This window comes from Rhineura floridana, chromosome 4 (assembly GCF_030035675.1).
Source record: "Rhineura floridana isolate rRhiFlo1 chromosome 4, rRhiFlo1.hap2, whole genome shotgun sequence".
Lineage (NCBI taxonomy): Eukaryota > Metazoa > Chordata > Lepidosauria > Squamata > Rhineuridae > Rhineura > Rhineura floridana.
The window spans coordinates 96,318,175-96,370,466 of NC_084483.1; the positions used below are offsets into that span (position 1 = coordinate 96,318,175).

Genomic DNA, 52,292 nt, shown 5'->3' on the forward strand with positions numbered 1-52,292 from the left:
CACTGAATGTTGCATTATACATACCATATCTATCCATTCGTCCTAATACATTTCATTACTGCTTACACTGACTTTTCAAACTCTTGTTTCTCCCCACTGCGTAACTGGAAGAGTAGATGGTACCATTTTCCTTACCCTTTTGTTATGGTAGTAGTACATGTGGCTTTGTCATCCATGCAGGGTTTGAGCATATGAATAAGAGACTTCCTATACTGGAATTCTGTTGGAATTGGTTTTTAAGATGTTTTGTTTCCAAGATATTAGATGTTTTAGTGTTTTATCATTTGTTTCCTGCCCTGGGCTCTTTCTGGGAAGGGCAGGATATAAATTAATAATAAATAAATAAATAAAAAATAGCTTTCTCCTCAGTTTTGTAGCAACGGTCCCCATTGTAAAGAGCAGACATTCAGAGGCAACACTTAAAGGTGGTCAGGAAATATGCCATACAGGTGGGGTCAATAATTTTTTTCAGCCCAAGGGCTGCATTCCTTTATGGGCAACCTTCTGGGAGATACGTGCCAGTGGTGGGCAGGGCCAGAGGCAAAAGTGGGTGGAGCAACAGGTATGACTCTTACTTCTGTATAGTAAAAGATACTGCTAAGCAGACTCACACCGCACATGCATCTCTTCATGCTCCATCCAGACAAACAAGAGGCATTATCATAATTCAAGGACACATTGCAGCTATGCAAAAGCACTCAAGGTGAATGCAAAGCAGGGCCATTGATTGGGATGTGGGGCTTGGACTGGGAAGAGTCCTAAGTGCCATAGAGAAAGGCCTGAAGGACCAAATTCAGTCCCAGGCCTGAGGTTCCCCACACCTGCCATATAACAATAGAAGGGCCATTTAGGCCCTGTGAAGTCCACAGAGGCCCTGGCCACTTCCAGCTTCTGAATCCCCTAGCCATAATAAAAATAAAATAAGGTACCAAAATAAAATACACAAAAATAAAATAAGGCACCAAAAAAAAAGTGAGATATAGTCTGATTTTTTTAACAAATACCTTTCAAGCCTTTTGTTTGTTTATTTCTTGCATTTATACCCCTCCTTTCTTTCATCATAGAAACCCAAGGCAGCATATATGTGGTTCCCAAGCAGTCTCCCATCCAGGCACTGACCAGACCCAGGCCCATTTTGATTCAGGTGGTAGCCTCATGTGCCTTCAGACCACAGGCTGGCAAAGTGACTAATTACTGAGTGGGGAAATCTAGCTTTCATGCAATGTAACAAGTGAATATTAAACATGGTGAGCCCATTCAAATGCTCTTGTCCCATAGCTGAACAGTAATAATTCTTTACCTGCTTCAATACATTGAAAGGGCATTCATCTGAAGCTAATGATGCAGGCAAACTCACAAAATCTAACATTGTGCCATCAGAGCTAATATATTTTATTAATATTTACGAATATTTAATGTAACAAAAATATTATGCCTATTACCAAATCAAATATTTACTTACATTTGCTTCTCTAAGCTGAGTGTGTCTTTCATATTTTGGTCTAATGTGCATAAAAACAAGTTGTGAAACTTATCAAATGCCAAAAAAAATTAACGTGTTTACATCTGAGGCCCCCTTTGAAACTGAGGCTGAGGCCAAATCCCCCCCCTCCCATGGTGTGGTCTTGCAGCCATTGACCAACTTTGATTCCCAGTATGGAACAGGGACTGCTTTGGGGTGTATCAGAACTGGATATAGGCTAGCAGGCAATACAGCACTGCACTCATTGCAGCATCAATAGTGTCATCTTGCACGATGGACTGTCCAGAGGACCATATTCCTAGACTTTTTGTCAAAGCTGAGTAGATATAAAATTGGGATTTGACATTATGGTTAGAAGAATATGTGTGGAAGTACTGTTTGTCACAGTGGAATCATGGCTTTAATGATCCCCCAGAATCAGAGGCTAGTTTAACGGTTTCTAGCCCAGCTTCTTTCCCTCGACGGTCGAGTCCCGCGACGGCTGATTCGGTTGAGGGTGGTTCAGCCCGCCATGGCTCGCCGGTATCTTTCCCTGAGGTGGAGAAAGTCGCCACTGGCTGGATGCTGGATTTCGCTTGCCGCAGTCTGTGCCACCATTTTTGTGAGGGCAACTGGAAAGACTTCGAGAGTAGCCGAGACCTGGCACTGACTGTTATCAAAGGGCTACGCAGAACAGAGACTCATCAAGTGAAAACAGTGTGCCTTTGTCAGCTGTTGGCATATGTTGCAGAAGGAAAATCAGTTGATTCTCACTTTGAGGATGACCAAAGATCTTCACCACTGGAAATTGCTCTGTCGATTTGGACTTCATTTCTAAAAGCACAAAGCAAACAAGATAAGCTTCTTGAAGACATCAAGTGCTTAATTCAGATTCAGGCTATAGCTGTGTTTATGGAAAAAGGATACTTTAAGGAGTCTACAAAAGTCCTAGAAAGAATATTTCCAGAATCTCTCTCAAGTGAGCCTTTGCGAATGAAGCTGGCTGCAATAACAAAACAGAAAGATCCGTATCATCCATTTCTCCAGTGTTTCAGTTTTAATCTTTTGACTAAGAGAATCAAATCTTACATCAGTACTTTCTTGAGTGAAGAATCTAATAATTTTCTAATGAAGGAAGCTACAAAAGAGGTAGAAGCTAGATGTTCAGAAAAAAATAATGGTTCACTTACAATGTGACAGTGTAACTGAAGCAAACAAAGAAAACTACTTAGAAACTACACAAAGATCATACAAACAATCTTGTTCCTTAACTAGTCGAGCATTTGTGGATCCAGGGCAACTATACTCTTCTCCAAGAATGAAAATTAGAAAAGGAAGTGCTCTTCCAAATGTTGCCAGGGAGTCATTTGGCCAGCCCGAGGAGAACTTACAAGCCTGGGAGCTGCCGCTGTGGCATAGGAGGGCCCATGGGCCAGACCAGTTGGTCGGCCTGCCAGTTGCCGCCACCCTGCTTCCACTCTATCAGTGTCATCATCGTCATGGGCCAGGGCATGCAGACGGAGACCCTCAGCGTTAAGCTGTACTACTCTTGGCCTGAGTCGCAGGCCATTGCTGTTTCAGACTGGTGTACCACCCTTGAAATAGTTGTAAGTTCAGGCGAGACAGAATGCCTTCCTGGATATTTTTTCTTGATTTAATGTTATTTGCTATTTAATTTAATTTTTTGTACAATGTATTGCCTTGTTGATGTATTTTTATATTTGTGTTCACTTTTTCTGTAAGCTGCCTTGAGGGCCTTTTGGCTGAAAGGCGGGGTATAAATAAACATTAACATAACATAACATAACATAACATAACATCTCACTGTCAGTACTACAATGAGATTTGTTTATGGAATCATAGACTAGTAGTTCCATAGTAGCAGTGACATCAGTAGGGTTGCTGGTGCAAAATCAAGTCTTTGAAGCTCCAAAGTTCAAACTTGATTTAGTGTCATCTAAAAAGGGAACAGTTTGATTTTTTGTTTCTGAGAATTCCTGTACTTTGTTTACATTGTTTACATTAATAGCCCAAAGCAATGGTCCTTGGTGTTCTTTCAGCCATCCCACGGGACCTCAACAGAAATAAGAAGAAATTGAGAATTCTGCTATTGCTACTTGTACTCCATTCCCCCCCCGTGAAATCATAGGATCATAGAATAGTAGATTTGGAAGGGGCCTATAAGGCCATTGAGTCCAACCCCCTGCATAATGCAGGAATCCAGCTTAAAGCATACCGGCAGATGGCTATCTAGCTGCCTCTTGAATGCCTTCAGTGTTGGAGAGCCCACCACCGCCCTAGGTAATTGGTTCCATTGTCATACCACTCTATCAGTTAGGAATTTTTTCTTGATGTTCAACCAAAATCTGGCTTCCTCCAACTTGAGCCCATCATTCCGTGTCCTACACTCTGGGAGGATTGATTAGACATCCTGGCCCTCCCTGTGTGACAACCTTTTAAGTACTTGAAAAGTACAACCACATCTCCCCTCAGTCTTCTCTTCTCAAGGCTAAACATGCCCAGTTCTTTTAGTCTCTCCTCATAGAGCTTTGTTTCCACACCTCTGATCAACCCTTTTGCCCTCAGAAACCTTTTCAGTTTGTCTGCATCCTTCTTAAAGTGCGGAGACCAGAACTGGACGTAGTACTCAATAGGAGGCCTAACCAGTGCCGAATAGATGGGAACTAGTACTTCACGTGACTCGGAAACTATACTTCTGTTAATGCAGCCTAAAATAGCATTTGCCTTTTTTGCAGCCACAACACAGTTGGCTCATATTCAGCTTGTGATCAACAACAATTCCAAGATCCTTCTCGCATGTGGTATTGCTGAGCCAAGTATCTCCCATCTTATAATTGTGCACTTGGTTTCTTTTTCCTAGGTGTAGAAGTTTGCACTTATCCTTGTTTCATGCTGTTGTTTTTAGTCCAATGTACCTTCCTATCAAGATCACTTTGAATTTTGTTTCTGCCCTCCAGGGTATTAACTATCCCTCCCAATTTTGTATCATCTGCAAATTTGGTAAGTGTTCCCTGCACCTCCTCATCCAAGTCATTAAAATGTTGAAGAGCACTGGGCCCAAGACTGAGCCTTGCAGTACCCCATTTGTTATCTCCCCCCACTTTGAGAAGGAATCGTTGATAAGCACTCTTTGAGTACGATTCTGTAGCGAACTGTGGATCCACTTGATAGTTGTTCCATCCAACCCACATTTAGCTAGCTTGCTAATCAGAATATCATGGAGCACTTTATCTAAAGCTTTGTTGAAGTCGAGATATGCTGCTGTATGTTCACAGCATTCCCACAGTCTATCAGGGAGGTTACCTGATCAAAACATAAGATAAGTCTGGCAGGATTTGTTCTTGATAAATCCATGTTGGCTTCTGGTAATCACTGCATTGTTTTTAAGATTGTTTTACAGGCTGACCACTTTATAATCTGCTCCAGAATTTTCCAAGGGATTGATGTCAGGCTGACTGGTCTGTAGTTCCCAGTTTCCTCCTTTTTGCCCTTTTGAAGATAGGGACAACATTAGCCCTCCTCCAGTCATCCGACACTTCACCCATCCTCCACAATTTTGCAAAGATAATAGACAATGGTGGTTCTGAGAGTTCTTCAGCCAGTTCCTTCAATACTCTAAGATGCTGTTCATCAGGCCCTGGAGATTTGGACTCGTTCAACATTAGATATTCCTTAACTATTTGTCTTATCAATCCCAAGCTGCAATCCTGCACCTTCAACTTCATGTTTGCCAGGAGTGTCATAGGCCTTCTTTTGGGAGAAACCTGAGCCAAAGCAGGAATTTCTGCCTTTTCTTTGTCATCTGTTATCATTTTGCCATCCTCACTGAGTAGCTGTACTACCATTTCTTTTCTGTTGTCTTTAACTATGGATGTACCTGAAGAAAGCCTTTTTGTTGCTTTTAGCATCCCTTGCTAACCTCATTCTCAGCTTTAGCCTTCCTGATACAATTCTGTGCTACCTGTCTGTATTCTACCTTTGTGGCCTGGCCTTTCTTCCACTTCCTGTATGTGCCCTTTTTTGTTTTCAGGCCATCTCTAAGCCTTTTGTGAAGCCACATTGGCTTCTGCTGTCTTCCACCTTTTTTCCTTATAGGAATTGTTTGCAATTGTGCCTTTAGAATTTCCTTGTTTAGTCTCCTTTTCTCATTAGGGTCACTTGCCATGCAACCTTACTTATAATTCTTCTGAGTTTAATAAAATTGACTTTCCTGAAGTCCAGGGTACGCATATGGCTACTCTCAGCTTTTGCTTCCTTTAAAATTAAGAACGCAAGTATAGCATGGTCACTTTTCCCCAGAGTTCCTGTAACTACCACTTCATCCACTAAGTCATCTCTATTGGTTAAAGTCAAGTCAAGGATAACTGATCCTCTTGTTCCTTCCTCCACTTTCTGTAGGAAAAAGTTATCTCCAACAAAAGTCAGGAATTTCTTGGAGGGGTCGTTTGGCAGACTTTGTCTCCTAACAGTTATCAGGGTAATTGAAGTGTCCCATTACTAAAACATCATGCCTCCTCAAAACATTTGTAATTTGCTTTCCAAAAATTTCATCCTTGCCTTTTTCTATTGTTGAATCACGGATTTCCTTTCAGTAGTAATCTAAGGTCTCATCTCATAGAATAGTAGAGTTGGAAGGGGCCTATAAGGCCATCAAGTCCAACCCCCTGCTCAATGCAGGAATCCAAATCAAAGCATTCCCAACAGATGGCTGTCCAGCTGCCTCTTGAATGCCTCCAGTGTCGGAGAGCCCCCTGCCTCTCTAGGTAATTGATTCCATTGTCGTATGGCTCTAACAGTTAGGAAGTTTTTCCTGATGTCCAGTCGAAATCTGGCTGCCTGCAACTTGAGCCCATTCTTCCGTGTCCTGCACTCTGGGACGATCGAGAAGAGGTCCCGGCCCTCCTCTATGTGACAACCTTTCATGTACTTGAAGAGTGCTATCGTATCTCCCCTAAGTCTTCTCTTCTCCAGGCTAAACATGCCCAGTTCTTTCAGTTTCTCATCATAGGGCTTTGTTTCCAGTCCCCTGATCATCCTTGTTGCCCTCCTCTGAAACTCTTCCAGTTTGTCTGCATCCTTCTTGAAGTGCGGAGACCAGAACTGGAAGCAGTATTCAAGATGAGGCCTAACCAGTGCTGAATAGATGGAAACTAATGCATCATGCAATTTGGAAACTATACATCTGTTAATGCACCCTAAAATAGCATTTGCCTTTTTTGCAGCCACATCACACTGTTGGCTCATATTCAGCTTGTGATCAACGACAATTCCAAGATCCTTCTCACATGTTGTTCTGCTGAGCCAAGTATCCCCCATCTTATAACTGTGCATTTGGTTTTTTTTCCCTAAGTGTAGAACTTTGCATTTATTCCTGTGGAATTGCATTCTGTTGCTTTCACCCCAATGCTCCAGCTTATCAAGGTCCCTTTGAATTTTGTTTCTGTCTTCTATGGTATTAGCTATGGCCCCCAATTTTGTATCATCTGCAAATTTGATAAGCATGTACTGTACCTCCTCATCCAAGTCATTAATAAAAATGTTGAAGACCACTGGGCCCAGGACTGAGCCCTGTGGTACCCCACTTGTTACTTCTGCCCAGTTTGAGAAGGAACCATTGATAAGCACTCTTTGAGTACGATTCTTGAGCCAACTGTGAATCCACCTGATAGTTGTTCCATCCAGCCCACATTTAGCTAGCTTGCTAATCAGAATATCATGGGGCACTTTGTCAAAAGTTTTGCTGAAGTCGAGGTATATTACAAGGAAGGTTACCCGGTCAAAAAATGAGATAAGATTAGTTTGGCAGGATTTGTTCTTCATAAATCCATGTTGGCTCCTAGTAATCACTGCATTATTGTCAAGGTGCTTACAGATTGACCGCTTTATAATCTGCTCCAGAATTTTTCCAGGGATTGACGTTAGGCTGACTGGTATGTAGTTCCCCGGTTCCTCCTTTTTGCCTTTTTTGAAGATAGGGACAACATTAGCTCTCTTCCAATCATCCGGCACTTCACCAGTCATCCATGATTTCGCAAAGATAATAGACAGCGGTTCTGAGAGTTCTTCAGCCAGTTCCTTCAATACTCTAGGATGCAGTTTATCAGGCCCTGCCAATTTGAACTGGTTCAAAGTGATTAGGTATTCCCTGACCATTTGTCTATCAATCTCAAGCTCCAATCCTGCCCCTTCTACTTCATGTTTCCCGGGAGGGTCACAGATCCTTCTTTGAGAGAAGACTGAGCCAAAGTAGGAATTGAGGACTTCTGCCTTTTCTTTGTCATCTGTTATTATTTTGCCTTCCTCATTGAGTAGCTGTGCCACCGTTTCTTTTCTCTGTCTTTTACTATGGACATACCTGAAGAAAGCTTTTTTGTTGCTTTTAGCATCCCTCACTAACCTCAGCTCATTCTCAGCTTTAGCCTTCCTGACACCATCCCTGCAATTCTGTGATACCTTCCTGTACTCTTCCTTTGTGGCCTGGCCTTCTTTCCACTTCCTGTATGTGTCCTTTTTTGTTTTCAGGTCATCTCTAAGCTTTTTGTGAAGCCACATTGGCTTCTTCTGTTTCCCCCCCTTTTTTCCTTGTTGGAATTAGTTGCCATTGCGCTTTTAGAATTTCATTTTTTAGAAACTCCCACCCATCTTGGACTCCTTTTCTCATTAGGGTGTCTTGCCATGGAACCGTACCTACAATTTATTACAACCGTACCTGAGTTTATTAAAATCAGCTTTCCTGAAGTCCAGGGTGCGCATATGGCTACTCTCAGCTTTTGCTTCTGTTAAAATCAAGAATTCAAGTATGGTGTGGTCACTTTCCCCCAGAGTTCCCATAACTGCCACTTCATCCACAAAATCATCTCTGTTGGTTAGAATCAAGTCCAGGATAGCTGATCCTCTGGTTGCTTTCTCCACTTTCTGTAGGAGAAAGTTATCTCCAACACAAGTCAGAAATTTCTTGGAGGGGCCGTGTTTGGCAGAATTTGTCTCCGAACAGATATCGGGATAGTTGAAATCCCCCATTGCTACTACATCATGCCTCCTTGAAACATTGGCAATTTGCTTTTCAAAAGTTACATTCTTGTCTGCTCCTTGATTGGGTGGTTGGTAATAGACTCCAAGCACCACATTCCTTTTATTACTTGCCCCATTAATTTTAATCCAGATACTCTCGGTGGAACGATCAAGCTCATCTTCCTGTATTTCTGTGCAGGGATATATATTTTTAACATATAGCACAACTCCACCTCTCTTTTTATTCCTTCTGTTCTTTTTGAACAGTTATATCCTTCAATTGCTGTATTCCAGCCATGGGAGTAATCCCACCAGGTTTCAGTTATACCTATCAAGTCGTAATTGCCCTCCTGTATTAAGAGTTCAAGTTCGTCCTGCTTGTTTCCCATGCTCTGCACATTAGTATACAGGCATTGCAGACCATGTGATTTATGGCTTGGCTTCCTTACTACATTTTTCTGAGGACTGTCACTGGTCCCTATTACAGCCGATCTCTCTGTTCCCATTACTGTGCACAAGCCTTCATCAGTCATTACCACCAAGGTTATGATTCCCTCCCCCTTTGAGGAGGTCTTTGAGAGGATGTAGTCCTCCACTGACTATAGCTTGTTGCCTACAGGTTTCAATAGTTTTCAATGCCGCCCTGGGCTCCTGCTGGGAGGAAGAGCAGGATAGACAGACAGATGACAGATGATAGACGATAGATGATAGATAGGTAGATCTTTCCTCATGCTTTCTCTGTAACATAAGCTCTGAAAGCAGGAGATTCGCAAAGCCCGAAGTAGGGTTTGGCAAGTCACAATTAAGTTTGTGCTCTGTGGCTTCAATTATTGTATGTTGCAACTCCCCACCCCCTTAGCAAGAGTCTTTTTCCCCCCAGTGGGCACTGGGCCCTCGTCCAAGGTGAGCTGTGTGTAGGTCTCCTGCCAAGGGACCTATATAGGTGCTATGTTCTGTGTGCTCTTCTTCCTTCCCTTTGTGTTTTGTGCAACAAAACAGTGTCTGTGAGGAACATGAGAGGATTTGAACCTCTGTCTGGAGAGATGCCTGGGACAGTTGTGGAGTGGTTGTTGCCTGTGCTTTTAAGGTTGATGGATTGGGGACATTTGCATGTTGTGATGGCCCCATCATTGTAAGTTCATTGGCTCATTCTTTGTGCAAGTAGCATGTGGGCATTATTGCCAGCACAGTCCAATTGGTGGACTTAGGAGATGTTTCTGGGGACACCAAGGATGTGTCTGCCTTTCTTACACCATTTTTTTGGATTTCTGGGTCATGTTTTTTCACCTCCCCTCCTGGGCTAAGTGGCTATAAGATATGGCAGCCAATCCACTTGCATAGTTGCAGTGTATTTCCCCACTCCAGCATAATTGGTGTATACTAGGATTGTTCTTAATGAATATATAATTAAAATTGATTTAATCTTGTTGGTATGCAACTTGTACTTAGTAATTAAATGCGAGTTATGACCTAGGAATCCTCTGGTTTAAGATTTCACCTTTACTATTCACTCACTCAGCCCTATACCTGCAATATGATGATAATAATACTGACTTATCTTTTAGGGTCGTTGCAATATACTAATGTGAACCACTTTCAACATTCTGTAGCACTACATAAAACACTAAGAACCTTTACACTGCAGTACACAGTGAAGAAGCCTCTAACAGTCTTTCATGTCTGTAGAAAGATATAGAGATATAATTAAAATATTTCTAGGCTGTTCCCCCACCGCACTAAAGTGGGCCCCAGACTAAGAGCTGACACTGCTGGTGCAGTGAGATCAATGCTGGGGTATCCATACCACTAGCATTTAATCCAGAAACAGTATACAACGCTGAAGCAGAAGTTCTGTCAGCACTCATTTTCAGAAATAGCAGCACTGGGACAAATCTAGAATCATGATGTATGTGTTTAAATCTTTGCAAGACTGTGGCTTATTTGTGTAACCTCATAATACTCTTCTTTAGAACTAGCAATGTTTTGTAACTGCAGTATGGTAATACACATTGTGTTTGTAATCCATTAAAACAGCTCACATCACTGCTGTCTGGATTGTGGGCTCAAAATAGATAACCGCCTTTCCCAGACCTCCCATTTCAAGAGATGTGAGAACAAGGTTGTTGACTTCATCTCCATGGAAAAAGCCATCATTCGAGCAGCTTTAATTTCCATGGCAACTGATTTATGGTGGTACCAAGTGAAAGAAAAAGACAATTAAGTTTAAGGTGGGGAGAAGAGAAGAAGTAGTTAGAATGGATTCTGGCATATATACAGGGTTTAAATGATTAATAAATATTTGACAATACAGTCTCTTCTTTTGTTGTGTGATATTCTTTTTACACATTACACATACTTAAAATTAATGACTATCTCTTCAAGTTTTCTGCCTCCATACTTCATTTTACGCATAGCAACAATATAATTTTACTGACTTCCAACATCAAATGTAAGCAATAACAGTGAATATCAAAGGACAAGAACAAATTGCAGTATATTTCAAAAAGATTAATGGTGACCAAGAAAAATTAGGCTGGCTAGCTGCTTGAAGAAGTAACATTTATTTAAAATGTAGACAAGGGAAACTACATTTATTGCATAAAAAGTTATATAGAACATGAGCTTTCCAGATGTCATGATGATTTGCATCCATGATGTTATCAGGGCAGTCATATGTGACCCTGCTTTCAATACTATTTGCACCTGCAAAAGTTTTGCCATACTACTCTGTTTCCATTAGATGCATGTTTTGTAACTTCCTGCTAAAATCCTGTAACTTTTCATGCCACAAATGTTCTGTGGCTCTTTTCTCCAGCTTATATTACGCCTTAGTCAAACCACAAACTGGGTGGTTAGAAAGAGTAGTAAAGTTCCCAGTTTTTTAACTGACAGAGCTCCTATCCCTTTCACAGGGGTGTAGTCATCTGGGGTCACAGAGGGTTAAAGACCCGTTACTGTTTTGGGAGTAGGGTCCCAGCCAGGTCCCGATATATGAGACAGGATGGTGTTAGCCACTGGTAAGGGTCCTTGTCATTTCATGCTGGTTGGAGCCAATCAGAGTAAAAGGAGTTGTGTCAGCCACTGAGAAGACTCTTCTCAGTACGTAACACTCAGCCTCCCCTTTCATGTTGATTGGCTCCTAGGGATGTCTGTTGTAGTGGTTTGTGGACTCCAGATAGGATAGGTTGAGGGAGACAAAGGAAAATGGAATGTGGCAGTGAGGGGGTGTGGCCTGACTATCAAGAGAGGACCCTGCACTTCTGAATTTGCCACTACCCTACTGCTCTTTCAAATCTGCATGGATCTGTAGACATTTAGAATACGACACTTTCCCTAAATTTCTATTTATACATACAATTGTTAAAGGCAAAGGATCTCCAACCCCACAAGGTAGTGACCCATGAGTGAAATTTTCCTCACCTTTTAGAAGTTGTAATTCTAATTTGAATTACTCGGTACACAAAATGAAGCCAGTTATTCCGAATTAACGCGAAGACTTCTGACACACCTGTCTGACAGGCAAAAAGATGTGGAGCTTTTCTTTCTATGGGAATGCTTGCAGACTGACAGCAGCAACACCTGCTGAGTTTCTGCAGGTGGTGGGGCTCTACCAGGGGAAAAAATGTCTCTTGTTAATTGTTTGTATATACGCGACGCCACTTCAGGATGAGAGGCGTCGGCTACCTCTCTTCCAACTTCCTCTAAACTGGGTGTACCAGAAAAACAGCAGCTTTTTCCGTCAAGGGCTTGCGAAAGAGAAACTCCTGTGTCGGAGTACTTGTTGCTGCTTTTACAAGGGAAAGGGCCGAGAACAGGGTTTTACTTTCACAGCACACCTCATCAAAGGTGAAAGGTCTTATTTGGAAAGGCAGCCGTGTGTTGTTGTTTCGCCACAAGACCAGCTCTCACTTTCCTTTCGTCACCTCCTAAGGAGAAAGGGTTACATGACAGACAGAGAGGACCTGTTCCACTATTGTAGCGAGGCTAAGCCGGGCATGGAAGGGCCGCGCAGCACTCGCGGTACGGCCCTCCGAGGCCTGTGGGGGCTACTGCTGTGCAACATACTACTGGACCTCGCTAGCTCAGCCCCGAGCCGCGCAAGCCCCGAGGTGTACTCGAATGTAGGTGAGTTTGGCTCTCCCCGCGAGCTCCCTCAGTTCCGGGCCTGACAGCTGAAAGCGCCAAGGGCTTGGTTGCCAAGATGTAGTAGTAGTAGTAGTAACGTCAAAATACGTTTCCTGTTTCCCGCCAAAAAAGTAGGTCGAGGGGCCGCTCCAGTTGGAGAGGAGACAGGGCTGGCTGGCTGGCGCTGTGAAGGAGGGGGGAGCCCAGGCACAAAACAGCCTCACCGAGTTGGAAAGATTGACGCGAAAGCAGAGAGTCGGGATCTCCAGCCAGCTGACGTTTCCCTTTTCTTGCTCTTGTTAGCAGCAGCTCAGCGCCAGACAGAGCCACTGTGTCTGTCTTTTATATATATATATATATATATATATATATATATATATAAAAGGCATGTCGTAGGTTTGGCTTCATTATGTACACCTCACTTTGTCGAGACAGCGTGCGTGCGTACATATTAAGCACACGTCCAGCAGCCCTATCCTAGACATTTCTCCTCAAAAGTAAATCACATTGAGTTCAGTGGGGCTTACTCAGTCGCAGTTAAGGATAGTTAGTGAGTATAGGGCTGCAGCCTGAGTCTGTTAATCTTCAAGTGCTGCAAGAGTGTTGTTTCTGCTGCATATTGCAAGTGAAAGTGGCAGGCATATTTGCATATGGAAGTGTGCAAATCACCAATCTGGATTCAGACAATTCAGATGAAACAGGTAGATTAGTGGGCCTCACATGTAAAAATATGCCTATTTGTATCTTTATGGAGAAAGAGTTTCAAATAAAATGTTTGCTGCATGGGCCAGATCCCATTATTGATGGCTTTACTTTGCAGGGGTTGCATATGGCATTGTGGACATAACCACAATGCTTGGTCAGGTGAAAACATTCTGCCCCCAGCAGTGGCCTATCAAATGCCCTTAAACATCATAAGCAAGGTTACTGTAGTAGTAGCAGCAGCCACCTTCCCCTACCGTTTGCCCCCAGCATTTGGTTCTTGGAATATTACATTTGAATCTACTTTTATCTTTAAAGATACATTTTAGCTGTTAAGGTAATATCTGTAGTTCTGTGGATGTGTCTGGTCCTTATAAAAAGCCATCTGAAGTCATAGTCATCACCATATTAATGTAGTAATAATTCCATAAGTTAATTTAATTATGATTGTATGAAGTAGTACTGTACATTGTCTGGCCTGAATGTTCTGCCAGTCTATTGGGTTGGATAATCTTCTAGTGTTTGGAAACAGAATAATTTACCTTTATTCACACTCTCCATGGTACTGTATTCATAACTGCTAGAGTTTCTCCAATGCCTGTGACAGCTGCATAAGAAATACAAGTTCTAGTGATATAGCTTTAGTTTTCACATATAGCAGATGAGGTTGTAATGGTAAGCCTGTTTGTGACTGTAGCGCTGCAGGTGGTGGGCCCAGCGTCAGTGCCTAACGTGGTGGGGCAAGTGCTGGACCCTGTGGGCCTTGGAGGGCCCACTGTGGTTGATGCATCACTGATATCCCTTTTTCTTTTCAACTTTGTAATATATGTGGGGTGGTGATTTACCCCAGTACTGTGAAGCGAAGTGTTGGGCAAGGCTATAGTTGGTAGCCACTATCTTCATTTCTCCACAATTCCTCTGGGTCCTGCTATGTTGCTACCCACTGCCTGATAAGCTTATTTGGGGAAGGCACAAGGATGGCACTGGAGGGTGGAGTGCACCTTACCCAGGGGACCCCTCAAATTTGATGCTGGCTCTGTCAGGTGTTGGCTTACATGGCTGAATGCTTCTCAGTTCGATAATTATTCCCTCTAATAGCAAACTTAGGTGGCTGTATGCCTAGCAGTTTGGAAGTGAAACAGAGCCACTCAAAAATAACAAGGTAATGATTTCTAGATATTCAGGGGATATCCTAGGTAAACAGAGGTACATATGTTTGTGAATTAAAAGAAAATGCCATTTAAAAACAACAAAATACCTGTCAAGAACCTGTGAACTTATAGCATGTTGATGGTAGTAGAAGTACAGAGAGACTGGGGGGTGGGTAGGTAGAAAGGGTATAAAGAAGCCAGCAATCAGGCATACTTTAGCCCTGTTCAGGCGTTCTGAAATATGGAATATGTATTAATTTGATATTACAGGTAGTGTGTCTGCACATGTTGTGCCAGTTCCAATGTGTCTCCATCTCTCTTTTCTGAAAATGGGCACACAACACTAGTCAAATCCTGCCCTTTTTTACTCTAAAATTTGGTCGAATCAGCTCAAGTGCATTTTTAAAAAAAATCAGATTCAGACAGATTTTGCAACTGTTTGGTAGGTCAATCCGTTGCCCCTCCAGATGTGGCCAGTAGAAATGCTTTCCTGTAGGCTTAGGCAGAGACAGTGAGTTGCCTAACACTTTGCTGTGGGCAGTCCCGAAAGGTCTGAAGTCTGCAGTGGGGAAGGGAGGTATATCCACCAGAGGAGAGAGTCGCTTCAAAACCCATTCTTGCTGCTTTTGAAATGACCTATGTGCCCTCAGCCACAGATTCTGAGTTGTTATATTGCACAGTGTGAGTAGGAAAAAGAAAGCCAGTGTGGTGTAGCAGTGGGCTAAGACTTGGACGAGAGGGACTAAGCCATAAATCTCAATGAGTTGTTTAAGGCCTGTCACTGTTAGTCTAACCTACCATGCAGGGTTGTTGTGAGCATAAAATGGAGGAGGGGGAAAACATACACACTGGTTTGAGTTAACTGGAGGAAAGATACAATATAAAAGTAGTAAATAATTATAATTTTACCATGGTGGTGTGGGGAACCGTTTCATCACGGAACTATGTGTAAACAGCAAAGAGAGGTAGATAATGGATTCCAGTGATAATAGAGGACAAAGGAAGAGAGGTAACTGATCCATGCAAGCCACTGCCCTGACGACATCTTATAGGAATTATTATGAAGGAGGGATTAGAGTTGTGAGGATGTTTTTCCTCCTCTAGAACCACATGCCCATGATATTCATTCTTAGTACCAGGACTTGGAATCAATGACCTTTAGGTCCCTTTCATCCCAATAATTCTATGGTTCTATTATTCCATGTTCTCTAGTACCTTTTACTTTCTGGGACTATTGTACCATATCATATAACACATGCCAACCAAATAACTACCCAAAGCATAAAGTAGGTAAATGGATATTGTTTAATTAAATCAGTCTCCATTGTTGAAAGTATGCAAGCTTTTGAGTCTATAGAACTCAACAAGATCTTTTCTCAATACTGTATTATGTTCCCTTCCTTGATGTCATTCCTAAAGAGTTGTGCAGTGTGCAGCTGTTTCCACCTTATCCAACAGGCTTCATTACTTCTTACCCTCCTCTGTTTTAAAAACAAATAATTCCAATATGTAGTGATAAATGGGCAGAATGTGTGTTATGATATATTGAATTCATATTGGCTTGGATCCAGAGGTGTATGAAAGAACTCTGTTTGTAATGGGGCTTCCCCATCCCACTTCCATCCATACAGCCGCCGGTACCCTCTTTAAAAACCTGCTCCTAATGATTGGTAAACCCTCCATAACATTGTGGGAAGGCCCTCTTGCGTGAATGGAAGTGTCTTCTGCTAGCAGAAGCACCTTTGCATCCAAAGTTTTTTGTCTCAAAACAGACTAATCCTCATGCAATGAGCTAAGGCAGTTTCCTCAGTTCCCTGTTTTCTGTGTGAATTACTTTTCCCATTATTTCTAGAAGTGCCATGTTTGTGTGTTGCTCTGGCTCATGATCTCAAAACAATACCGCTGAAGCAGTATTGATAAATAACGTCTCTTAAATTGGGCTAAAAAATCCAGTTGCCCCGAAGAAAGAGTGATAATACTAAAAATGTATTGGGCTTCACTCTGTCTTGGCTAAGTGCTCCATCATACTTTTTGATATTTGTCTCTCTTGTTTTTTGTAATTGCAGAATGACCTCTGAGGAAGAAAAATGGTTTTCAGAGGTTTGCTGCTTCTTTCAGTTTTTTCTCCTAATAAATTTCAGACTCCAATTTAGTTTTATTGCCAGTTTGGGCCTAGCCCTAGACAAGATGTTTAACACAGTGCAAGTCAGGTCACTACCCTGTTTTAATTTCAGAACTAATAGTTGTTTTATTATATAATTCTGCTTAAGAGTCTCGCCCTTTTAAGAAGTGAGCGGTACCAATTGAAAATATTGCTTATTGTTAGAATAAATATTTATTCACTAATAGGCAAAAAACCTTGCGGATTAAGAACGTACCTGTAGCCAACAGATATTTCGATCAAACTTTAAAAAGCAGGGAAATTGGGCAGCTATAGTGAATGCACCAGGGGAGCAGGAGACCTGACCTCCTCTCTGAGATATTGGACTGCCCTACAAATATGTCAAAATGCAAACACAATTTGGGTTGGTCTTTCACAGTCCAATCCACTTCCTGTGTAGCTTGGAAGAATTTGGTAACATGTGCCTCTGAGCATATGGTTAGGATAGGTAAAAACTGACCGGGGGGGGAGGGCTGGAGGGCTGAAGTGGGCAGGGGAGGAGGAAGAAGAAAGAGGGGAGGGGAAGAGGAAGGGAGAGGAAAGGGGAAGGAGGGGAAAAGCAGGTCTGATCATTTGTATGATTATTGAGTTCAATCGGATTTACTCCTGTGCAATCATGATTAGGATAGGTAAAACTGACCGAGGGGGAAGGGGAAGGAACATATTGGAGGGGGCAAAGGAAGGGGAGGGGCAAAGGAAGGGGGAGGGGAGGACAGGTTTGATCATTTGCATGCTTATAGAGTTCAATGGTATTTACTTCCGTGCAATCATGCTTAAGATAGGTAAAACTGACCATGGGGAGGAGGAAGGGGAAGGAGGGGATTGGAAGGGGAGAGGGAGGGAGGGGCAAAGGAAGGGGGAGGGGAGGGGATGGGAGGGAGAAGGGAGGGTGGGTTTGGTCATTTGCATACTTTTTGAGTTCAATGGGATTTATTTCTGTGCAATCATGTTTGAAAATGGAGATGGACTGCCTTAAAGTCAGCCGGACTTATGGCGACCCTTTGAATAGGGTTTTCATGTGGTTTTACCATTGCCTTTCTCTGAGGCTGAGAGGCAGTGACTGGCCCAAGGTCGCACAGTGAGGTTCATGGCTGTGTGGAGATTCGAATCCTGGTCTCCCAGGTCATAATCCAACACTGACCTGGGGGAGGGGCGGGGAGGGGAGGAGATTGGGTGGGTGGGCACTGGGCAGAAGGGAAGCCTCTTTCCTTTCCAAAAGGAAAACACTGTGAACAGTATCATTGCTTTTCAGCGTTTCCGCCACTTTTTTATTCTACAGAAGGCACATGTAGCCTCCCACTAGGCTCAAAGAGGTCTTCTGTATCTTTAGAAGTTGTGCAGGGGGCAGGGAGAATTCCACCTTGTGGTTTTTCCCATTACAGTGTTGCAAGAACACCTGCACTTGGCTGACTTTCTCTTCTCCTAAAGATACAGGATCAGTCTCAGGCCCTGAACCTGGCAACCCTACCTCCCACCCAAATTTAAAACAAAGCTGTCCCTGGCCACATCCACACCAGGCCTCTATTGCACTTTGGACAGTCATTATTTATTTATTTATTGTATTTATATACCACCTCATAGCTGAAGCTCTCTGGGCAGTTTACTATAACTAAAAACATTAAAAACTAATATACAAATTTAAAAACACATCTTTTGAAAACAATTTACAGTAAAACACAATTTAAAACAATTTATCACAGCTTCTCTCAATGCCATGGCTCACAGCCAATCATGGCTTCTCTCAAAGATTCCTGGGAAGTGTAGTTAGTGAAGGGTGCTAAGAGTTGCTAGAAGACGCCCTGTTCCTCTCACAGACCTTCAATCAGAGTGGCTGACTGTTAAACCATTCTCTCAGGGGAATAGGAGTCTCCTCTCAGCACCCTTCACAAACTACACTTCTCAGGATTCTCTGAGGGAAGCCATGACTGTCTCAAGTGAAATCAAGTCTGGTGTGGGTGTGGACCCCTGATTAGCCAAGCCCAGCAGCTGTGAGGCTTTTAGAACACTGACAGTTGGTTCTTACTGAGCATGCTCCGCATTATCATTGGCTTCAAGCCAAAATTTCTTAACTTAATTAAAAATCAGCCAGGCATTTTTTTTTTAACTTTTAAACTGCAGAAGATGAAGGTCAGAGTATGGAGCAAGGTCGGTATTAGGATTACAGGTACTCTGTGAACATGGCTGATTTTAATGAATTTCAACAGATTATGAAAACTCTCAGAGAAAAAAAGTCCAAAAGGGCTCTGGGGTTTTCTCTCTCTCTTTTTAGACTTTGAACTCTGACTGTATCACCATGAAAGTGATGTTAAGCAAGCATTTCTGAGTTCAGGACTGTAAGTTTGGTAAGGTTTTGTTTTGAAATGAGCTTATGGGAAGCATCAGAATGCCATGGGAGGTATTTTCAATTTAACATTGCAGAATGTGAAAAATCCATGCTGGCTATAGTATACAGCCACTTTTGTGGCTGTATAATAAAATTCCTTGTTTTTTTTAGGTCTGAGCTGTTTTTTGTTATTGCCCTGTCTGTGCACTAGTGTTTGTGGTACGTTGTAGTATCACACTGTTATCACTCTAAATCTGAAAAAAGAGGGGGGTTCAATTTTTCCACCCCACCATTGTCTTAATCTTTGGGGTAGGAGCGGCTTTCTGGGCAGGAAACTGTTGTCAGCCTTTCTCATTCCTTTATTTTATAATTGACAGTGGAGAAAACAAACCTTTGTCACAGTTTAGCTGTGAGGAACCACTTTTTAAATATATTTCTCTCATAAACACAGCTGTGTAGCTGCACAGCTGTGCTTTGTGAGGTAATATGGAGTACTTCTCATTTTAATTTTTCCCCAAGTTAAAAAAGGAAGTTAGAAGAGGCAAAAAAAACCCACCAGACACTATGAATTGACTTCCCACTGTAATCCCCTCAATGTGGCAAGGAGTTCCTTATAATCTAAGAGGGAAAAGCAGACTATAATACATTGTGTGACCACCAATCAGCAATTCCGTTTGTAAAACAAAGCAACACAACAATGCCTCAGCAGCATAAAACTAACTGGCGCAGGTTGGCCCCAAGTCTTGAAAAACAAGAACAAAAATGTAGGTTTGCTTTCAAAATTGTGGTGATACAATAGTTCATTTATTTCATTCTGAAAATTCTTGAAATCCAGACAAGCGTTACATAAAAAGTACTTATAATAAAAGCTTAAAATTCTGCAGGAGTCGATCATTTAGACCCTGTATGCACTAGGGAGAAGCTTTCTGGTCCAGCGAATAAATAATTTCCAGGCATTGACCAAGGTGATGAACAGTGACTCTTAATGGGAACACTGGCCCTTATTGGGAATTTTGGGATAATTCAGAAGCAACCATTTTTACATTTTGCTAGGAAAACATGCATTTAATTCATGGTTTTTCTTTTCTTTTTCTAAAAACAGGCCAGTTCTGGCATATCTCTGATTTGCACTTGGACCCCACCTACCACGTTACAAGTAATCGCACTCAAGTTTGTGCCTCTTCCAAAGGAGTGAAAGCCTCTGACCCTGGCCCATTTGGAGATTTTATGTGTGATTCTCCATATCAGCTTATTTTATCAGCTTTGAAGTACATGAAGGATTCTAATCAACAGACATCTTTCATGATATGGACTGGGTAAGTAAGGAAGAAGCCAGTATTTCTGATATAAAACTGCCACCTTGGGCTCCTTCTAGGAGGAAGGGTGGGATATACATTTAATAATAATATAATAATAAAACTAGTGAAAAGTTATAACAAATGTGTTTGGAAATATTATACCTTGTTTTAATTTGTGACATTTAAGAACCAAGTTACACATTTTGGCTGTATCCTCTGAAGCCCTGAAGTCCCTGGGCCCTGCATGTTGGTGAATGGAATGCTATACTAGGTCAAAGAGAAGAAGAATAGGAAAGCAGTTCAGATCCTGCTTGTTGGAAACTGGGATTACATAGTCTGGCTGATAGAACAGGATGCAGCATGTAGTAGTTCCTTTCTCATATTGACAGATTCTGCAGTGCAATCAAATGGAAGGGTTAGTAATGTTGCTTGCTGTGGGCTAGACAGCAGAGATTGTGGGTGGCAGAAACTGAAAATTACCTACACTGAAGCCCCAGATGTCTTTTGAAGAAGCAATTTATGTAACACGTGAAAACATTTCATGCTTAATTAATTTTTTGAAACTGTTTTGAGTATGTTAATTATAACTTTAATCATTCTCAATACACATTACTGAAGTACTGTTAGAATACTACAGAGACACTAATGTTTGGCTTCAAAAGCAATTAAATAACAGCCAAGCTGGATTGTTTTTTTTCTTTACTTTTCTTAGAGATAGTCCTCCTCATGTTCCAGTGAAAGAACTCTCCACAAAGATTGTCATTGATATTATTGGTAACATGACTTCTGCCATAAGAAGTTTCTTTCCAAATCTCCAAGTTTTTCCTGCATTGGGAAATCATGACTACTGGCCACAGGTAAGACAATGCATGTAGTAACACAGACATTTATGACTTGACAAATGCAAACAAATGATAGAAATTTCCCTTTTACTGCCAAATAATAGTTAGTTGTGTGTATGCAGTTTTCATTCTCAGAAGTAATGTAACTAAATTTTCTTGTGAGAAGCTCTATATCCCTAGAAGTTGTGGATGCACATATATCTGCCTTCAACCAGTTGTGAGTATACAAAAAGTTAATTTAAAAATACAATCTGATGAAAGTCCTACTAAATTCAGTGAGACCTAGTCCCAGGTTAGTGCATATAGGATTGCAGCCAAAAATTCCCATAATTGTACATCGCTTAAGTAAGGAAGTCTTTTTGCCCCAGAATGAACTCTCTGGCCTGGCCTATGTGTAGAGCAGAATGAGGTAGAAGAATTCTGAAATGATAGAATCAACAATGCTTTTTCAGAATTCAGATGTGGGAATTAGAATTTAGGGTTCTGTTTTTTTCTCTTACATTCTTAGTGTATCATTAGTTTTAAAAGCTGCAATTTGGACATGCAGTGAAGCAGTGTCAAGATCCAGTTCCACCACACAACTAGCAACCAGGATTAACATGTATCCTTTCATCTTATATCTTGGGTTGTTCTCTTCCCACCCCCTCCAACATGTAAACTGATCCTAGATATTCATATGCTCATTCTATCCCCATTGTGAAAAAGTAGTTTGGGTGGTAGTTTTTATGGATTTGAAAGCCATCCTGACTCTGTGATACAAAGGCACTAGTTGAACATTATTTTAAAAACTGATCAGAGTATGCATGTTGCACATCAAATGGTATCAGTTAAATATACCTGTGTATGTCACATGCATCCATTTTAGATTAGACTGGTTTTATTTGAAGGCATAGTCATAAGGCAGTGTTTGTGTTTTTAAAGAATCAGCTGCCTGTATCTGTCAGTGAAGTCTACAATGCTGTAGCAGATTTCTGGAAACCTTGGCTTACTGATGAAGCAGTCAATACCTTGAGAAAGGGTAGGTTTCCGTGTCTTCATTTGGGTGTGCTGCATGTGGATGAAATTGGCATGGCAAAATCCCTAAGACTGGGTTCTTTTTGTAAAGAAAAATGTATCATATTTCAGAGCATCTTCTATCAATGAAATGCTCAGGAAATGTTGATCATTCTGCTGAGGGACTAAGCATTGTAATTATATATGTTGTGATGTTACATATTTGTGTATCCTTGATAGTAGGTGTAGCCATTTTCCATAAGTGTTTAAAGTCAATATTAAGGAAAATATTTACAGGAACAGGATTGTGTAATACAAGATGTAAACGTCCTCTTTTAAAGTGAACACAGTAGTTTGTTATGTAACTATTCAAACAACAATATTCAGGAGCAGTTTGTAAATGGTTTGAGACATATAATTAAAATATCATCCTAATTAAGCTCTGAAGTGTAACTTAGTAACTACAACCTGCTCATAGAAGAGTCAAGCAAATCAATTTGCAATTCTATAGTTACCGCTTAAGAGTTTCAAGGATAGGACAAAGGGGTTTTCCTTGAGTTTGACCTTTCATTTGCACAATAAAAAGTAAAAAACTGAGATCAGTAAATCAAATTTTAGGTTTCTTGTTTTTGTCTAGTAAATAGAAAAAAATCAGAAATTTGCAGAATTCCTAAGTAATAAAGATTTAAGTTACCCTCCATTACTCCTGTGTACCCCTTATTCATTCTTCCAATGGTATTTTATTTGTAGCACTTCTTGAAGAATGGCACTACCTAACATGAATATGCATATCAGTTTTGCGACCATAGAAAGGATAACTTGTGAACTTGTACTGTGGATAAGTCCAAATGATTGTTGGCTGAGTTCTCCAGTGTAGAGTAGAATATAATAGAACAGAATGATTTCAGAACTGAAGACATATTTTCTCTTTTTTCCCCATAGGTGGCTTTTATACACAAACATATCAGTCCAGTGTGACTACTCAACCTCTTAGGATAATAAGTTTAAATACAGTTTTATACTATCCTCCCAACACTTTGACTTGGAATATGAGTGACCCAGCAAACCAGTTTGAATGGCTAGAACATGTACTAGAGGTGGCACATCATAACAAGGAAAAGGTAGGGATTTTTTAATGTAACAATAATAATGTGGAAATCATAGATATTTCTTTCAAGAAGGTTAGCAGAGGGTGGCTTCCATTGGTGGGACCTTTGAGCAGGTGGTTATGTTCCCTGAGCTTCCACTGCTCTGTGTGGAAAGCATGCCAAATTTGTTTCTGATAATAAAGCTCCCCTCCCCCCTTTGGTAACAAGGACACACCCTGCAGGTTGTCCATACACAAAAGTAAATTAACTCTTAGTCAGTCTGGTATGCTGCCAAAAGTGTTCCGAGTGTCACCTCCCAAATCCCACCAATGGGTCCAGTGCTGCCAAATGCCAAGTTGGGGTGGCTTTTATCAATAAATGTGAAAGGGTTGAAAGCATACCAGCTGCCTGTTTGGCAGCTTTGGCTCTGAATTGTTCCAACAATGGAAGTATAGTCTGCTAAATTTTGGATCTCAGACTATGAGAACCAGATAAGAAGACTTTGTGAACTGCATGTAGCAGATTAAGGGAGAAGTGGAAGCCCTTATGAAAAACTAGCCAACCTTTTAGGCATAAGATGATACAATAAATCCCATCTTATCAGCATACCAGAGTAGATAAAATCAGCAGGCTCCTTTGGGGATTCCTTCAGCTCCCAAAGGAATGCAGACTCCAAAGAGAAAAGTCTGAAAGTCCTTAGGCTCATATATGGGGTCTCTTGGCAAATAAATATTTCCCAGTTGGTGGGTGAAGGAGGTATCAGACCTCCTTTCTTGCGCTGGCCCCGGCACAGATCTCTCAAGATCCCACCACTAGGCATCACTCCCTGACACACTGGAAAGCAATGCTGCCCTGAGACTTTTTCTTAGTCTCCTCCCTTTAACAGATTGCTATTAAGTGTCTAGGTACACTTTCAGGCCACAACCCCCCCCACGTATCTTTCTGTCTTTAAAGACTACAGCCCTGGGTTGCCTTTGGATACCTGCGGCTGATACACTAACCATTCACCACTGCCACCATAGATACTGGTTCCAGCTTTGGTTTTTGCTCTGCTCACCCTTCTCCTCTGTATGAACCTAGCCCCAAGGATCAGGCACGTTGTTAAACCAAACAGATTTATTAAATAACACTGGGAATAAACAAGATTACTTTGAATTCAGATGTTATATGTGTGGTTACATATAAATGATCTTCAACATATTATAGTTTCTCTTACTTCATATACTTTAGTCCTAAACCCGCCTCACTACCCATCCAAATACACATCCACCCCCACCCTCTTCAACCCAAAACCAGAACCAAACCCCTGACCAACAGACATTCTCCCATATATACATTCAACCACCCAGATGCTCAGCCAATCACAACACAGCATTCCTCAACATTCCATCATGTGCACTCCCCCCTCCCAACTCACTCTGCTTACCATATTTAACCTACAAAACCGGCACTTACCATAAATATTATACAAACACTACAAGGGCATCACAGAGGCACCTTGAAGACTTGAGAACTGCAGACCGTATCAGGATTTAGCTGATAGTGGTGGCAGAGCTGTGAGTTTGGTCCAGATGCAAGAAATTCTTTAGAAATATCAATTTACTCCAGCAGCAGTGCATCTGGAATCTCTATTAAATACCTCAGGTATATATTGTAGTGTGGGACTCCCCTTGGATGAGGATTATTAGAAATAAGTGGAACCTGAAGCAGATTTTTCCAATGGCCTCTTATGCTGCCCATTCATTATGCAGTTCCTCAGAATGGGTAGCAGAGTCAGATGATGCTCAACCTGCTACTACAGTACTTTCAATAAGCTCATGAGCAAACTTTGTTTCTGTGTGTACCCTCCCTGGCCCTTTCTTCTCATGCCATAGATACAGCTAACCAACCAAAAGCAGGTTTTTATTCCTCCACGCCAGGGCAACCCCTTATTCAAATAAATGCCAAATGTTCCCATTTAAATTGATATATATGTGTGTGTACTTGAGCCTGGAGACTGTTCCCGAGTTTCCAGAAAATACAGTCTTGGAGGCCTGAGTGTCACCAAGGACTGCCTTTGGTGCTTATCTCTATACCCATGCTGTGGTCATTAGCCCAAAGCTCATGGCTCCTAAAATCATCAGGTGTGCCCCCAAAATAAAGGGACTAATTAAGGTAAGCCTTACCTTAAATACTAAAAAAAAGTCTTTTGATAAAAAGCCACAAGATTTCTTGTAATGGATTTGTACATTTAATAGGAAATAAGTTGGAAAGTATACCTCTTATCAGTGGTATTGAAGAATATTAGTATATTTGACCCTTAATCTATTTTCTCCAAGCTCATAAGCCTTATGCCTACTTCACAAACTATTTTCATTCTGAACAGAAAGAAAAAAGTTGAGAGAGTTTACCTTTCAGAAAGCAGCAAATGGAAAAATAAGATTACAAGCAATTGCTTTTAAGTCAACATTAAAATAAGCACCTAACATATGATTTAGTATAAAAATGTATTTTGTGATATTTATGTTCTAATTCCCTAGGTGTATGTAATAGGACATGTGCCAGTAGGCTATCTGCCTTTTGTTCGAGATACTCCTGCCATAAGGAAACACCACAATGAGAGGTTGATAGAAATTTTTCGCAGGCACAGCAGTGTAATTGCTGGACAGTTTTTTGGACACACTCACAGAGACAGCGTTATGGTTCTTCTGGATGAAATGGGTAATGAAGTTTGCAGAGGATCGCTCTCTTGGCAGATGTTGCGGATTACACAGTGACAACAGAATTTGGGAGGGGTGCTTCAGGGATAGACAAATTGACATGCAATTATTTATGGCAATAAATCCATATATATTGGCTAAAAACTGCACTGTTCATTAACAGGGTTCAGAATTTTATGAACAATCCAGGAAAAACAACAATCTCTGTTTGTTCTTAATGATAATGGTAGAGGGTTGTATTCAGTGGTGGCTTTGTGCTAGTGGAAAGCACTTCCACTCATGCCAGTCTCCCCTACCCATTGCAGCTCCCACCTCCCAAAGGCTGCACCTAAAGGTCATGGTACTCCCCAGAACAATACGGGATATTGTGCAGAGGGCTGTAGTAGGTAGGGGTGATTGGTGAAATACGAGTGTTGTGCCTTGTGTGGGCAGAGGCATTTCCCCCCCCACCGGCATATAGCCAAAATTGGATACAACCTTTAGTGATGTCTAAAGGCCATATTCTCAAAGTTATCCCAATGGGGTAGGTCAGGGGTAGTCAACATGATGCCCTCCAGATGTTGTTGGACTACAACTCCCATCAGCCCAGCTAGTGTGGTCAGGGATGTTGGAAGTTGTGGTCTAACAAGATACGGAAGGTACCACATTGGCTACTGCTGAGATAAGCTAATTTGAATCATTATTTTTCATATACTTGAGGTGGTTAAAGGGGATGGGGTATAGGGTAAGTGGTTAAAATTTTCCAATTGCTTATGGTGTGGTTCTTATCATTTTTAATTAAATTATAAAAGTCACAAATAAAATTACCAGAGCAGCAGAAACTAATTCCACTTTGAAAACTAGATAGTTGAAAGTGAACAGACAAAATGAATAACATTAAGCAAATGCATCCCAACAACTTTAAAATTCATACTGGTATTAATATAATCAATGTTTATCCAGTATACTGTTGAGAATTAGCTACTGGATCATATTTTGCAAATGATTTGGCTTGTGGTTTATTTTCTTATAGGAACCAAAATAGCTCTTTATTATGTTTGCACTTCATCACAAAACAATAGTAGATCCTGTTCAAAAATCTCTAGTCTTTCCTTCCCATATTTTCAGTGAGAGCGACAAATTACATGTCAGTTTCCACCTATTGTATATTGTGTCAGAGGGATGTTCTCAAGCTTGCTAGATGTTTTTCTGTGTGCTTTCTGCATCATTACTATCAGGGCCAGTGCCAAAGGGCAACCAGGTCGGGCCCTGGATCCTGAAGGGCCCCTCCTTAGGATGTGGGGGTAGCGCTCTCCTTCCACTATCCTCGGCAGGATTGACTCCCGACCCTGCCACAGATCGCAGAGACACAGACCGTGCAGGCCCACGGCACCTGCCTGCTCCACCTACCTCTCCTTGCTTTTTATGAATGCCCTGCGTGCTGTGCATGCAGCTGCCATCAACTAAGATGGTAGCAGAGGCTTATTTAAGGGGCTGATGCCCCTACTGCCATCTTGATTGATGGCAGGCATGTGTGCGAACGCAGTCTAGTGCACATGCATGCCATCAGGAAAGATGGCGGCGAGGGTATCAGCCCCTTAGAGAAGCCTCTGCTACCATCTTGGTTGATGGCAGCTGCATCCACAGCACGCAGGGCATTCATAAAAAGCAAGGAGAGGTAGGTGGAGCATTCCCACACAGTCTGTAGGGGGGTCTGGGAGCAGGGGGCCCGGGGCAGTCTGGCACCCAAGGGCCCAGTTGTACCTGGCGCCGGCCCTGATTACTGCTGCTTCAAAGTTAATTAAGATGGAAGCAGAGAGTGAGGATAGAAGGGGAAAGGAAAGACTTTGTCATCTTATCCCCTTATATTCTGTAATAAGTAGCCAACATCCAATTTTCAAGGTCATATATTATATAGATTATAATTATATATTCTCTGAAGTTGTTTCACTTGAAAAGAGAAACTTGCAGCATGAAGCATTTAAATCTAACAAGGAACATCTACATATTTGCTTCACTTTAAATATTATGGTTTAAACAAACCAAACACAGCTTGGGTTCATGTTACATTTGCTGGTTGGGACATTATACTAAGCCAAGGCACATTATAGCTTAAATGAAAAAAATGAACAACATTATGTGTAAAAGTGTCCATTATATCAGTAAGACCCTGTATCCAGGTTTTAGCGCTTAACACATTTATCCACATTATATCAATTGATTTAAAAGCAGGTGCTTAATCAAATAAACATTCCAAAATGACTTCAAAAATAAGCAAGTTCATTGTCTGTATTGTAGAAGATCCAGATTTGAGACATACATTCATCTCTGGTTCATTTGCCTGTGGGTTAGAATGGAATGCACAGTAGTTTCACCTAGAAAAGCAGAGTCTGTATTCATTTTCATATACAATGAGGATAACTCCCCTCTTCACTAAACCTGGTACATGTAGAAGGAAAGCAGTATGCTTTTGTAACTTGAATAGAGACAGATCCTTCAAGGATCCAGAATCCTACTGTCTCCTTTTGCTTGTTGATAACTGGTGAGTAATCAAAGCTTTAGTTTAGGGATGAGGAACCTGAGACCCTCCAATTGTTCTTGGACTACAACTCATATCATCCCTGAACACAGGCTATGCTGGCTTGGGCTGATGGGAGCTGGAATCCAACAACATTGGTCCCAGGCTATGGTCTGAAGGCACATAAGACCAGCTCCCTGCTGAAGCTAAGCAGGATCAGGTCTGGTCAGTGCCTGGATGGGAGACCGCCTGGGAACCATATGTAAGCCACCTTGGGTTTCTATCATGAAAAGAAAGACGGGGTATAAATATAATAAATAAATAATAATAATAGTAATAATAATAATAAACATCCCTGCTTTAGCTGATTAATGCAGTCAGTGCAGCCAAATCCTATCCATGTTTACTTGGAAAAAAGCCTGATTAATTTCCATGGAGCGTACTTCCAAGTTAGGATTCCAGAAACTTTGAAATAGTCTAAGGTAATATGTCTGGAAATTCCCATTCAATAAGTAGAAATAGGATTAATTATGAGAATTTTGATGCAATTTCATAGATACTTTTAAAGATGTCTGAGTATTTTTTATTCTTTATTGGCAAAGTCAATGTAATTTTTTAAAAAAACCTTAAGTATAACAATTGAATTGCTTTCTGGACAACTGTGCAGGACAAACCTATAGATAAGTATTCAGTGGGGTTGGCTCCCTAGTAATTGTAGCTTAACTTTGAAGATATGTAACAATCAAGCCTTCCTTTTACAGAGCTTTCTTAAAGATGGCTTTAACAGAGATACCTTGAGTGCCTTTCAGAGGGTTACCCAGAGCAAATAGAGTCTGGGTGCACACAAGGGGTGCTTAACCTGCACCCGAGGGGCTTGCAGGGACCTAATGGGACTTTTTAAGGTTTTTTCTTTCAACAGCAGACACACATGCCAAAAGGGAATTTGCCATTGTTGCAGGTGTAGGCTTCAGAACAGTGTCCATTATTGTTTCAATTTCTTTCTTGACCCAAAAATACGAAATCTCTAAAATAGTGTTTTTCTTTAGAGATTTGGCATAACTTTACTGATTGGCAAGCATTGGTGGTTGCATCAGAAATGGCAGTGAGGGGTTTCTATGTGTGGTTGTTGCATAAAGATTTTTAATTACGTGCCAGTGAAAGGGCATGGTCTGAAGCATTTGTCCTAATGTTGTAAATATATGTGTAGATTTGAACACTGCCGCTTACTCAAGCTCTTCTCATTCACCTCTTCTCTATTATTTTTAAAACATTTGCTCAGGAAAACCAATAAACTCCTTATTTGTGGCACCTGCTGTGACACCAGTGAAGGCTGCATTCGTGGTAAACTCAAACAATCCTGGAGTGAGATTATATCAATATGATCCTCTTTCGTACAATCTACTGGTCAGTAAAAGTTTTAAAAAATTGTTGAGTCATGAAAAACAAAAATAATATGTGCTGGGTTTTGTCTTAATTCCTGTAGCTAACACTACCCTCTATGGTTAGTAGTGATAGCTGAAAAGGCAATATGTCTTTCCTGCTTCCAAGCAGTTATTTTCCATGCCCTATAACTGCTTCTCAGTGTTACATCTATGTTACCTTCACAACAACCTTGGTGAGGTAGGGATGAGCCATCCAGTGAACTTTGTGGCTGAGTGGGGATTTGAACCCACATCTCCCTAGCCTGACACTCTGATCGGCTGTCTATTAAAAGTAAGCTGTTACTCTATTTTCCACTCCTCCCTGCTGCAAACCTTGCTAAACCTACAAACTGTTTTCTCCCTTTTCATTCAGTGGTACAGTTTAGACTCTGGACTTAATTTTCTTGTGGGGGACCCCTCTTTAGATGGTAGTGTATATTACTACACTTACAATGAAATGTAGTTAGCCATCCCTGCTGTGTTTGGGAGCCATCCTGGTCATTCTGCTGAAAGTGGCCCTGGACATCTGCCCCAAACTCCTGCCTTGATGGCACCACTTTTTTCATCTTTGTTCTACCCCTGTTTCTCAAGCTGTGTTTCTCATGGAGAGGGGAGAAAAGCAACCAATATTAGGCAATTCCTTTAGCAGTGTTGGAGAGGGGATGCCTTCTGTCCTTGTTCATACCTTTTTTGTAGTCATTTATTGAAGGATATATAAATCACAGTTCTTCCAGAAACACTATCCTGAAGTGGTACAGAATACTGAAAACAAACAACCTCTGTTATCACTAAGAATTAAAAAACACAGCTGGATAAAATAATCTACAAACCAGGATTGAAACAGGCTGTTGAAAATTAAAGCAGCCAATATCTGCAGGGCTTGCTTGTTGACAGGTATTTGAAAAATGAAATGGACTGCCTTCAAGTTGATTCCGACTTATGGTGACCCTATGAATAGGGTTTTTCATGGTAAGCAGTATTCAGAGGGGGTTTACCATTGCCTTCCTCTGAGGCTGAGAGGCAGTAACTGGCTCAAGGTCACCCAGTGAGCTTCATGGCTGGATGGGAATTCGAACCCTGGTCTCCCAGGTCCTAGTCCAACACCTTAACCACTACACCACACTGGCTATCACTAGTTGATAAAAGACCCATAATGTAGGGACCACCAGATAGGGATGGGGGGAGACATTCCATTCACATTTAAAGGCAAACTTAACTAATTTTCTGAAATAATATACAAATTGAAACATAGTCATTCTTTGGTATTTTCAGTTCTCTGAATATTGCAGTGCAGTTCTCCAGCCAAGTAATGTGTACAAAACTGAAGATACTAATGTAAAGTATGCATAAAAATGCATATATTAGTGAAACTAACATATCAAAATGCAATATATTAGGGAAAATTGTATACAAAAATGCGTATATTAGAAGAAATTCACAGTAAAATGCTGATGAATTTTCATAGGGACTTTTTTAAAAAATGGAAATGTAACAAGATAGAGAAACTGGGAAACTGAGAGAAACAGAAATGGACATGTTTGCCCATCCCTGCCACCAGACAAGCATTCCACAGTGTGGGTACCACCAGAGAAACAGCCTGGCTCCATGCCTTTACAGTCCTAAATATAAGGGCACGGAGCAGGGCTTCCTCAGCAGAACTGAGGACATTGGAAGGCATGGATGGATGGGGACCTTCTCTAAGTTATGCAGACCTAGATCATTCAATGCCTTAAAGGTCAGCACCCGATCTTTGAATCAAACCTGGAAGCAAACATGTAACCAGTGCAGTTGAACTAGACTGCAGTTGTCCCCATCTACTGTCACACATTTTCCACTAGCAGTGCTTCAAAATCATCTTCAAATCCGTGGGGACTGCACTGCAATAATCCAAATAGAAGATTACTAAAGCAGACATAGCTAAGGCCAAATTTTTGTCTGAGAGGTGGCTGAAGTTAACCCTCAGCCTAAGCTGGGTAAAATAGCACTCCTGATCACTGAAGAGGGATCTAGGAGCATCCCAGACTTCATTTATTTGTTGCATTTGTATACCGCCCCATAGCCAAAGCTCTCTGGGCAGTTTACAACAATTAAAAACATTAAAAACAAATATACAAATTTAAAAACACATTTTTAAAAAGCAATTTAAAAACACATGCTAAAATGCCTGGGAGAAGAGGAAAGTCTTAACCTGGTGCCGAAAAGATAACAGTGTTGGTGCCAGGCACACCTCGTCAAGAAAATAATTCCATAATTTGGGGGCCACCACTGACAAGGCCCTCTACTTTGTTGCCAGACTCCGAGCTTCCCTCCAAGTAGGCACCCGGAAGAGGGCCTTGGATGTTGAATGTAGTTTACGGGTGGGTTCGTGTCGGGAGAGGCGTTCCATCAGGTATTGTGGTCCTAAGCCATGTAAGGCTCTATAGGTTAAAACCAGCACCTTGAATCGAGCTCAGAAACACACAGGCAGCCAATGCAAGTGAGCCAGAATCGGTTTTATATGTTCGAACCATCTGGTCCCTGTTACCAATCTGGCTGCTGCGTTTTGCACAAGCTGCAGTTTCCAAGCCGTCTTCAAAGGCAGCCCCACGTAGAGTGCATTGCAGTAATCTAACTTGGAGGTTACCAGAGCATGGACAACGGAAGCCAGGTTATCCCTGTCCAGATTGGGGTGTAGCTGGGCCACCAACCGAAGTTGGTAGAAGGCACTCCGTGCCACCGAGGCTACCTGAGCCTCAAGTGACAGAGATGGTTCTAGGAGAACCCCCAAGCTACGAACCTGTTCCTTCAGGAGGAGTGCAACCCCATCCAGGACAGGTTGGACATCCACCATCTGGTCAGAAGAACCACCCACTAGCAGCATCTCAGTCTTTGTCTGGATTGAGCCTCAGTTTATTAGCTCTCATCCAATCCATTGTCGCAGCCAGGCACTGGTTCAGCACATTGACAGCCTCACCTGAAGAAGATGAAAAGGAGAAATAGAGCTGCGTGTCATCAGCATACTGATGGCAACACACTCCAAAAGTCCAGATGACCGCACCAAGCAGTTTCATGTAGATGTTGAACAGCATGGGGGACAGAACTGACCCCTGTGGAACCCCATACTAGAGAGTCCAGGGTGCCGAGCAATGTTCCCCAAGCACCACCTTCTGGAGTTGACCCGCCAAGTAGGAGTGCAACCACCACCATGCAGTCCCTCCCACTCCCAACAGAGCCAGTCTTCCCAGAAGGATACCATGGTCGATCGTATTGAAAGCCTCTGAGAGATCAAGGAGAATTAACAGGGTCACGCACACCCGTCTCTCTCCCAACAGAGGTCATCATACAGGCAACCAAGGCTGTTTCCATGCCAAAACCAGGCCTGAAACCCTACTGAAATGGATCCAGATAATTGGTCTCATCCAAGAGTGTGGGGAGCTGGCCTGCCACCACTCGTTCAAGGACCTTGCCCAGGAATGGAACATTTGCTACCGGCCTATAGTTAAGATTTTCTTGGTCCAGGAAGGGTCTCTTCAGGAGTGGTCTCGCTATCACCTCTTTCAGGCAGCCAGGGACCACCCCCTCTCACAGAGAGGCATTAATCCCTGGCCCGGCCAGTTGTTCCATCCCTGCTACCTTTTATTAGCCAAGAAGGGCAAGGATCCAGCACAGAAGTGGTTGCACGAACCTGTCCAAGCACCTTGTCGATGTCCTCAAGCTGTACTAACTGAAACTCATCCAAGAAATCGGGACCAGTCTGTGCTCTGGATACCCCGCTTGATTCACCTGCTGTAACACTGGAGTCTAAGTCCTGGCGGATGCTAAAGATTTTATCCTGGAAGTGCCTAGCAAATTCATTACAGCGGGCCTCAGATGATTCTACCATGTCCTTGGGGCCAGCGTGTAATAGCCCCCTGACAATTCTGGAGAGCTCTGCTGGGCGGCATATTTATGCTTTGATAGTGGCAGCAAAATAATTGTTTTTTGCTGCCCTCACTGCCCCTAAATACAGCTTACCGTAGGCACTTACCAGTGTGTAATTGCATCCACCAGGGGTTTGTCTCCATCTGCACTCAAGCCGTCTCCTATATTATTTCATTGTTCTCAGCTCTGGGGTATACCATGGAACCGTATGAGCTCTACACAGGAGAGGGTGCTCAGGAGCAATCATGTCAACCGCCTGGGTCATTTCTGTATTCCACAGTTCAACCAGGGTTTTGACAAGAGCGCCAGCCCTATCAGCCGGAAAACTCCCCAGAGCCCTTTGGAAACCATCCGGATCCATTCGTTTCTGGGGGTGGACCAACTTAATAGGTCCCCCACCCTTACAGAGGGCTTCCCCCAGGCTGTGAGAACAGGATGCTGGACTAGATGGGTCACTGGCCTGATCCAGCAGGCTCTTCTTATGTTCTTAAAAGCTGCTGTAAGTCTAAACTTCAGCAAGCAATGATCTGTCCATGACAAAGGGACTGATGTAAGGCCCCTCACATTCAGATCACCATCTCCATGTCCAGTTGCAAAAAAACAAGTCTAGGGTATGCCCTGCTACATGTGTTGGGCCAATGGCATATTGGGATAGTCCCATGGTTGTCATGGAGGCCATGAATTCCTGAGCCGCCCTGGATAAGGTGGCCTCGGCATGGATGTTGACATCCCCCAGAACTAACAGTCTGAGGGATCTCAACAGTACACCCGAGACCACCTCCGTCAGCTCAGCTAGGGAGTCTGTTGGGCAGCGGGGTGGGCGATACACCAACAGAATCCCCAGTCTGTTCTGCTGACCCAACACAAGGTGCAAACACTCCAGACCAGTAGTCACATGGACAGGGTGTTTGCAGAGGGAGATGGAGCTCCTATACGCCACAGCAACCCCCCTCCCCGAACCTCAGGTCTACTCTGATGCTGAACCAGGTACCCTGGTGGACACCCTTCACCAACCAGGCACCTTCCAGTTGTTTTGAACTACAACTCTCATCAGCCTCAGCCATTACATGCTGGAGGGCACCAGATTGGAGAAGACTGCTCTAAGCCTGGTCCTTCAGGGGGAATCTTAACTCCATCTAAGACTGGCAAAGACACCTTTCCTTCCTATTTTTTGTCTGTCCACATCATCATGCTTGTTTTATCTGGATGAACTTCAGTTTGTTAGTCAACATCCATCATATGTTCAAGCAAATGTTGAAGGGAATCTATTGTTGCTCCAGGATTTGTATGGAAAAGGAAAAATACTGCTGGGTGCTGAGTGACACAGCACTGCATACTGCCAAAGAACTCTCACCAGATGTTAAAAGCACTGTCTGTAGCCAAGATGGAATCTTTGGGTTGAGCAGCAGTCACTCTGGGGCAGCAACCTGTCAGATGGGAGTGGGGCTCCTGGTAAATACTGTCCTTAACTCCCAGCTGTCTCAAGTAGCATAGAGATGCCTAATAATCAGTAGTGTCAAATGCCAGTGAAAGATTTAGAAAGGTGAACAGAGGTATAATTCTTCCATTTCCACTCCAGACACAGATAATAGACCAGGGCAGCTAATGTGGCTTCAGTTCCAAACACTTCTCTGAACTTCCTCTAATATGGATCCAGAAAATTGATATCATTCAAGAGTTCCTGTTTGTCCAATATTGTCTGCATGATCATCTTGCCCAGAAAGGCAAATTTTATACTATTCTATGGATCAGTTATCTCTAATGAAGATTTTTTCAGGAGCGGATAAATCATAGCATCTCAAGCATATTGGCATCATCCTTTCCTCTAATGATGTACTAGAAGCCTGCAACCTAGGGCAATCCTATGTCAGGTTATGTTCCAGCCCTACTTTCTCCTTTGCTTCTCCTTTCTTTGATGTTGTCTCTACCATCCATTGGTTCCTTGAATATATTCTGGGTCATGCGCACTCTATGCAAAAGAATTTGGAATTCTGTGCTCAAACACTCTAAGGCAGTCTTTCCCAACCAGTGTGCCTCCAGATGTTGTTGGACCACAACTCCCATCTTCCTGACCATTGGCAATGCTGGCTGAGGCTGATGGGAGTTGTGGTGCAACAACATCTGGAGGCACACTGGTTGAAAAAGGCTGCTCTAAGGTCTGCACCATGAAAAACTGGGTTCTGTGACCTTATTGTTATGCATATTTGTGTGATTTCACTTATTTTCTACAGATTATTCTACAATTTTAACCTGCTTCTGGTAGTTAGGGTGAGAGAAAAAGAATCCAGAAATTCTTCTACATCCAGTAAAAATCTATCTGGCACCAGGCATTGCCTGCACGCTTTCAAATACATCTTTGCATTGATGTAGACTAGAAACATTTCTTTTTAAGGTTTAGGGTTTGATTCTGAAGAAGCTATTCTGTGATCAAGCTTACATTTGCAGCACATACAGAGCAATAGATATATTGGTGTGAATTGTCCTTGGGCTAGATATATTGTTTGTGTTACCTGCAGACCATGCCCATGTGTATAGTTTGTCTCTTTCTTCCCAATTGTTCCCTTTCCCCAGTATTATCATATGACAAAAGCTGAACTGGTATATGAGTCCATGTCTTGTGTTGGGACATGACCCTTCTCTTCAGTTGTGAATAATAGGCAGTGATTAATCAATATATCACTCTTGATGCTTAATGAAGCAGGGGATACAATTGTTTCTTTTTAATTCCAGGATCTTTGGCAGTTCTACTTGAATCTCACAGAAGCCAACATGAAAAACGAATCAATCTGGAAACTTGAGTATGTTATGACCAAAGCTTATGGAATTGAGGACTTAATGCCAGAAACTTTGTATGAAATGACAAATCAATTCAATGTACCTCACAGCAAATTGTTCCAAAAATATTACAGCCACTACTTTGTGAGTTATGATGCAAGCTTATTCTGTGAAGAGTACTGTAGGATCAACCAACTCTGTGCAATTCTATATTTAGATCACAGCTCCTATACAGACTGTATCAGACATAAAGATCAGTCACATGGGTGAAAGGTAATGTTCATACTACAGAATTGTGTTCTCTAAGGCCTGGTTCATATGTAACAACCTTAACCATTGTTTATTAAGTGAACTAGTGTGGTGCCTGTCCACTTCAACTCACCCCTGTCCTTCCTAGTTTTCAATTACATCCAAACTGCTCCTAGTTTCATACCCTGGTTAGTACGCCAAGATTAAATCAGTTTCCCAGTTAAAACGTAACAGGAAATGTATCAGGAAATGAAACACAATTTAAGCGCTGAAGTTGGCCGTACAATGGGGAGCACACAGGCACAACATTAGTTTTTTGATTTAATAAACCATGGTTTACTAAGCAGATATCATTACTCCAAACTTGGTCTGAATATAAAATCCAAATAATAGTTTGTCACATTGGAAGCCTGTAAAATAAATAAAATGTTGTACAGAGAAACAGATCCTATATGTTTTGTTAGCATTGTTGCAAGATGAAAATAAATTATTCTTACCTCTAAGCACTGTAAATGCTATAAGCATCCAAAGCAGTTACTCAATCAATTTTGGGGAGGGGGGTGCACTGTATTTTCAAACCTAAGCTGCTTCTTCAGTTGACTCCTGCATATACACACAAGAAAATATATAAGAATATCAACAAGATCTCTGATAGACTTATGAATTCCTAGCAACCATGGAATTTAGCTGCAACTCACAAGTCTGTTGGGGAAACTTTCTTGTGTGTATTACTCATTTAAAAAGATATTTGTACATAGATGTATGACAACAACACTTGTACTACTACTCATCTGTAAAACTGTAATGAGCTGCACCATGGGAAGTTGTTTATATGAAGTTATGGCTTTATTTCTCTCTAAGTGTTAAGGACATATGGTTTTGGTCAAGGACAACAGAGTTCATGAGGCCACAAAATAATTCCTTTTATAACATAACTCTGTCAATCATGGATGTCAGCAGCATTTTCCCAATGTGGTGATAGGGAACAAAGTAAAACACTGAAAGTGGGGAGCAGCCTAGTTTCTCTCACACACAAATGAGAAGAATAGTGCCTGTACATGAGAAGAATAGTAGCCTTGTATTTCAGGTTCTACATCATCAGAAGCTGCCTTATATTGAGGCAAAGTCACTGAGACATCTGCCTCAATATTGTCTACACTGACTGGCAGCAGCTCTCCAGGGTTTCAGACAGGGAATCTTTCCCAGCCCTACCTGGAGATGCCAGAGATTGAAACTGGGACCTTCAGCATGCAAAGCAGATGCTCTACCACTGAGCTATGGTTCTTCCATATGCTAGGAGCGTGGATTTTTTAAAATGAGAGCAGGAAATCGGGGGGGGGTCATCTGGGGGGAAGAATTCCCCCCATTAATCCCCATGCTGTCAAATTGTTTTTAGTTACCAGAAACAAAATGAAAAAATAATTACTGACAACAAAAGAGTAAGACATGACATATGCCATGCTTCCTGAAGGAGGAGAGGAGGAGAGGCTATATATATTACATGTTTTTCTGTATTTGGATGGATTCTTCAGGGATGATCTTCAGTGTCAGACATTTACATACACTTAAACTTTGTTTCAAACATCTTATAATTTTCCTATTTTATTCCACACAATGGTTTCTGGTTATGGATTTGCTTCTTTATTGCTGGTTTATATGAATGTCTTTGTCAAGCTGTAATTGTACAGGTGTGGATCTTAAATTGCTCTTCAATCCATTTAAAGGGGGGATTTTTGACACTTCCTCCCTCCCTCTGCAGCCCCTCCTCCACACCATTTCCAAGAATCCCACAGCCCCCAGGAGCAGATGTTCAGGAGACTGTGAGTGTGAAGGGAGAGACAGGGGAGTCCTGTTCTGTGAACATGAACCTGTTCTGTTAATGGAAGGAAAGTTAGGATCCAGGCCATAGTGTTTAAGAAAGATTTGCTTTTGGGAATATTTAGGTGTGTGCTCCCTTCACCCTGGAATAAATAATGTAGCTTGATCTTAAGTATATTTACTTCTATAGTAAACAAAGTTGCAGCCATTCAGCAGAAATATGGTGTTACTGCCTTAGCTCAGGAAATTGCACAATCTTTTGTTGTTGTGTTAAAATAAACCTTGTTCATTCCAAATGTGCCTGCTAATAATGTGATGACTACTTTAGGGTAAATTATTGGGTGTTTATAAAAGATATGTAAGAAAAGCTCCAGTGGGGCATTTGAATGAATGGTAAAGAATGAAATAAATCCCACTGAACTCAAAAAGCATGCAAATGATCAAACATGACCTCCCCTCCTCCTCCCTCCTATCCCCTCCCTCTTGCCCTCCCCTTCCTTCACCTCTCCCTTCCCTTCCCCATCCCCTTCCCATCCCCTTCCAATCCCCTCCTTCCCCCTCTTCCTCCTTCCCCTCCACCCTCCCCGTCCCACTCCCCCATGGTCAGTTTTACCTATCCGAAGCATATTGCAAGGCAGTAAGTCCCATTGAACTTAATAAGCATGCAAATGATGAATTGATTCTCAGCAAACTTGCACAGGTTCCATATGTTCAGAGGCACAAATTCTTCCAAGCTACAGTAGGGCCCCGCTTATATGGCGGGTTAGGGACCAGGTCCCCTCCGTAAAGCGGAAATCGCCATAAAGCGGAACCCATTTACTTTAATGGGTCGCATCGTGTGAAAATGCCGCAAAATGGCAAAATCGGCTTTAAAATGGGGAATTTCCCAATTGAAAGCCGCTGCATCAGTGGAACGCTGGAAAGCGGAACTCCGTAAAGCGGGGCCCGCCTGTACACAGAAAGTGGATTGGACTGTGAAAGACCAACCCAAATTGTGTTTGCATTTTGACAAATTTGTAAGGCAGTACAATATCTCAGAGAGGAGGTCAGGTCTCCTGCTCCCCTGGTACATTCACTATAGCTGCCCAATTTCCCTGCTTTTTAAAGTTTGATAGAAATATCTGTTGGCTATAGGTACATTCTTAAACCACAAGGTTTTTTGCCTATTAGTGAATCTTCTCAGATCTAGGGCACCTGTCATATCCTCTGATTTACCTTTTAAACAATGGCAAAAAGATATTTCTAAATTTGTTTGGCAGGGGAAAAAACCAAGAATTAAATTTAAATTACTACAAGACGCCAAAGAAAGAGGAGGATTGGGTTTACCAAATTTGAGACTTTACTTTGCTGCTTGTTGCTTAGTCTGGATAAAAGAATGGATTGTATTCAGATCTAGGGCACTTTATTTATACCAAAAAGAGCCTCTGGGAGTGGGCACAGGTGGCACCTATACCTGTGAGGTTTTTATCTTTCCCAGCGGCCAGTTTACTTGAATCTCACGTCTCTGCCCTTTGTTTATTCCTCAGTGGCCTTGGATTTGTGCTAGCCAGGGTTGGGAATACAGCTGTGAAGCTCATTCCCATCCCATCAGTGTATGTGATTAGCTCATCCACTGTCTGTTTTGGTTAATTAAACAGCCTTTTCCCAGCTTTTGTTCGCATATACAGAGTGAGAAAACCTGTAAATTGAGTTTACTGTCCTAAACAGAGCTTCTCAGACTACTATACTATGCAAGCAGTCTGAGCAAGCAATAAACAACCCTAAAAATCAGGAAAAACAGGGGTGTTAAGCAAGTATATGGGACAGGGGGAATGAGTCATGCCACTCTAATCCTCTTTGGTACGTCTAGATGTCTTGCAGATTTATTTGCCCATATATCTACTTACATTTTGTTTATCATCCTTTATTGTCTGCTTGCATTTCTTTTGCCAAAGTTTGTGTTCCTTTTTGTTCTCCTCATTTGGGCAAGACTTCCCTTTTGTGAAGGAAACCTTCTTGCCTCAGTTGGCTTTTTTGGACCCTCCAGACATCATTTTTAGTGCACATTCATGATGATGTGTGCTCATGATGCTTTCAGAGTGGCCACACGTGATCCTGTTTCAATACTGTTTGCACCTGCAAATGTTTTTGCCATCACACTGCTTCATTTCCAGGCAGTGCATATCCAGTAACTTCCAGCTGAAATCCTATACTTTTTTATACCACAAATGTTCTGGTTTATTTTTGTCCTGCTTTTATTGTGTGATACCCCCTCCAGACAGCAATAATTTGGTATGTTAGGGAAGCATCACAGAACAAACTGAAGCAGAATAAATCCAACACTAATGCACTATTACTGTGTCAAGAGTATGTTGCAGAATACATCTGCAATAAAACACCAGTCAGTAGGGGGCCTATGACTGTCTCATTAACCATACTGGCATCTTCTTGATCCTGGTAGTACAGTACCTGTTTTGATCTGTGCTATACATTCTAGCTGACTTTCTAATACTGTGGTTTTAAAGAACTTAACAAGCATTTTGGAGGGATTTGACTCCTCTTGCCTTTAGAGACTCCAGCTGTCATTCCGAACACATGCAACATTCAGCTGCAGGCAGCTGGATGTTCCCAGAAAAGACCAGTAGTGATGGGCAAATTGTCCTGGGAATCTTTTGTGCCATTACCAAGCTTCTCATTGAAGACTCTCTTAAGTTTCTAAGAAATTGAGAGCTCTTTGGAATGAGTTGAAGCTCAGTGGCAGAGCACATGCTTTGCATGCAAAAGGTCCCAGATTTAATCCCTGGCATCTTCAGGTAGAACTGGGGAAAATACTCCTGGCAGTCTCCCCAGCTGCCATTCAATGGAGATTACTAAGCAAGATGGACCCAACTCACTATAAAGCAGCAGCTTCCTTTCTATTTGTATTCAGTATAAAGGCAGCTTCCTATATACCTGGGAACACGTTTGAAAGCCATTTTTATATTTATTATTATTATTATTTTATTTAATCCTGCCTTTCCTCCCAAAGGGAGCCCAAGGCAGCAAACAACAAGTGATAAAGCACTAAAAACATCTTAAAACAGATGCAGACTGGGCTAAGGTATTTTCTTAAAAGGCTTATTGAAAGAGGAAGATCTTCAGTAGGCACCAAAAAGACAACAGAGATGGTACCTGTATAATATTTAAGGGGAGTGAATTTCAAAGGGTAGGTACCACAGTGCTAAAGGTCCACTTCCTGTATTGTGATGAGTGGACCTCCTAATGAGATGGTATCTACAGGAGCCTGCACCTGCAGAGCACAATGATTGAGTGGATATATAAGGGTGAGATGATCTTTCAGGTGTCCTAATCCCAAGCTGCATAGGGATTTATACACCAGAACCAGTTCTTTGAATTTAGCCCAGTCGCTAAAGGGAAGCCAATGCCATTCTTTCAGCAGAGGGACTAGTTCGCACCTGTTGATGCACTTTAAATGCACTTTACCATGATCTCCTTAATCGTAACTCTATTGTGGCTGGTGAGGTCTTCTCGCAAATTCCACAGCACCAAACTAGAGACAAGCTTGCAGTATCCCCTAATTTGGATGAAGTCAGTAAAACCATCAATCAAATGAGGAATAACAAAGCTAGTGGGCCTGATGGGATTCCTGCTGAAGTCTTTAAAGAAGGTGGACCTGAATTTACACAACAACTTCATAAGTTCATCAAAAAAATCTGGATGAGGGAGGAGATCCCGGAAGATTTTAGGGACGCCATAATTATCACCCTTTTTAAGAAGGGTGATAGAACAGATTGTGGGAACTATCGAGGTATTTCTTTTCTTGCCACCACAGGTAAAATCCTTGCAAGGATCCTCGCAAATTGCCTCCTACCGATCTCAGAGGTTGTCCTCCCTGAATCTCAAAATGGTTTCCACCCTTCCAGGGGTGGACATGATCTTCACTGCACGACAGCTTCAAGAAAAATGCCGGGAGCAGAATCGACCTTTATATATGGCGTTTATTGATCTGACTAAGGCTTTTGATACTGGGAATCGAACCATTCTTTGGGCAATCCTTCTGAAAACTGGATGCCCTGATAAATTTGTGAATATTTTGCGACTCCTTCATGACAACATGACAGTGACAAGTTTGGATAACAATGGCTTTCAGAGCGATCCATTCAGAGTCAGATCAGGCGTAAAACAGGGATGTGTCATTGCTCCGACCTTATTTGCTATCTTCATTGCTATGATTCTACAGCTTGAGGGGAAACTTCCTACTGGTGTGGAAATCATGTATCGAGCAGATGGAAAGCTTTTTAATCTCAGTAGGCTGAAAGCAAAAAGTAAGGTAATTACAACCTCCATCATAGAACTTCAATATGCCAATGATAATGTAATCTCCACACATTCAGAGAAAGATCTTCAAACTATCCTAAATGCCTTTGCAGAAGCATATGGAAAGCTTGGGCTCTCACTTAACATTAAAAAAACCAAAGTGCTTCATCAGCAAGTGCGAACCAATCCCTGTGTAGCACCATCAATCCAGCGTAATGGTGCGATGCTGGAGAATGTCGATCACTTTTCTTATCTTGGCAGCCATCTCTTTGTAAAAGCTGACATCGATGCTGAAATTCAGCATTGTCTGAGCTCTGCGAGTGCTGCATTCTCCTGAATGAAGCGTAGAATGTTCGAGGATCGGGATATTCTCAGGGAGACCAAAATGCTTCTTTACAAAGTCATTGTACTACCAACCTTACTGTACGCCTGTGAAACATGGACCATCTATAAACGCCACTCCCAACTTCCAAAATCCATTGAATTCCATTAGTCTCCAGGAACAGACCATTTTAAACTTTATATAGTAAGGCACATTAGAAAGGAGTAACAAGTGCTGGATATTCCGGCATTAGTGAAACCACAGCTGTGCCTGGGAAATTACACCACTTACATAGTTGTAGGATGAAGACAGATTTAATTTGCCACCAGGACATTGTAGGAACTCTGCTCTGTGTTAATCCTTCAAATGGCCATGCAAGGATGTAGTGAATTAGAGCATTCTTTAAGCAGTCTGTTGTATTCATTCTATGCTCTTAAGATTCAAATCACTTCTACAGCGGAAAGCTCTCATTCACTGGAAACTGATGGAGATTTCCTGTGTGGATGAACTTTATAATATCTGCATTTTTCATCAAACATAAATAAAAGTAACACAGTTTCCTAATCTAGAAAGCAGAGAGAACTGAAAGAAGCCTTTTAGCTGTCTATGCTATTGTTGCACTCAAGATGAAGCTTACTTCTAAGGAGCAGAAATATATGAGTGAAATTTTACACTTAAAATTTATTCACTATTGCACTTGATTTGTACATCCTCAAGATGCTTCTTACATTTATATCTCACGGAACTCAAGGGGTTATGCATGTAGTTCTCAGGTGGTGTCTCATCCAGGCACTGACTAGACTCAGACCTGCTTAACTTCAGCGAGGACTTTTTTATCGTTCTGTGATCCAAACTATATTTATTAAATAAAAGCATTTATATACAGTTTTTAGATATAACAACCTCACGAAGTGAGTTACAACATGTTGGAAAATGCTGCAGTATCAGTAAAGATTTATAAGACAGAATAAGATCACAACAGATGAGCCAGAAAAAAACAAAACCATCACTCAAAAACTAGGAATCCCAAAAAGTCTGTGTGAACGATGATAGGTTTTCACTTGACATGGAAAGTTCAGGGATGGGGCAGCACAACAGAAAGTAAAACTGAAATTCCTCCTTCCCTGCCCATGCAATGAATAGTTGCACGTTGATCCTGAAGAAAGGAAACTTTGTCTTGTGCAAACGTGCTGGCAATTGAAGTTCAACAACATGTGTTGGGCCACATGTTCCCACATGTCCTACTTGAACACCAATATCCCAGTCTGGTGATAACTGCACAAAAGAGAGCTGTCATGGGCCTTCTTATTTCCTTCAGTTGAAGACAAAATATGGGCACATGTGTAAAAAAACTCTTTCCAATCCAAGTGAATGGAGAAGCCCTTGTGCATGAAGTATCACTCTGTGCTGGACTGATGCACATGGGACTTGGGTGGGAGACAACAAATCTCACATCTTGCAGAAATGAATGAACTAAAATTTATAAATGAACTCTTGCAGGCTTAAAAATATGTATACCAGTGATATGCTTGAAGTAGCTATGCTCAGATACATATCCCACAGGCCATGATAAATGTGGGACTATGGTCAAATTCTTCCATACCCAGCTTCATCTTGTAATATGAGAAAACATCAAAGCATACAAGCCGCAACATTTCCTTAGAATATAAATAAATTTGGCACTGAATATCAGAAAAGCTACTTTACCACACGTAGATGTGGTATAATTTGTAGCGAAAAACTTTAGAAGTATCCAGAATTAAACTGGCAGAAATCAATGTGATTAATGGATCCTTCTACTAGGGAACAAAACTACTTAGAGTTGTCACTAGATAGTTGTTATGGTTTCTTGAGGCCTTCTGGCAGAAATTTGCATTTCATCAACTGTTCACAGTTGTTCCAAGCATGTGCCTCTGTGTACATCCTTGAACAAGTAAACTTGGTTAACAACAAATAGACTTTGAAACATGCCATGTAACAGGCAAGTGTTTTTGTTTAAAAGCAAGTCTCAAGTCATTAAATATATATATATGTTTACCCCTGGGAAATAATGGACTAACTGCTATTTTTCCAGAAATGTTTCAAAATATACATTTGTGGTTCTATTGTGATTGTGGGACTATCACATCCCGATAACTGTAGGATCCTTTTAAAGTTCTTGTTGACCACAGAAGTAGCTATAGCCTGATTCATACATACTGCTAAACCATGGTTTATTAAACTAAACCATGGTTTAGTGCAGCCTTTCCCACCTAGTGGGCCACCAGATGTTGTTGGACCACAATTTCCATCTTTCCTGACCATTGGCAATGCTGGCTGAGGCTGATGGGAGTTGTGGTCCAACAGCATCTGGTGGCCCACTAGTTGGGAAAGGCTGGTTATGTATTATGTGTGAACCCAGCCCAGCAGCTTAACTAAGGTTAAAGGTCACTTGTTAACCAGTTTGTAGTTGGTTTATCAGCATTGCTTAATATTATCCATAGCTTAGTATTATGTGCAAACCTGGACCGCTTCCTTACCTATGGTTAAGGAGATATCACCACCCAAAAGCTACAGAGACACAAGTGAAGAGCAGCAAAGAATTCAGACCACTCTCAATGCTTGGATGCTCTCACTAGTGCTTATAACTAATCTGTGACATAAGAAACCAAGTTTTAATTAATTGCCAAATACCTCAACTTTAACAGTGGTTAACATTAACTATGATTAGCATTAACCATGGTTTAGCATTATGTGTGAACCAGGCCATAGTTAACTAACTTTCATTTTACTACTCAACAGATTATTTAATTTATATGTGGCCCAGCACTTACAATCCTCAATGCAGACAGCCTATCCATAAGGTACCATAGTTGATGGCCTTGAAAGCTACTGAGTAATCTAGAAGTAAAGATGTTCTCAAAGCTAATCTTAAAAAATGTAACATGAGCATCAAGAACTGGGAAGCCTTGGTCCATGATCATCCCAATTGGAGGTCAGCCATTATCAAAGGTGCTATGGACTTTGAAGAAGCATGAGTACAGGACGAAAGGGACAAACGAGCTAAGCAGAAGGCATGTCAAGCAAATCCTCATCATGACCATCTTCCATCTGGAAACCTATGTCCTCACTGTGGGAGGCTGTGTGGATCCAGAATTGGCCTCCACAGTCACTTACGGACCCACTGTTAAAGATCTTATCTTGGAAGACAATCTTACTCGGCCATGAGTGATCGCCAATGAATGAATGAATCTGACAGTAAGAGCGATTTAACCAATTACCAAAAAGGGATGTGGCTCTCCCTTGCTGGAATTATTCAAACAGAGGCTGGATAGTTATCTCTCAGGGATGGCCTGCCTGGATTTCCTGCATCAAGTAGAGGGTTTGAGTGAATTGCCTACAATAGCCCAGAGCTTGGAAAAGTTACTTTTTTGAACTACAACTCCCATCAGCCCTAGCTAGCATGGCCAGTGGATTGGGCTGATGGGAGTTGTAGTTCAAAAAAGTAACTTTTCCAAGCTCTGCAATAGCCTATCAACTCTCTGAGTCCCCTTCACATTCTTCCACCATAGGCCATCTGTCAGGGTTACTGAGGGAGCTTCAGAACCAAATGCAGGCATGAAATCTAATTGAAATTGATCTGGAAACTCAGTCTCATACAAGTAATGGAGATTCAGTGTGGCAATTCATGGTTGTGGGCAAAGCTACAGTAAGCTACATGGCTCATTTAACCCCCATGTAACCCATCAAAAATAACTAAATAAAAAATCTCACTGGCTGACTTTGAGATATATTTGGACCCCAATGAGATTTTCAGTGGAAGGAGGGGATCACTTTGTCACCCAGAGACCCTTTTTATTTTTTTTGGTCACCACAAAATGTGCTGGACACTACCAAAGAATGTTGAGCCAAAAACACACACCCCTTATTCAGAGAAGGTAGTGTTTTCTGAGCAGTATATGTTGGCTCCTTCTCCATGCATATTGAGTAAACTGGGGTGTTTTTGGACCCCAGTTGGTTTTTTTGTTTTCAGAAGGAAGACAGTAAGTGGTAACTTGTTGAAATTTGGGGATGTTGTATGGGTGACAGTTTGTGGCAATGTGCTAGAAGGGCAACCCTGTGGGTCTACTCATGTGCAAATTACACAATAAAGGGCAGAAACCTGCCCCCAGGGTTTTTGCCGGGGTATTTTTGTCCTCCAGTGTTTTTTTGTTTCCCAAAGGGAAACGGTAAGTGGTAACTGGCTGAAATTCGGCGGCATTGTACAGATTAAAATTTATGACCATGTCATAGAAGAACATTCTTGTAGGTCTACTTATGTGAAAATTACACAATGAAAAGTGCACCTGGGGGCAAAAGGTGCCCAAGTCTGCATGAGGGTTAAAATTATTTGTGGACTTGATGGCCTTATAGGCCCCTTCCAACTCTACTATTCTGTAATTCTATAGAAAATTACTGTTGCTAATGATAAACTCTGACTTGGCTTCACTGGTGACAGAAGGGGAAGAAGCTCCACAAAGCAGATATTGCAAGGTTTAAAACATAAATTTACAAAAACATGCAATTAAATTTTGAAGAGTGAAGAAAATCTTTATTGTTCAAAGCCATAGGCCACCACAATTAAACAAAGAAAATTTACAACCCATTGATTTGAAGACTAACAGATGGTTTTAGCCAACTGGACTACTGGGAGAATTAGTTACAATTTTATGTCATCAGTTATTGATGAATTCCCATTGCTTTTAAAGATTTTTTAAAACTTTTTAAAAAAGATGATCTTAAAGAAATTTTGTATTTTAAAGTGTGTTTTTAAGATGTTTTAGTGTTCTTGTTTGCTGCCCTGGGCTCCTACTGGAAGGAAGGGTGGGATTTAAAATTTAATAATAATAATAATAATAATTATAAACCACCTTCAGTTATGATGGTCAGTTATACTGAGGATGCATGTAACAATACAGAAACCTTCACAAACACTTCCATAAAGAGCAAAACAACTTGATACCATAGAACAGGGTTACAGCCATGTTATAAGAACAAAGAGCGAATGTTTGTATTTATTTATATTCCATTCTTGTTTTGAAATGCTCACAGTGATAGACATTGGTTTCCAATCCAAGCACTAGCTAGGCCCCTATACACTTACTTTGACAGTGTTGGCCAGAAGGTTGATCAGAATCTATTGGTAAATCAAAACCAGAGATTTGTAGTAGATTGACAAGAAGATTACACTACAAAGTTTAATAAAAGCAACAAAAATGCTCCCCATGCCCCCCCCCAAAGGCTGTTGAAAAAAGAAAGCTTGGAGTAGGTTTTTGTGTAAAAGGACTATGAGCTCAGTTCTGATCCTGAAACAATTTCTGTGGCTAGTGAGGTGCTCAATGATCCTGTTCCTTAATTCTTAGTATATGCTAAGCCGCTATTTTATTTTATTAGCTTTTTTAAAAAAAACTTTTTTACAGAGTCACTATTTTGCACCTGACTTCATTTTGGTGAACCTCAGGGTTCTAGTAAAAAATAAAGTAGATCCTATAAGCTTACATCTCCAAACAGCTGATCCAGATCATTCATTAGGGCTCAGATAGGTGAAAGATTTCAGCTACTTTCCATGCATCTACTGGGATTAATATCCAGAATGATCCATGAGTTCCAAACCCTTTTGGGGTTTGTGGACCTCAATTCAGGCATTACATAGAAGTGGAGAAAGAAGAAATATGAATCATTGTGCTTGCTCTTTTTCCTGAAACAGAAAATTGGGGTGGGTGGGAGGAATAGTTATCTGAAAGAAATCTCTCTCTCTCTCTCTCTCTTTCTCTCTCTCTCTCTCACTCACTCACTCACTCACTCAAGCATTCATGTTTATTCTTCAATATGTCTATGTGAGACACAGCCATGGTTCATTGGGTCATATACTGTACAATTTCCCCTTTTAAAAAACATTTGGTGCATCATTTCAAGGCTTTTTCCCACCCTGGCAGAAATCACTCCTTAAACAATACAACTCTTTGTTAGGTAGGAGCTTAGTAACAATTTGATTGTGTAGAATAGCCTTTCAGACTGTTTTTTATTGAATCCCCATCCATCCATTCTTGCCACATTTGGCACTGCCTTTAATGAGCCTGCCTGAACTGTAGTAACCCCTCTGGCAATTTGTAAGGAAGAGAAATTAGATGGATCACCCTCTTCTGTGTATTGGAGATGAGGCACTCAGCTTTCATTATAGGATTTTCATTTATGGGCGGCAAATCTCAGTGAAAAGATCCAGCACCTTCTATGGGCATACAGAGCATTTCACCATTCCAGAGGGCCAAATAAAAGATATTGTGTGATTCCTTTTTCCCGAGTCAAACTTAACCTTGGTGTACAAGCTTTTCACTATCTTGCAAATAATTTTGTATTCTTTGAGTTTAGAGCCTTTAATTGTATCATTTAGTGAACTGAAGATAATTTGCCCAGCATGGTGAAATCATTTATGAATGTATTGATTGCTGCTAATACAATGTGGACTAAGCAGTGGAAAAACCTCTTCTTAATCTCCAGTGTTTCTAAAATGATTGTGGAAATTTATATTCACAGGAAAGGACTATTCCTCTGATCCATTAAACGTTGCAGATAAATGAATGACTTTTATAGCTTATGGAAATTTGCATTGTTTTGTTTTCCAATCATATTTTATTTTTATTTATTTTGAAAAAGAGATGTACACTTTTCTCCACATGACCACTTTCTCTCCTTTTTCCAAATGGGGCCATAGTATAATGATTGGTTGTCCTTTCTAAAATACTTAAATACTAAAATACAACTTAGAATGAAAGCACACAGCCAACAGGGACAAACACAAGTGAGAATAGACGAGTCCCCCAAGCAACTTTACAAATCATGCAGATTTCCTCAAAGGCATCATTCTTGGAAGTGTGGATTTAACCATTTTATCAGGTGTCACCTGCAGTCACAAAACCTTTGTTTTCTCTGATGGCAGTGTATGGTTTGTGCATCTGTTTATACGATCAGATGACATGCTATGGGAAAATAGGCTTTGGGAATTTGAGATCATTAGAATCATGCAGATGAAGCATTCCTGCCATTTCTTGTTACTCCCTGCTGCTATTCAGTAATCAGCAAAAACATTAAAATAGCAGACCTCAATTTTTTTGCTTTCATTGGAAATTTTGTTGCAACTGCTTTATACTAGAGGAACCACCTGGTAAATTTAATAATTTCATTGTGCTGTGCTCTGTGCAGATTCTGTTTGCCACATAAACTCTATTCTTGTTCCCATTCAGTGCTCAAATGGCAAGGAATGCTGCCTTTGCCTAAAGTTTCATTAAAATGTTAAACTTGTGTGGTCTGAATGGCATTTTTGGACATAAAAGACAAGGACTCATCTCCCCCCCCCATTTTAACCATTATTTCATATCAGCAGTGTGCTTGTGCATTTAGAAATACAGCAAAGAATATGGAAACAATGTAGTCCAAAATCCAAGATTGCCAGTGTACTGTATTCAGAAACACACTGTTCAAGTCTGATCCTCCCCGGGTGCATGTTGAATTGGAATAAAGATCAGTCCCAATTCAAAATGGATCTGTTTCTGACCTACAGGGATTCCTAGGTGGGCCTTCCCAAATTTATCAGGGGAGGGGCAGTGGAATGAATTCCAGGAATGGAAACTCTCTGCACTGGTTCCTAAAATCTCTTCCTCCCCTGTCAAATTTGAAAAGAGAGGCTCCTGGGAACAGTGGAGGCCCTAAATATCAATTTGAATGCCTCTATTGTGAATGTTTTCAAACTGCACTTTATTCCATTATTCTGATGATTTCTTACCTGGTAATTTGCGCACTATATTTGATCTTTCATACAATGGCCACACTCACAACATACTTTTGTTCCGCTATTACTGCATTCCACTTGAAACAGGCATGGCTTCCCTCACAGAATCATGGGAAGTGTAGTTTGTGGAGGGTGCTGAGAGTTGTTAGGAGACACCCTTTTGCCCTCACAGAGCCATACTTTCTAGAGCGGTTTAACAGTTATTTTCTCTTCCCAGAGAACTCTGAATTGTACCTATGTGAGGTGAACAGAGGGTCTCCTAACAATTCTCAGCACTGTTCACAAATTACTTTCCAGGATACTTTGGGGGTAGCCATTACTGTCAAGTGGAATAATAGTGGTGTCTGATGTGAATGTGGCCAATGTACAAGCTAGTTCTGGAATTCTAGTGGAATATAGTGCAAGTTTAGCTCAACTTTTCATGATAAATGATACCAGAAATAATCCATTTACAAGCTTGGGAACCTGGAAAATCATGGGAGCTTTTTGCTAGCTGCAGGCGCTCACTTGATAGACATCCCAGCATACAATGTGTTCCTGCCCTTTAGGTGCACTTTTTGTTTTCCCTGATGAAAATGGTACTGGTATTCTGGCATAGGCCCAGGTAGCGGCAGCATTTCCCACGCACTCCCCTGTGTCTATACGACTAATATATATGCCGGTATATCAGCTGAAAAAGCTACGGTTCCTTAATGCAACAGGTACTGCAGTGTGAAAGGAATTTTAGAAATTGAGGCAGAAGTGCTACCATTTTAATCCGTTAAACTAAAAGCCCCATGTCTGAAAGCAGTCCTGAACTCCAGAGAGCTTTTATCCATTTTTAAAGTGATTCAGTGTAATGAGTCCCACAGTTCCGACAGACTCTGGGCTTGGGTGGCAGTGTTTGACAGAGGAGGAGGAAGCAGAAGGGGCAAGTGAGTTGAGACCAACTGAGGGAGGGGATGAGGACCCAGCCCCCTTGACTCTAGTTGTTAGGGAAGGGGCAGTAGAATTTCCAGCTCTTGTTTCCACCCCACCTTGCCCCCAGAGCAGGACAGTTTAGGAATGGGGAAGCCAGTGACCATGCCGGAGGGATGGCAGAGCAGGAGGAGATGGAACAGGGGGGCAGGTCACTGTTCTCTCACCTAGGACTCGCCACCTCCTTCAAGGCCATGAGCAGTTGCAGCCCCCTTGCAGGAGTGCCTGCCAGCAAGCACAGTCTTCTCATATGGGACAAGAGTTGCATGAGTGAGATTGCCACACCTTGCTCTTTTAAAGCGAGGTGGAGAGGGCATGGTGACTTGTTGGGATATCCACAGACGACAGACCAGTCAGCCTAACATCAATCCCCGGAA

The 52,292-nt window shown here is 41.5% G+C and overlaps 2 protein-coding genes across 2 annotated transcripts; both read left to right on the forward strand.

Moving 5' to 3' along the window:
* The first annotated feature begins 1,951 nt into the window (after positions 1–1,951).
* On the forward strand, positions 1,952–2,755 carry LOC133384393 (telomeric repeat-binding factor 1-like). Its single transcript, XM_061626312.1, has one exon. The coding sequence runs from the start codon at positions 2,045–2,047 to the stop codon at positions 2,657–2,659; it is 615 nt and encodes a 204-aa protein (XP_061482296.1). The 5' UTR covers positions 1,952–2,044; the 3' UTR covers positions 2,660–2,755.
* A 9,406-nt stretch (positions 2,756–12,161) lies between these two features.
* Positions 12,162–38,832, forward strand: SMPDL3A (sphingomyelin phosphodiesterase acid like 3A). Its single transcript, XM_061623743.1, has 8 exons — positions 12,162–12,619; positions 20,059–20,272; positions 20,967–21,111; positions 22,018–22,114; positions 23,032–23,210; positions 25,697–25,877; positions 29,653–29,777; positions 36,425–38,832. Exons 1-8 carry the CDS (start codon positions 12,439–12,441, stop codon positions 36,737–36,739), a joined length of 1,437 nt encoding a protein of 478 aa, XP_061479727.1. The 5' UTR covers positions 12,162–12,438; the 3' UTR covers positions 36,740–38,832.
* The last annotated feature ends 13,460 nt before the right edge of the window (positions 38,833–52,292 follow it).

Bases quoted from the DNA above. Each gene is read 5' to 3' on its own strand.
- SMPDL3A (XM_061623743.1), top strand. From the start codon at position 12,439: ATGACAGACAGAGAGGACCTGTTCCACTATTGTAGCGAGGCTAAGCCG. The intron at 25,878-29,652 runs GTAATGAAGTTT...ACATTTGCTCAG, and splicing joins GGTTCTTCTGGATGAAATGG to GAAAACCAATAAACTCCTTA. The intron at 29,778-36,424 runs GTCAGTAAAAGT...TTTTAATTCCAG, and splicing joins CTCTTTCGTACAATCTACTG to GATCTTTGGCAGTTCTACTT.
- LOC133384393 (XM_061626312.1), top strand. From the start codon at position 2,045: ATGCTGGATTTCGCTTGCCGCAGTCTGTGCCACCATTTTTGTGAGGGC.